This window comes from Oenanthe melanoleuca, chromosome 3 (assembly GCF_029582105.1).
Source record: "Oenanthe melanoleuca isolate GR-GAL-2019-014 chromosome 3, OMel1.0, whole genome shotgun sequence".
NCBI lineage: Eukaryota > Metazoa > Chordata > Aves > Passeriformes > Muscicapidae > Oenanthe > Oenanthe melanoleuca.
Genome location: NC_079336.1, coordinates 13572173 through 13633625, shown reverse-complemented (window position 1 = coordinate 13633625; position 61453 = coordinate 13572173). Strand labels below are relative to the sequence as shown.

At 42.2% G+C, this 61453-nt stretch overlaps 2 protein-coding genes across 4 annotated transcripts; one reads left to right on the top strand and one right to left on the bottom strand.

The window, feature by feature from the left end:
• Positions 1-4030: 4030 nt before the first annotated feature.
• On the top strand, positions 4031-23295 carry ATP6V1C2 (ATPase H+ transporting V1 subunit C2). 3 transcript variants are annotated; one of them, XM_056488466.1, is made up of 13 exons: positions 4031-4134; positions 5069-5227; positions 6352-6419; positions 11916-12001; positions 16065-16159; positions 16870-16961; positions 18544-18642; positions 19650-19718; positions 20624-20716; positions 21128-21221; positions 21526-21623; positions 21999-22128; positions 22917-23295. In XM_056488466.1, the coding sequence occupies exons 2-13, from the start codon at positions 5099-5101 to the stop codon at positions 23010-23012; spliced, it is 1149 nt and encodes a 382-aa protein (XP_056344441.1). In that variant the 5' UTR covers positions 4031-4134; positions 5069-5098; the 3' UTR covers positions 23013-23295. The 3 variants fall into 3 exon arrangements, with proteins under 3 accessions (XP_056344441.1, XP_056344443.1, XP_056344442.1); XM_056488468.1 differs by having other exon boundaries at positions 4035-4134; positions 5010-5227; XM_056488467.1 differs by having other exon boundaries at positions 4041-4134; positions 4673-5227.
• On the bottom strand, positions 23215-38477 carry PDIA6 (protein disulfide isomerase family A member 6). Its single transcript, XM_056488463.1, has 13 exons — positions 38392-38477; positions 35523-35664; positions 34613-34670; positions 33840-33966; positions 33255-33361; positions 31762-31895; positions 31230-31344; positions 30201-30341; positions 28937-29021; positions 28771-28843; positions 27586-27744; positions 25541-25637; positions 23215-24805 (listed from the first exon to the last, which is right to left on the bottom strand). The coding sequence occupies exons 1-13, from the start codon at positions 38423-38425 to the stop codon at positions 24737-24739; spliced, it is 1341 nt and encodes a 446-aa protein (XP_056344438.1). The 5' UTR covers positions 38426-38477; the 3' UTR covers positions 23215-24736.
• Between the last annotated feature and the right edge of the window lie 22976 nt (positions 38478-61453).

The window sequence follows — 61453 nt, the reverse complement described above, 5'->3', positions numbered from 1 at the left end:
CCTCACCCGGGGCTGTGGAGCCCGGCGGGGAGGGACCGCGGCTGTGCCCTGCCTCACCCGGGGCTGTGGAGCCCGGCGGGGAGGGACCGCGGCTGTGCCCTGCCTCACCCGGGCGTGCGGGGCCCGGCAGGGAGGGACCGCGGCTGTGCCCTGCCTCACCCGGGGCTGTGGAGCCCGGCGGGGAGGGACCGCGGCTGTGCCCTGCCTCACCCGGGCGTGCGGGGCCCGGCGGGTCGGGCGGCCCGGGACCGCTGCTCTGCCTCACACGGAGGAGAACGGGGGAAGGACAGCAAGGTCCGCTGGCTCCACAGCTCACGGCAAAGCAGCTCCGCTGGTGCTCCTGCCTGGGCGCTGCCAGGATCGGGATGTGGCAGAGGCAGGAGCCGCGGCTGCCGTGTGCCCCCTCCGCAGGGCCCGGCCCGTGTCCGGGCACAGAGCCCTGTCTGTCCGTCAGGAGTGTCCATCGGGCAGGCTGCGGTGTCGCTCTCGATGGTCTTCATGAGAACTCTTCATGGGATGGCAGGAGTTGTTCCCGCAGCCTTGGTGGAGGACGTTAATTCTCTCACCCGGTGGCAAACCATGTCCATGTTAGCCATGGAAAACAGTGAGTCCAGGATTTGCTAGTCAGAACCTTGCCAGCAGCCATGCAAAGGCACGTTCTTATTGCTTTGTAGCACCGCTGTTAAAAAAAAAAAAACAAAAAAAACAAAAAAAACATCCGGAGTTCAATCATTCTCATTCCAATTTACAGTGCCAAAAACAAGGATTGAAATAATGGATATCCAGTCCATACACATGTTGAAGAAACAATGAAAATCAATGAAAATAAACTTTTAACGATGCATTATTCTGGCACAAGATGCAAACTGTAGCACCTTGTACATGGTGTTCCCTGGATGACGTATCACAACAATGACAATATCATGACTAAAAAGAGTTCTATTCTGGGTTGTATTAGAGAGTGTCAGAGCTGAGGTTCCTGGGAGATGAGCACACCTAAATAAAACCTAAATAAACCAGTAGGTTTAAGCTAGGTGTTTAAGCTCTCATTTCAGAGAGCTAAGGCTTTACTTGCTGATATGTAGGTTATCTAGTGACAAATATTTGAGATTCCATATAGCATCCAGGGCACCTAGATGGGGCTGACACAAGACCTACAGAAAATCCAAACCCTTCTGCAGTATCATCTGGAGGCAGGCAGGATGTGCAGGGATGTCTCTGGTGGCACTCGAAGCTCAGGCAGCTGAATCTCATCCCTGGTGAATGCAGTTAATGAAGTGTGAGGAGTGTGGTGCAGCAGCCACTGGGTGTCTTCTGTGCAGTGAGTTTAATCAGGTTCCACAGTCTAATTAGAGCACCATGAGCTGTTAATAAACATTTAAAGCTGGATTGCTGAATTAGCTTGTCCACAATTCTGGATATTGTAAGGAGTCCCAGACATTCATGGAGGTTGGTTGATGCGACTTGGGATGTGCAGAAGACCTGTGTTAACCTAGAACAGCAGCTTGAAGGCTTGATAGGATATTCCAGGGCGCTTCCAAAGGCATTTGGCACCATCAGATGTCTGAACCTACAAAGAATTCCTAGAGGTGTAGAACACTGGAGATGGCAGTTTTCCTTCTAGTGTCAATGTCATAATTGTCTAGGTAATTAATTCTGGTTATCTGTTTGAGAAAGTTGTCTTGGGAGATGCTTCAAGTAGGGTATTTCAATGCTCTTAATGATTGTTCGGAGGCAGAGTTTTGCTCCCTCTGTGTGGCACTCACAAATACTGAGAGGCAAAGTCACAGAAAAGTTCATTGCTGTGGTGGATCAAAGGGAGCAGAAAGACATGTGATGATCATGAGGGAATTAGACAGCTCTGAGATCACATGGCACCACATGCGGGGCCGGCCAGGGAAATGAGCTGGCAGGGCTGAGTTACCGTCAGACTGCAGCACAATCCTTGACCCACAGCATGTCCTGCCTGCTCCTTCCCTCCACCTTCACTGCTGCCTTATCCTAACAATATATAATGGGGTACAAAGAAAAAGGTTTGAAATGTCACAGTAGACTGAGAAAATATGATAACGGAAAACATTCAACAGGACATTGCTTAGATGTTAACATCATTTTTTCCTGTTAATTTTATTTTAAAACAATAAAGAAGTAGCATAAAATATTTCACTTTAATAGTAAAAAAAGTCATATGAAGAAAAAAAAAAAGAAAAATGGTATTTCCTGCTATAAAAATGTTCAGGAATTAAGAAGTGTATATTGTAGAATCCAGAAATCCAACAACCTTACAGCTTGGATTTTACCTTATTTGTTGCAACATCCATGTATACAGAAAAATATCCCTAAAATCTAGCACCATTGCAGCAAGAAGCTTTACTCAGCTGTTAGCACTAGTTTCAACTTACATGATTCTAAATTTAAGGAGATTATGAGAGTGTAACATTTCTAAAATTAATCATGCAAAACACTTCCACAGCCTGAGACTGCAGCAAGGATCAGAGAAAAGTGTTCTTGGTTTGAGATGGGAAAGAACTACCTTATCTAGGTGATCAGGTCTACTGTACCTTTCAAACCTGTAAGCTGTGGGTAAAGATATATGATGTAGGTACTTAAACATCAGTTAAGTATGTTTTCATTGTTAAAATGTATAGTCTAAAGAAACAAGCAAAAAAGAAGGATTAGATAATAATAATTTCTTCTGTGAATGTGATCTCACAGATCAATATGTTCATTTTTTTCCCGTAACTTCTGAGAACCTTTTTTCATGCCCTAGGGAACACTGTGATTGAAAAGAAATAGAATCATAGCAGTTATGGGAATTGAATTGTTTATTAGCCCAGAAAGGAAAAAAAAACCCAAAAAAGCAAACAAAAACCCCCCACAAAATGGTTATTTCAGCTACAAATCTTCTCAGTGTATTTTTCTGGAGTGTTTCAGTGGAGACTCTCCTCCTCCACACATATATTTCTTTTTTATATTACACTAAAAATGTTAAAGAGAAGCAAAGGAAGATGAATCCTTGGCTTACCTAAAGAATCTATAAATTTAGGGCCTAAGAGCTTGACCTACACATTAGCTACCTAAAGCATGAATTACATGGCATCATTTAGGATGCCTTGCATCAGCTTCCTCTTCCTAGTGCTGAAGACACATAAATCTTTTAGGGGTCTTCGTTTAAGGTTCTTGGAAATGTCAAGAGGTCTGCTTCTGTGCATGACCAGACCTGCCTGGCCCCAGCATCTCAAACCCTCTCAGTTTACGACAGGTCATGTGGAAAACCAAGAGCATCCTTCTGTTTTATTTCTTGTGGGGGCTTCATTTACCTTTCTTACAGAGAAACATGAGTGTAAAATACACGATTTTTTGAAGAAAATAAGCCCCCACTAATAGCAGAGATTTCCCAAGTGCAGTATGACAGTGCAGAAATTAGATCACTCAACTGGAAGATGAGAACTGGATAACCCCCAGTGAGGGGGCTCAACTCCCTCTTGCAGAGATGCCTCTCAGAGACAGCTACTGAGTGTTTAGACACTTGTTACCTTCAGAGCACACCTGGATTAGAAATGCCTGGAGAACATCATTCCACACAACCTGTGAAATACTCCCAATATTTTAACCAAGCTTAAGGCAATGTAAGAAAAGCTTTAGTTTTGGTAAGGACTAAGAACTACAGCTACACATGAAGGAAGAAGCATCACCAGGAAGGTAAGCATCCTTATTTTGCAGACTCCTGCACCCTATATTTGTTAAATTATGCGCTCAGGGAAGTCCCAGAAACAAGAGTTTCCTAGAAGTTTCTTTAATTATTCCAAAACCTTTAGATTTGCTAAAGGTAGCAAACAAATGGCAAAAAAAAAAAAAAAAAAAAAAAAAAAAACAGCAAGAAAATGCAAAGCTGCCCTAGTCAGAGCTGTGACAGAGCTTTTAGGTGACCAGGAGTAGCAGCCCCCTGTGCTCCGGGAGGGAGCCCTGGTCCCCGTGCACCTAGCCGTGGATGCGGCGGCCGCCCCGCGCCTCGCTGCGCTCCGCCCCGACCCTGCCCGGCCGCTGCTCCGGGCACGGCAGCGCCGGGAGCCGCGGGGAGCGGAGCGGGACTGCAAGGGCAGGAGAGGCAGCGGCAGGAGAGACAGCGGGCAGGTAAAGCGATGGGCAGGTAAAGCGATGGGCAGGTAAAGCGATGGGCAGGTAAAGCAGAGGGCAGGTAAAGCGATGGGCAGGTAAAGCAGAGGGCAGGTAAAGCGATGGGCAGGTAAAGCAGCGGGCACTGCCCCGCGGGGCGCCCGCAGCCCCCACGGCGGAGCCCAGCGCGGGTGCCGAGGGGCGAGTGCCGCACCTGCCGCGTCCCGCACACCTGAGAGCGGGGGCGTGTGGCGGGGATGCTCCGCGGGAGCTCTGGGAATGGGACGGAGGATTGAGCTGTGGTGCCGGCTGCTCGCTGTTCTGCCCTCATCTATTGCTTCGCACCACAGTAGTTGTCCCTCTGTTTTCGCCGCTGTTCCGTCTGTGTGGCTCTGCCGATGCCATCCCTGTACGCCAGAACTTGCCCTCCTCCAGCTCCTTCCTATCGAGCCTGGGAAGAAAAAACACAGAGGAGAGCGATATTCCATCTTGCCAGTAGCATCTTTTGCAGCCTCTATGTTCAACAAAGGTCTTGCTTTCATTTTTTTCCTTGCAGATGTCCAGCAATTTGAGAGAGAATATTTATCAAGCAGAAATTCTTTATTAAATTTGCGTGTTTTGGTGATGCTGCCAAGCTCCCCAATAGGCACTGAACTTAAAGCACAAGGCAAACGGAGCAGGCTGGGAGGGAAAAGGGGAGGAGGAGGAAGTTAATTTCTTCATGCAGAAACTGGATGGAACAATCCTGAGAAGGAAGGAGCAGCCACACTCTTTCCGTGACATTCTGGAGAAGGTCATGTTCCTTTTCAGCCTGAGACACACAACTGACTCACTCTCCTGGTCTTTCTGAAGAAAAGAAATCAGTGATCTGTTCTAACTCTTTCTGTTCTTAGGGAAGAACACATTTTGTGTGGTGCTCTTTTAGCCACTTACCTGCTTTGAGTTTCTACAGTGACCAGCAGTGAAGGGAAAATATTAGATCATGTCAGAGTTCTGGCTAATTTCTGCCCCAGGAGACAAAACAAATCTGCAGGCGTGGGAGAGAATGAACACTGTGACATCTAAATCCAACCTGTCTAGCAACAGTAAATTCCATATTCCAGACTTAAAGGTAAGTGAGGAAGGGGTTTGTGTATGGGCAATACAGCAGCATTAGCCAGGGCTAAAGACTTTTGGGATAAATATGGGATTTATCATTTGGGATAATATGCAGAGAGTAGAAGGAGATTGTGGTTGGGGGATGAGTTGTGTTCAGTCAACTGCAAATCGATCAAAGAGAAATAAGTCATTGTGCTTGAAGCTGAACTTCACATTGGAAGGGTACATGTGTAAGGAGTGAACAGGAGTGAATGTTAAATAACTGATCTATTGCATTCCATGTATAGTTTGCTCCTAGTCATCAAAATCATATAGCATGGTACATCATGGATTGCTAATGCTGACTGTCCACAGCCATATCAGCAAGGCTACTGACAGAGAAGAGAGTGTTGCATTTTTGTATGCACACCTGAGATTAATATGATTTTTATCATCCATGGACCTTATTTTTACTATCTGTGGACCCTACCCCACTGATGGTGGTACAAGCCTGTTTATGTTAAAGGAAGTAAAGCATTAAAGGTGCCCATTTGCATTCTATTTGTTCTACATAAAATTATTTCTTCTCCGTTAGATTGACCATACATAATATTGAGCTGGCAACATTACAAGAAAAGGTTTGGCAATATGCTGCAATACAATAAATATGGGGTTATAACTGACAGTGATTCAAAAAGCAGATGTTGGTCAGAAATTACTTTGTGAGAGACTTGCTTTGGTAATAACAGAGAACACAGACAGACACCCCCTTTTGAATAAGTGCAGCTTCTCTTGGTTCTCTCAGTACATCTGACTTGTTTGTATGTGTACAATATTTGTGTGCATTTCCAGTCATTGTTTTTTCTGGTTAAAGCCTATTCTATGCAGCCTGATGATAGAGGACAAAGTGAAAACAGGAAGAAAGACACTGACATGTAATCTTGAGATTACACATACTTTTTTCCTTTATTGGAAAAGGCTTTTTATGCCCTAGTTCTTCTGTAAAGGAATTGCTACTATTTTCCACCAAGCAAATAAACTTCTGCCAAACTGTTAAAATCACATATACTAAGGACAAGTGAGTCTCCTTATAGCTCTGCCAACAAAAGCCTTAGACAGAGTTGTCCATCTTTCACCTAATTCTCATCTTTTGCACAGGTGGGGACACTGGATGCTCTTGTTGGTCTGTCAGATGAGTTGGGAAAACTTGATAGCTTTGCTGAAAGGTAAAATAGATCTTATTTACCACCTACAAATGAGAAACAGACATTGTTATTATGGGATGGTTTGTACTTGTATTCGCCTTGTCTGACTCGGTTCAGCCTGGACTACAACTGGACTAAAGTGGATAGACTTTGTTTAACCCTTGTGTTGATTGTCATGGAGTTATCACAAAGAAAGGATCATCTCTTAAAATTTAGCTTTGTCAGCACAGCAATCCATGCAAGTGGCAGTGCTAGGGAAGCTGTTTCTCATACGAAAACTGCTTTAAATGGTGGGTTGTGGGGTTACTTTATTTTATTTTGTGCTTCTGTTTTTTTTTAAAGAACATCCTCCCACCTCATCCAGAAACTTGATAGAACAACATTTAGAGAATGTGAAGCCCTCCCTGATCTTGTTTTGACAGGATGTTTCTATTGAATCTTCTATACCTTTTCAACCAGATAGAGGACTTCTAAGGATTATATTATTTTGAATGAAGTCCAGAACTCTCCCTCTCAGGCTTATAAACTCCTTAAAAACCAGAATATTGACTCATACTACATCTAACCTACTTAAGCAAAGACTCACATGATCTCCTTTCTGACAATTGCCAAGTTTGCCTTTTGGGGCAAACTGACCTAGGTGTACAAAAGAATAATGTAGTACAGCAAGCTGAGAAAATGCCAGGTTTTAAGATATTTCATGGCACAAGGTAGACTGCAAGGCAGTGAAAGTATAAGCTGCTAGGTTTTTCTGCTTTGTTCTACTTTTTCTTTGGCAGCTTACCTCACATATAGTTTTGGTCACAGAGACATGTGTTAGCTCTTTTTGCTTTTTTTTTTCCCCATTCCAGACTGATCAGCATTGTCTTGTCTAAATATGTTCAATCCTTTCATAGATTTTTGTGTGGTAGTTGCAAAGATATACAGAAACCCTGATATAAACTGTTTGCATCTATGCTAGGCAGTTTAGGTAAAAGTTAGTCTGCTAGAATACATTTCTCCATTGCACTTTTTTTCTGATTTTACTGGTGCTACATAAGGGTTGTATAAGAGTGCATCTGATGTCTCTGAGTTGCATACAAGATTGATCTTGTAGAGTCATAGAATATGATTCATATCTCAAGTTGAAATGGACCCATCACGACCATTGAGTCCAACATCCTGCTTCTCACAGGACTACCTAAAACTAAACCATACTGCTTTTTCAGGACTTTAAGCAAGACAGAGCAACTTAATTTATCAACTAAACCATCTCCAGTGTGACCCTCCCAAAAATACTGCCCCATATTCTTTGTAACACATTCCAGCTTCTTCAATTGCAGAGATTCTTGAGGAAGTGGAAATAGGGGCAAATTTAGGGAGAGACAGTGCCAATACCTGCTATCTGTTCTAATGGAAAGTGTTTGATGATCCTTGTGGATATCTTCCAACTCAGAATATTCTGTGATTCTGTCTCTCTAGTCAGGGTAGCAGATAGGAAGCAACAGAGTGATGTGGGTTTGAGGGCTACCAGAAATCATCAGAACTGAATTTTTTGGAAAGGAGTAACTAATTCTCAGCTTTTTGAAGAATTAGGACTTCTGAAAAGCTGACTGCAGAATGCATGTAAGATCATGGAGGACAGTTAGAAGTGAAATGCCAGCAGGAGCTCCTTAGGCTCACTGGCTCCTGTGTCTTTACTTGCCAGCATGATACAGCTGCTTGTTCAAGCTGAATGTCACTTTACTCCAGTAATTGTCCCTTCAATGCCAGTAATGACTCTTACCCTCTGGTGGGTTCCAGGAGCTAAGGGGTCAGTGAGGCCTGTAATCTGCTGAGGCAAAGACTCTTCCTGTCAAGACTCTGCCTGTCAAGATAGGTAACCAGGAAGAATCAACAAGATTTAAAAATAAGAAAGATGTTTTGAAAAATATGAAAAATGCGTTAAGGTAGTAATATTAGTGTAGTAACAGAGAATAACAGAATAATCAAAGGTATTAGCAGATTGCTCCAGGTTTTATGTCTAAATTGTGATTCAAGGGTTAAAATGCGAAGCATTCACACTTGGTTGAAGTTAATGGCATTCAGAGGGTTACAAGCCTGTTCAGATGACCTGAGCATTTATGTTCCTGGTCCTGTGAAAGGACTGCCTGCTGAGCTGTTGCTGGATAAACACAGCTGCCAGTAAAGCCAGGCAGCACAAACCTGTCAGCGCTGCCTCCTGCCAGGACAGCAGAGAAGGGGCAAGAGTTTGCAGGAGCTATTGTTTCCATATACTTTTATTATTTATTTACACAGAGAGGGGGAGTGTTTTTCCATGTCATCCTGTGGTAGCGTGGAGCTCTCTCAAAAGCTGACAGTCTCCTGGGTCACTCTTACCCGGTGGTTCTCTCTGTCCTCAGCCAGTGACATACTTGGAAATGGCCTCAGACTGCAGGACTTCTGCTCCCTGCAGTATTTCAGAGGGCTGATGGGCAGCACCCTTTCTTTCTCAGTATCACTTCAAGAGTGTTAGACTGTTTTTTTCTTTTTGGAAGCTAATGACATTGCAGCAGTTGCAGAAGCAAAACATCAGTCTCAAGACATAATAGTAGGTTAAATGGAGTTACTCACTTTTCAGATTTTTATTACTACTTCTTGAAGCAGTTTTGCTGGAGCTCTCTATTTTTATAATGCATAATTTGATCATGATATGTGCTCAAGATGGGATTCATCTCATCTAAAGGTAGAGATCTGATGGTTGGCTGTGAAAACTGCTCATTGTTGGGTGACAGTGTAGTCAGTGGGGCTCCTCCAGGGGTCTGATTCCTGTCATTTGCCCCAAAGATCACTGGTATGGAAGGGACAGGTTCTGTCTTTGCATGGGAAATGTACTAGGTGAGTGAATCCCATGTGCATTTCACAGGATGTAATGCAAGGCACAGAGGCTGAGGCAGGACTGGAGAGCATTCCTCTGGCATAGTGTATTGCACACAATGTGGCTGTATCCTGCTGCAGGAACCACGGGATCTGTGGGTGGGAAGGGAGCCAAGCCTTGCCTGGGCAGGTAGGACTGTCAGGTGTATGAGAGCACACACCTGTCCCATCCTCTGTATCCATGGAGAGAGGCCAGAGCTGTCTCCCACCTGTCAGGTCAGCCACAGATGCACTCAAAAGCAATGAAAGCAGCTCAGGCCCTTTGGAGAAACTCTTGATTTATACATGTCCCCATGAACTGTTTTCTCTATAATGTCATTAGCCTCCTACTATGCTGGTTTTACCAACTGCTCTCTTCTTACAAGTTCCTTTGGGCTCTCTGAGCATCATGAAGCAGACAAAAAGTAGCTCTGTCTACAAGCTGAGATTTGCAGAAGTGCTTGGCAAGGTTGCAGTTGTCAGGGAATCTCTGTCTGAATCCCTCAACCTCCCCCCCAGCCTGAGTGTGGGGAACATGTGTTGCACTCCAGCAACTCTCAGCTGCTGCTCAGCCAGGTGGTGAAAAACTGCAGCAGCTCTGAGAAAGGGATGTGAACCGGAGCACAGTGGTATAGATTCCTCCTACAAGCACTCTGAACTGCACCTGTCCAGGGTCATGAGAAGAATGTTTTGGGTGGAAAGGGTACTTTAAAGATCCTTTAGTTCCACCCCCCTACCATGGGCAGGAACATCATTTATTAGTCCAGATTGCTCAAACCCCTGTCCAACCTGGCCTTGAATGCTTCCAGGGACTGGGCATCCACAACCTCCCTGGGCAACCTGTGCCAGTGCCTCATCACCCTCACAGTAAAGAATTTCTTTCATTATGTCCAGTCTCAAACTACTCTGTTTAAAACTGTTGCCTCTTGTCCTGTCACTACAGGCACTGGTAAAAAGCCTCTGTCCTCTTGTATAAGCCCTTTATATATTGAAAGCTCACAAGAAGATCTTCTCTTCTTCAGGCTGAATTGACACCAAACAGCACAAATTTTAAGGATTGCATTCTTGGCAGCATCAGCAATCTCAGATTTTTCCTGCCTATCGTAGAACTGGAAAACCTTTCTAAGTTTCTTTACAGTAACAGAGATAGATGCAACTGCTTTGTAGCACATGAAGGAAAAATCCTCTTCTCTGATGCCTTCCTGGTATCTATACCTAACCCAAAGTTCCTTTCCTGCTCTTGAAAACCACAGGATTTGTCACAACAACACACTGTCCAATCAGGCAACACATTGTCCAAACACTGTAGATGCCCTTTCAGTCTCCAGCTCATCTGTTGCTGTAGTTGTCTCCCCTCAGTAAGGAGAGAAAGGGATATGAGGCAGAAGTGAAGCCTGCTGTTACACTCCCTGTCACAATGCCAAGGACTGTGTCCACTTCATGCCTCTGCCAATTCAATGGTCAGGCAGTAATCTTGTAGCTGCTGGGTTTTTTACAAGGTGTAGTCAACCTGGACAATTAGGGAGCTGCAGGCCAAATTCTGTAAATATTTTTGAGTGCAGAAGGATACTTAACCAGAAAGTCTGTCTGAGTCTGTATGAGACAGGTACTTTGACTAGAGACAGGGGGAGCTACTGCTAGAGGGACTTGTTTAATCCATTTCTTAAAATAAGAATAAGTGGCACACTAGAGACAGTGCTCTCTAAGAGAGTCTCTGTATAAATCACTACTCTGAATTGGGCAAAAGGATTTGAATCTAGTTCTCCTACACCTTAAAGAAGTGTCTTGTCCACCATGCTAAAAGGGAAGAGAGAAAGAGTCCTATAAAGAAAAGGAATAAGAAAGAAATTCCCCATCAAGCAAGATAACACTGCTATTTTCCCCTGAGTATTTTCTGAGACCCTTTTCCCAGCAAGCCCTAAAGATTTCTTTAGCATCCTATGGAACATATCTTCAGTCAATATCTGTATGTAGCCTCCTTTGCCTTCATCATCTTCAGGGTTTTAAACATGAGTTTCTTGCCTTTCTTGCCTTCTGGTTTCTGCTATGTGTATAATGAGTGCACAGACTAGTTCTCCTACACCTTAAAGAAGTGTCTTGTCCACCATGCTAAAAGGGAAGAGAGAAAGAGTCCTATAAAGAAAAGGAATAAGAAAGAAATTCCCCATCAAGCAAGATAACACTGCTATTTTCCCCTGAGTATTTTCTGAGACCCTTTTCCCAGCAAGCCCTAAAGATTTCTTTAGCATCCTATGGAACATATCTTCAGTCAATATCTGTATGTAGCCTCCTTTGCCTTCATCATCTTCAGGGTTTTAAACATGAGTTTCTTGCCTTTCTTGCCTTCTGGTTTCTGCTATGTGTATAATGAGTGCACAGAAGACTGAATCTTGATCTTCTGTAAGTCCAGAGCACAGGCAAAATGACATTACCTATGTTTTTGCAGAGGTCAGTGTATTTAGAAAAAAGACATTTAGTTCTGCAATGTGTCCTAGATTTTTTATTATCATTTTAATTTCCAATTAATCTGCCTTGCTTCAGAAGTGTTTTGTTTGGGCATTTCTGTGTTTACCAGATTGCTTCGAAACTGTTTTGTAATAATTTTGTTTCTTCACTAACAAAGTTTGTCTTGTTACATTTAAGCGTAATAAAGAAAATAGCCCAGTACATAGGAGAAGTTATGGAGGATTCAAAAGATAAAGTCCAGGAAAATCTTCTGGCCAATGGAGGTAGGTGCTGTGGATGTGGGGTTTAAATGCATTGATGCTGCTTTTGCTTGCTTCACATTCAATATGTGAAATTGAAACCCTCACACTTTAGAAAGGACAACCATCAGCAACATTTTATAAGAATGTGTCTAGCCTGCTCCCATTTTTCTCAGCAGAAGCTAACTTTGGAGTGAAGATGAAAGTAAGAGACATCTTTGTTCACTCCTAACATGATCTAGCACACTTCTGTGCCCTGCCTGGGCTTGATTTCTTAAGGGCACCTAAATCTCATTCTCTACAGCTGGGTGACAACTGTCAGTGATCTGTCAGTAATTTCATTCCCCAGCTATTCTGGAAAATACAACAACATTTGATGTAGTATGCATGCTGATTACAGACTTGCAGCATGATACTGTTGGATAAACTAACAGTGCACACTCCATCTGCCTTTGTCTGCTTTGTACTTCAGACCTGTATTAGTAAAGGATGGGGAGGAATTTCTTTTAGAAATGTATTTTCATGATATAAAACCGATGTTTGATGGGTGCAACTGTTCAAGAAATGCAATAATCCCACTTACTGTGTTTCAGGGCTCAAGGATAAAATGAAATGTCTCCAAAGTATGTTGAGGACTGATGGTTGTGGTGTTGTTACATGCATGCATTTGTGTATATTAGTGCCAGACACAAGTCTTGGTCTGGTTGTAGAGATACAGTGATCAGGTTACGACGGATTTCTCAAGTAACAACCTCGTAGCTTGATCACGATATCCCTATGACTTGAGAAACAACAGGTTTTGTTAATTTCCTTTGTTTTCCCCTTTTACACCATTTTTTTCACTATCAGCTCTGCATGTGTTGTACTAGAAGGATATGGAAATTACTTGCATGTGTTACTAATTTTCTCTGCCTGGGTTTGATCATCCAAATAAATCATATTGAATTAGGACATTAACCTTTTTAAGATTATTAACTGCATCTTAAAAAATGAAGTCAGCTTAAGTATATGAGAATTCCCCTAATATATTCCAGTGTCAATCTTAGTAAGCATCAGCAACTTTACTGTACCAAGTCCTCCTCCTTCCCTTTCTGATTAGCAAAAGAACTGTAAAGTTGAAGACTTCCTCAAGGTTGTGAAATCAGAAACAAAATTATGAGACACGATTTCTTGCTGCGTGGTCCCGTTTCATACTATTCAACCATCCCGAGATGGTTTTAAGTAATACTGACTTTAGATCACTTGTATATAACCCCAACAGCAGTTTGGTGGTGACTGGGTGTCTAAAAGGTTTTCTTGCTAGACCTGTAGGAAAAAAAATGTAAAGTAGTAAAAAAATGCAGCACTTTTAGTTACGTGAACTTGCACCCACACACATACACAGACACTCAACTTTCCGGTTCCAGGACAATGGTTGAAAGCAGTCACATGCAAATTTCTCTCTTATAGAGGGAAATGTGTGCTTGTGTAATATAGAAACTTAATATATCATAACAGCATAGACAACTTTTCTTAAAATGTAAGTAAAACTTTTCTTTAAAGATTCATACCAAATTCTCTCCCATTTATGGAAATGTTCAACCTAAATGAATTTTAAAATTTGGTAAGTGGTGGAATAACTCCATTCTTTATAGTGAGCCCAAAACAAAGCAAAATGGAAAGTATAACGATTTTGAAGAATCAAGTGTTTTGGAGAGGAAGCATTTAACATTGCATTTTAGAGCTGGGTGTGTAAGTTAGATTATGAGACATTCAGGCTGTGGATTCCCTAGGCAGCTGTGAGCTCGTAGGAATCACCTCTCCTGGGTGGGCAACTGAAGCCTTTTAGAAGTGACTTGACAAGTTCCATAAATGAGGGATGCATTCCAGGAGCATCAGGATTGCTTGGCATTTTAAACACAGCTCTGCTACTGTGTTCACAGTAGTTTGTGCCATCCCCAAGATCAGGCTCCTTAACTAACCTGCACTGGTGCCAGCTAGCACTGTCAAGCTGGCTCAGGAGTGAGCTCGAAAAACTGGCCTGAGAACTCATCCTGTGCTCAACTGCCCAACATTTGGATGCTGCTGAGATTCAAGGAATGTGAGGATAGAAAGGGCATGTGAAGTTCTTCAGGGAACTTTTATATCTCATCAGCTATAAATAGTGTCTGTCTTTAAAGAGCCTGTGTCTGCAAAGCCTAAGCACAGGAGCTTAGAAGAGAGGCAGGAGGGTGAAATCCTTGTGTTGTGTGCTCCATACTGAAAATGCTGTGTGAACTTTGTTGCTGAAGTATTTTTGATCTCTCTGCCTTCCCCACAGAGATCATGAGCAATCACAATAGAGAACTGTGCACACAGCAGCTGTGTCATAGCTCTCCCAGTCTTCTGCACTTTTACTCCTTTTCTACACCTTCCCCATGCAGGAGACTTTGCTCATTCCTGGTCAGATATTAGCAGGAAGTGTTGGATCCTTGCCCTATGACTCTTGTCAATGGGATGTGGGGGATGTTGGAACAGCTGTAGTTTTGAAAGAGGGGAGAACACTGCCATGGCAAGTGTTCTCTGCCTTCCAGGCAGTTTATCTCTTGCTAAGAAGCCTATTTCTCCTAACATAAGACTTTCCATGCTTTGGAAATCTAATAGGGTAAACTGACTCTGTTGTGGGGTGAGAGAAGCCCATGGAAAGGATAGTGCTCTCCTGCCAAGGGTATTCAGTATCACATGAGACTGCAGAGTACCCTCAGCCTGGTAGTATGGCAATTACACAGTTTTTCACATTCCTTCTCATGCATCTTGGTTCATGAAGTTTTCCCCTAAACCTCAAAGTCCAGCCCATAACAAATTGTGCTCAAATCTTGTTGTGGGATTGAATTCACTCCCTGAACAAGGCAGCAAAGAACGCTGAAGGGCCCCAGCATACATATCCTTTTACTTGGCACCTTGAGCTTGTTTTGCTCCCTGTCACCTCAGAGCAACTTCCCAGACATTCTCCCTATTTACCCTCTTGGTCTGGAAGGAAGCCCACCCCTTAGGTGCTTCTGGCTTCTTTGTCTAGACCTTGAAACCCTGCCTGCTGCCTTCCCTTTATGTCCCTAGCCTTGTGGGGGGCAGTCCCACTCTTCTTGTTGTGGCAGGATGCATGACTTTACCCCATCCTATAAAGGTCTGCAAGAGCACTATGTGGTGGTGTATTCAGCAACCAGAGGCTCTCAGGACTCTAACAAACAGCTGTTTGATTTCATGAGCTGCTGGAGGAGAATTCCTTATTTGGCACAATAATGTACTAAGCCTTAGTGTTTTCCAACATCAAGAACCCTTGATCTTCAAACAGAGAAACAGGAAAATCTTGTTCTAGAAGCTGGGTGTTGTACGTGTTCATTTCCCCTTCATTCTGGAAATAAACTGTGTGTCCCTGTGCTCCGAGGGTGCTGTATTTTGGGGGTTGCATGCACAGGTCCTTTGCTGTGAATTTCTGTTCTTGGATACTGTGACTGGATTTATCTATTATGTAAATAATCTCTAGCTTTGTATGAAATGGGGACCTCTGTGTGCAGAGTCAATGAGAAATTCCTCATCCCACCTGCATTTGTTTGATTTCTAGCAACCATTTGACTGAATCACAGAGAAGTGACATCTGCTGTGCTCTTAATACTTTTGATCAAGCTCTCAGCAACCCTGAATAATACTGCTGATCCTGGGCATAAAGTATTTTTCTGATAGCTGTTGCTGGGATTAAATTCAGGCATATTGCAGAAATCAAGGTTGAGATTACATGGAACTGTTTTTACTGTGAAGAAGAATAGCTGTACACTACTATGTCCCACTGATACAGATAATGTAGCACTTTTTCTGTACTCTTAGATGTAATGCAGAAAAGATTTTTGGTTTAACTTTTAAGTTTGGGGATGTTTAGGAAGTTGATTAGATTAGGCATAGGATCTGTGCATATTTGATCTAGATCAAATCTCTCTTAGAATGGAGAGGTGGGTTTCTGGTTACAGTTGTAAAGTTAATCAAAGTTATGCCTAAGATGTAGCTGGGGACTCCCCAAACCTTGACCTGCCATCTGGTACACTATCTGCTTTCATGCATCTCTTTGCATTTTCAGTTGACCTAATTAGCTACTTGACACGGTTTGAGTGGGACATGGCCAAATATCCCATAAAGCAGCCGCTGAAGAATATATCAGAAGCATTAGCAAAGGTAAATTGTTCTCCAGATTTTAAGATGTCAGCATGGGGGAAGCATGTCTTTTGGCTGGTTGTGGTCCCTCCTCTCAGGGCAGTCAGTGGGAGCTTTGCCTTTGGTTTGGGCAGGAGCAAGCTCAGAAGCACACACTTTGTACTGAAGCAGTTGATATTATTTTAATTTCTATTTCAATAGTAATGATACATATATTGAAACCTATCCAGTCTGTAAGTATATGGTGCTTTATCAGATTCACTAGAGTACCTTGATATATATATATATATATATATTTTCTGCACTTTAATCCCCTTCATTGTAATTTTTTTTATATATATACTGCCATATTATTCTCCACTTCGGAGGTGTTTCTCGTGAAATTGTTGGTCCAACATTAAATCAAATGCCTTCAGGCTGAGTGAATTATTTACACTATTAGTTCATTCAGAAAGGCATGAGGTGGTGTTCTTCAATGTAGGTAACAAATAAAACCATGAACTTGCACCTTAGCTACAGCTCTAGCACACCAACAGCAACAGCTGACTGAACCCTACTTTCTGCAGAGGCCTTTGCCCCAGGGGAGCTCTGACCTCTGCTCTCTCTTGGCCACAGGCTGGTGGTTTTAGGGGAGCTGGCAGCTGTCTATCTGTTAAGGTGCAGTAGTAGCAGGACTGAGTGAGAACAAGGCTCAAGCACTGCATTGACTCCCTTTTTTCACTTTGCTTTAGCAAGTGACTCAGATAGAAGCAGACCTAAAGACCCGATCAGCTGCCTACAACAACATTAAAGGAAATTTGCAAAGCCTGGAGAAGAAAACGATGTAAGTGTTTTGCACTGGGGATGTTGTTTCCTGGCTGAAATGAAGGCAGTGTGTGCTCACACCCACTACTGTGTGATGGACCACTTGTGTTCTGGTGGGAGCAACTTTCCTGGCTTTGGGACATACTGAGCATTTCAATGATCCAGTGAACACAGATGATGGAGTAACTGGTGTGGTCAGCATATCTCAAAATCAGCTCAGGGAGACTGAAGTTCCTAATAGGATTTTATTGACAGTGTGAGCAGGCAGTCTTGGAAAAAGTCAACTGTTTTGCTCTGATGGGGCTTCAGAGAGTCAGAAATTAGATGAGCAGTGTCAGTTGGTGGATACCTTTGCCACATGGAGCTGTGCCCTATGTTCTGAACAGCATTTGCAAAGCTCCCATAGGAAACAGCTCTGTCTTGCATGATCCTGCACCTCACCAGCTTCCCACTTATATTTTTGCTTTCTTTCTTTCCTTCTTTTGGTTCAGGCAATGCACTGTTCAGGCTTTCCAAATGTTCTGTCTCCTGTCTTCATCTGCTTATGGTCTTTGCCTATGTCAGTGCTGATACCTGAGGTTTTTTCTAGGATATCACTGGGGAGAATGGTCAAATCCAGTAAGTAGTAAATTTAAAGCAACTTAGATGATGCTGTGCAAGCCCTTACCCAACATATGCTCATATATGCCAGTGTTCCTACTCAGGATTGGGCACAGGGCACAGGTGGTGCCTGTCACTGCAGTCAGCCAGGCTGGCAGCCAGAGCCCCAGCAACATTAGGAGGGAGAAGAATGGGGACCTCATGGCCAGGGACAATCTTCCTGTCATCATTCCATGCACCTTTAAATACTGACAGCTCTAGTGTCCACCGATGCTAGATAGCTTGGGTTGAACAAACATCTGACAAGTTACCAGTTAATACCTAGACTGACCCAGTTTAGGTCCTTCTTCACTCCTGCCTGGTGACAGGGAGGGCAACTCCTCTTCACACCTAGTGCTTTCCAGCCATATACAGCTACCTACTTGTCCTAGGGACTAGTGTGATCAGGGGGGCTCGTTCTGTGGAGACCTCTTGAAGGTTCCACCTGTGTGTGAGACTGCTGCTCTCACTGCCTTTCTGCAGGAGGTGTCTCAGTGCTTGCCCATGGCAGTCCAGGAATGCCAGGTTGCTGTGATGGCTTAGGTCTGTACTTTCATGGCTCACTCTGCCTGCAGCATGCTCACACGAGCATCTCAACAGGCTTTCTGAGACAGCAGGTGCTTCCCACAAGATGCAGGAATGACTGGGAGCAAATGTGCACTTCCCAAATATTTACACCCTTACTGTAAATGGTGTAATTTTACATAAAGGACATAAACTGGCCTCCTGCTAGTCACCAATATTGTGTCCTTAGTATTAGTTACTTTTTGTTTCTTTTAGTTGCAGTAGAAATAACGAAACAGCCATTTCAGGAGTGTAGCTGTGTCCTTTAGCCACCTCCTTCTGGGCCTTCTTCTATCCCAGTATATGCTATTACCATTTCCACCCACAGCACAATGCCTCCAATGTTCTGCTGCTGAGTTCCTGCTACTGTTGTTCTTACTTTGTCTTCTTCACCATAGGGGAAATCTCCTGACCAGGACCCTGGCAGACATTGTGCACAAAGAAGACTTTGTTCTGAATTCTGAGTATCTTATCACGCTGCTCGTCGTGGTGCCAAAGTAAGGCAACAGTGTGTGTACACACCCCGTGGGGCATTGAGTCCTAGACCCAAGCACCAGAACCAGGTGATACTGGTCAGGCTGGGCAGCTCATGAGTGCCCTGACTGGGACACAGGTGGAGCCCTTAGCAAAGAAGAAAGAACAATTTTTGACATGAGTGGTGCTAGCACAAAAGAGGGAGACAAAGACTGTGCCAAAGCTGGAGCAGGATGATTGGCATGTAGGTTTTTCATGGTTACAAGAGGGTTCTCAGTCTCCTGATAAGAGTAGTATGAGCTGAAAGAAAACCAGATTCTTACTGCAGCATAGCCAGTTTCTAAAAGGAATTGGACCTGCTCAACTCAGTCTCTCTTGGCTGGGTGTGCCCTTGTAAGTGCCCATACATAGGATGACTGCTGCCAATGGGGAAGTGACACAATGTTCTCCTCAGGGCCCTACACAAAGCTTTTCCTCTCCATATAGCCCTGTCCCAACACACACATACAACACCACCATTCTTCTGTCTCTGAAAAGCTAGCTGAGGTAAGTTTGTTGACTTCATTATCTGAGTTTATTCATGCTGAAAAGAGACTTCTCTGCAAAAACTCTTACCATCCCCCTGTTCCCTTTCTCACTGTGCTGGCATTTGGCATGAGTGCAGTCTAGCACTGGATCAGCTCTGGGATTGCTCATGGCAGATGTAGCACACCTACCCATGGACCAGGGCAGCTTGTGCAGGGGTCCTGGAGTGTGGGACACTGTGGCAGCCTGGAAGTATATGCCACATTCTTCCCACTGTCAGCTTCCTGATGTTCATCCTTCCTCAAGCCAAGCTCCAAAGTGAAGACTGAGGGTGTAGCATTGAGGGAAGCATCTCCTCAGCTGGTGACTAGGAGAGGAAAGGATAGGAGAGGCTTAATGTATCTTAATGATGTAACCCATTACCTTAATTAAATACATATATCAACATTTGCTTTCCAGTATATAGTATTTATTTACTGTGCTTTTTTTTCTGTGTTGCTCAAAGGTCAAGCTACCTACAGTGGCAGAAGACCTATGAATCACTCTCAGATATGGTAGTACCTCGCTCCACCAAGTAAGTGAAATTCCAGATTAAGCTCTGTGTTTGTTTTAGAGATCTCATCATGTTTCAGCCCCCCAAATTTGTGGATCCTGGAGCAAATTACTAGTCTAATGCATAGGCTCCACACTAATGTATTTGCAATTCAAATAGAAATTAGTTTGTTGAAGAAAAAAGTCTGGTTTTTTAAAATTAGCTTGTTCCCTTTTCTAGTAATCTATTTCCTTTTACTTTACAAAGGCCTTTGCTTCTTTTTGTGTAAAACAGGCAATTTATTACATTAATTGAGGTATAGTTCAGACACATGCAATCACATAGAGCTTTATAGAAAGTACTTTATAAAAACATAAAACACTAAATCTGCATTTTTAATTGCTTCTTTTTGTAGCATAGAATAATTCAGCATACTGTCATTTGCACTAGCAAAAGCCATATTTACTCATCCTTTCACCTCAGGTTAAAAAATCTTTCCTAGAACTTAAATATTCCATTGCTCAGCTCATGCAGACTATGGGACCCAGTCCAGGGCACAAGAGCTGACAGTGGTATTACCTGAAAAGGAGAAGGTGAAAAGCACAGAGAAAGAAACAAGCTGTCTTGTCTACTGCCTGTTCAAAAACACAAGTGTGTGTAGAGGTGGGGGAATGTTACCAGGAAACACAGAAAAATCAGGCAGACAGAATGTGTGTGTATTACAGTGTTCAGGAACTAAACCAATTGAGTTTTACATTGAGATAGAATAGCCACTCCAAGTAAGGTCATTGTTCCCTGTTTCTGTCACAGCAGTTTTCAAAAACCATGGTGCTGTTCAGTATCATAAATGAAAATAAAAAGAATTGCAAAAGGGGAAGGTGAGGTAGGTAAAAAAGGCATGAGGGATTTGCCATGTCAAATCACAGCAGTGGATTTCCCTCCCACAGAATGATTGCTGAGGATGCAGAGGGAGGACTCTTCACTGTGACCCTGTTTAGAAAAGTGATGGATGACTTTAAGGCTAAAGCCAGGGAGAGCAGGTAAGAAGCCCTGACTGCTGGGCAGGGCAGGCTAACAAGAGATGAGGATCAGGTGAGGCTTGCTGCATGTGCAGCAAACTGAATCCAACACTGGTTTTAGGACTTCTTGACTGATTGAGTTGCTGCTGGTCCTAAAGCCACTGAGAAGGCAGGGTGGGAAGGAGAAGGGCAGCAGAATCAGTGATCCTATTCTTTAAGCTCCAAGTTACAGATTCTGTAATTTCCTTTCTGCTCTCATTCTGCTGAGAGCATGAAGCTGGCTTTTTGGGGGTGATTTCAAGTCCCACCCTCCACATGCTTTAACTTGTTAAATGGCTAGCAACTTCCCATACCTGCTTCTCCTTGGGAAAAAGAAGAGTGTGCATATTGCTTGGACTAAGGCTTGTGAGAGCAAATGTCATTCAATTGTAGGTTCATGGTTCGAGAATTTTATTATGATGAGAAGGAACTGAAATGTGAAAAGGAAGAGCTGATGAAATTAGCTTCTGACAAGAAACAACAATATGTGAGTAGCACCCTGTGAGTTTGTGGCCCACACAGAGGCAGCCTTTGCTACCAGCATGGCTAGGCACCTCTCTGAGAAATGGCTTTATAGTTCAAACAGTCTCTGGTGAGCTCCACTTAGCCCATAAAACAGGCATGGGAAAAATAACATGATTTGCTGAAGGTCACTTGTGTTTCTGATAGACTGGGAGCCACTATCAGGGTGCCTGGGAACTATCCCAGCAGCCCAGGATGGCCTCAGTGGCAGTGTTGGCTGTGGAGCTGCTTCAGTCAGCAAGGGGATCAGCACTGTTCTGTTCTCCCAGGGCCCCTTACTGCGCTGGCTGAAGGTGAACTTCAGTGAAGCATTTGTGGCTTGGATTCATGTGAAAGCCTTGAGAGTTTTTGTTGAATCTGTCCTGAGGTGAGTAACCACAGAGTGCAGGCAGAGATTCCTGGGGAATTCAAAATGTACAGGTCTCTTCCTAGTGCAGTTCCTTTGTGGAAGGAATGCTTACACACCTTGTTTTGTCTTGCTTGAGGTGTGTGCCTTACACATGTCACTCCAGGAGCTCACAGGAGACAATACAGATACAAATCTGATGAAAAACTATTCTTTGGGCACACTGTTTTGTTGACTTTTGGCTTCAAAAATAAAATGTTTTCCAATAAGAAGGCAGCATTGTTTCTGCAATGTTCACACCACCAGAGGTCATGCCTGGAGGCTGAGGAGGGAGAAGGGCACGAGCAGACAGCTGTGCCCCTTCCCAGCAGATGATCATGTATGTTGTGTTCCAAGGTATGGCCTCCCTGTGAATTTCCAAGCAATGCTGCTGCAGCCAAACAGGAAGTCTGTGAAGCGCCTGAGAGATGTCCTGAATGTGGTCTTCAAACACCTGGATGAAGTTGCAGCAGCAAGTATAATGGATGTATGTATTTGGACTGCAAGTGCATATGCTGTAGCTTCTCTCAGCTTAGCCAAATGAACACTTCACTGTCCTGGGGTTAGAGCATGCATCTCCTCATATCTTGCAATGATAGGAGCCCTTTATGCAGCTCTAGTCCCAGCTGGTTACAGACTGGATTAGGGCAGCTCAGATTATAATGCAGATGCAGAGAGATTGCTTACATTTTCTGCTGAGGCATCTGATGTTTACAGCTACCAGAACAAAACAGGTCTGCTCAATTATGGCTGTTCCTCTATGTAAAAACCTTAAAATCTACTATAAACATTCAGCTCAACACAAGAAAAATTAATTTGGAATGAAATCCTAGGGCTGTGACACCTCTGTCCCCTGTAAAAGGCTGTAATTCATAAATAACCTAGGCCTTTAACAAGCAGCTTTGCTTTCTCCTTCCCCCTATCTTGAATTACAATTCTTAACAATTTAGGCTAAAACAATAAATGAGGTAGCAGACCTTCATAACAGCCTAAAATCAGCAAGCACAGGTCCCACTGCATGAAGGGAGGACAGAGATGAGTTGCTGCAGAGCTGAAGCACACAAAAATGCAGCACAGGCAGGAATTCTCAATGCTAATTACATCAGGAAGCCTGAAACAAGAAGCAGAGTCAATTCTCAGTGGTGAATTTCCCACCTTAAGCATAGCACATAGAAAGCTCCTTTGCACCTGTAGGAAAGGAGCACAAAAGCAATCCCCTGGGAGCTTGGAACTGCACAGGTTTACTGGTACTAAAGCCATTACTTCCTTTTGCAGCCTGGCATGGACATCCCTGGGTTACAACTGAGTAATCAAGAATACTATCCTTATGTCTATTTCAAGATTGACCTCAGTCTTCTTGACTGCAGTTAAAGAAGAATTGCTCAAGCTTCATCTTTTAATTTTCAAGACTCTCATGTTACCATAAAACAACCTTTAGCTGCTGAAAGTCGAATTAAAATACAGATGCTGTAGCAGGAGGATCTTCCTACCACTTCTAGTACTTTTTACAGTGACTACAATTTATGTTCTCTCTTATTCATAGTTTTACAAAAATGTATTTCAGAGGCAGAGGTACTATGGTAGTATTTATTTTTTTGGTAAATTACAAAGATGGAATATCTACTGGACTTGAAATAAAACAATTTAAAAAGTGTGTTGGCTTATGGATCTACTAGGTGTATACAGTTCTCTTTTTCTAACAAAGCAAACTTAAAAAATCCAAACAGAAAAAGTAGAAAGCATCAGAGCAAAGCCCAAAGTAACTTAACAAAAAAACCCCAAAAAGCTTAAGAGGAAAGATCCTCAAAATTGCTGTGGAACTTATCATAATATGAATTACAGTTCCAAGTACTCATGAGTTTAGTTTTTGCCAAGATATTTCAGTTAGAACAGTTCCATTACAGCTCATCTGCTGGGATGATTTAAGAATTGGGGCATACCTTCTGCACAGAACCAGCAGTTACTGCTGGCTGCCTGTGGTTCTGACACTGCCTTTCACGGGATGAGCTATGGGCAATCTCTTACAGACACCAGATAATAAATAGCCATATTATGTTATTTCCTTGAAAGAAGGGGAATCTTTCAGCTCTTTCATTCCTTATTTATAAACAAGCTGATCACATCAGGGTCACTTCAATTGACACCAATATACAAGACATGAAGAGCAATAAAATAATAGTATTTTTGTTAAAAACAGCAGTAAACACCACTATTCACAGTCTTGATTCCCCTTCCAAAGGAAATAACAATTTCAGATCAAAACAATGCCAGATGGGAAGTGAAGAAATATTACCCAATTTGCTGGAGACAGCACCAGGGTGGTTTTCTGTTAGCACCTGGAAATCCTTACACCCTCAAACACAGATTAACTTCATCACTAATCCAGGGGAAAGACCAGCAGCTCCCAGCATCTCCATTGCAGCAGCAACCCCACTTCCATTGTATTAATGATCTTATGAAGTCTGGCACAAAGAAAGAGAAAGCCCCTGAGAAGGAATAGGAAAAGGAAGACTGAAGAGCATTTAAACTAAGATTGTCCATCTTATCAGGCTTTAGGCCAAACTGTCAAGATCTCACAGCAAGGAGGTGGTTTAAGACTCCCCTCTGCACAAGCCTCTCTATTCTACAGCTCACTTTCGAGAGTCATCCAAAATGGGACTGCTTGTACTATGTGCACCTTTTCTTACTCTATGCAAGACTAACACTGTGTGTCAAAAATATTTTATTCTTTAATTGAAACAGAAGCAGAGCAGGTTCCACCTCCATGAAAAAAATTACAGTTAAAATTGGTTACACTAACAGCCTCCAGTAACACTCAAACAGCACATTATCAACAAAAGATGTTCCAAAGAAATATCCACATTGTCCTCAAAATATTTGTTACACAGAATACAATCAAGTTTACTGGTTATGACAATTCATAGAATTTCTGCAATGTTTTCTTGAGATGCGTACAGCCCACTGCTGCAGTGCATCCAATAGCACAGTGTGGCATGTGCTACTTCTCCAGGAAAAGGCCACTGAAATATCTGATTGTGATCCAGGCTGCAAACTGCTGCACAGGCTCTCCCAAGAACAGAAGTTTCCTGAAGATCTCACAGCTCATCTTTACCCAAGTCATCCAGATCCACATCACTGAGATCAATGTCATCTTCAACTGGAAGCTGTTAAAAAGGAGGGTTGTGAGTACATGTTTAGAAGTGCTTAATGCCAGGAGATCCCTAAGTTGGAAACATTCTTATTTCATCCTGAGAGTAAAGCTCTCTCCTGTCATCTTTCATTCAGAAAACTCTGAGTGCACCAAGCACAGGACAAGTGATCAGAGTTTAGACTAGGAGCTTGTTTTTAACTGATCAAAATACTCCAGATGAAGGCTATAAAAATCAACTATGTAACAAAACTGTTACCATATTCCGTGTTTTTATCTATCTGAAGTATATCAAAGGACTGAAGTAACTTTGGTTTTTACATCAAGGTTGAACCTTAAGAAGGCAGACTTGGGTCACCATATTGTTTATTACACAGGCTTTACCTGACAAGCTTTCTGGCATTAAGACCTAGATGGCAAGGTCAGTATGTTGCAGAACCCAAGTCCCCACAACACTGGGGTCCTTGAATGCATGCACTACCATCTCTCTTGGTGAGTGCTGGTAATACATTTCTTCCTTAAGGGATTCGGGCTTCAGATGACACAACAACAGTTAGGTACGAACACCTGGTCCACAATGTCAGATGATCAATGTACCATTTGGTCTACTGGCTAGATTAAGATAATGGGAAACCATCAACACAATCTCGTAGAAACAACAACTTCCACACTGACAGGTGTTAGCTACTCTGTCCTGTCACTTCTGAACGCAGCAACTCCTCAGCACTTTCAGAAATGGAGCACCTCTTACCTCACCATCTTTTCCATCCCAAGGTTCAACTGAATGAATTTTGGGGAAAGCTCCACCACCCACTGGTGCTGTAGAACCACGACCAACGGAGAGTTCCCTGAGAAAAAGCATGTAAAATTAAATTTAAGGAATTCCTCCAACCTCCATTCACCTGGAACAGAACCTGCTTCAGATAAGAGGAATTCAAGTTCAAGACTTAATCTCTTTAAGTAGATCTAAACTGTCTGGATGCAAAAACTTCAAGAAGAAGAAAATAACAGAGCCCTTAAAGTAGCACTGAAAATTTACAACTGGATTCAAAGACATCTCTGTGAGACACACTATTTCATATTTCAGCAGTGTAAAAATCACAGATAAGTGTAGCCTCTTTAACAGTTTATCACTCAAGGCAACTCCAAGGGGAGCCTATAATTCTAGTTCTGTAAGTCACTTGCAAGTGTTAGTTGAAATCACCAGTGATCTTCTTCAGTGGAGACAGCTTCCATGGTTCCAAAGGGATGAGGTATTCAGCTTCGTTTGAGACACTCCATCCTGAACTTGCTAGTTAGGCTTGCTCAAAAAGATCAGCATTAAAATCCTGAGGAGCTAATCCCTTTGCATCTTTCAGAGGCAAATAAGACTGAATTAGCATTCCTCTCTAAATGGAGTTCACAATTTTTATGCTCTCCACAGTGCCTATTTCCTTACTTGTAGTCAACACTGCTGAGACTGCCTATTAGGTTGCAGAAGCTGCCTACAGCAGCTGAGTGAATGGCCAGCCATACCAGATGTGATTATTACTTTCCCTAGGCAGCACAGCTGAGTTGAAGTGTCAGGAAGAGATTATTCTAGCAAGTAGTGCAGCACAATAAGGCAAAACCAAACCAATTACCTAATGCAATATAAGCTGTTAAATTGGCTGTTGTGTCCTGGAAGCACCATCTAGCCTCACCCAGGAGAGGCTTCACTAATATGGACTTTATAGACTAAAAAAAATTTGCCATGTCTGATAAAGGTAGACACTTTCATGTGCATTAGTACAAACTGTCTGGTATTTCTCTTCTTGCATTGGTATCCTGCATTTAACTTGATGCCCTAAGAATGTTCCTTTTTTTGGCATTAAGAAGAAAGTCTGATCACTTTCACAGATAAGAATATAGCACTGATCCCATTAATCCAGCAGGAACTGCATTCAATTAATCTGTTTCTTATGGAAAGGTGGAGAGAGGCTTTTGCATTTGCTTTTGCAATTCCTATGGCTGTTCTCTGACATTCTCCAAGGACAGACATAGAAATAACACTTCTAATGTTAGGTCTCAAGGGCTCTTGCATAACTTATGGCAGCTGGTATGTGGAAGCAGAGTTCCTACTTCACTTTGACCACACTAAATAACAGTTTAAGTTTAGCTGCTGTGTTTCAGTGCTGCTGCCACCATCATCCTCTCCATTTCCTTTCCCTATTCCATTCTTCTCAGCACTGGCTCTTGCCCAGCTACAGAACAGGCAGTTTCATGGGACTTGTGCTGAGCAGTGAGCTATTGACTTTTTGGATGGATTGTTTCAACTCTCCTAATCAATTTATCAAGTGCCAAGGAGAATGGAAAGGTGGGAGGGGGAAGACAGGACCAAACTGAATCAGAAAGATGAACAGCAACATATACAACCTCAAAAACTCAACAGCACCCATTATGATTCCCAAACTAGGGACTATACAATTACTAATGACTAGTCAGAATGCACCATTTGAATTAAATGGAATTCATTAGTAAGTTATTTCTTAAGTTACCAGAGAAACAGAATTTTTCAACATCTAAGTCCACTTCTGTTCTCAAATATTGTACTAAAACTACCTTAGTCTAAATAGCCAACTTAATTCTGCACACCACAAAAAGGTACTGACTGCTTTATTGCAATCCCCACTGAAACCATTCCCTTACTCTGCTGAATTCTCATCTTAATTCTCTTAACCGTGGCAAGTCTTGTCTGATGCAGGAGAGAATGCTTGTGGTCTAAAGAGTCATAACCCCAGATACAAAAAGATTTAAGTCACTTAAAAGATTTCATACCTGAGAAACTCATTAATTCCTTGCTCACTGAATGATCCTTTCAGAAGGGCAAATTTCATCTTCCGAGCATTAACAGCTGCCATTGCTGGATACCCAAAGCCTCCAATCCCCAGAGAGCTCTCAAGATCTGGCTGAGCACCTGCTTCTGTCCACAGCCACCTTCAGGAAAAGATGAAATAGAAAATTGATAATGAGGATAGGCACTACAATAATTTTCAAATCACATATCCTACAACCCTGCAGAGTTCAAGCAGGGCTCTGTCTTGCCCTTGACACTTTCAAAGTCAGCATGGAAAAGGAGAGTCCTGATCTTGAACCTTGCAACAGAAGAAAGCCCCCTCTCAGCAGCACCTCTAGGCCTGTCCCACCCACAGAGCCACCAAAAGCTGGGTAAGAACAGCCACTAAACACAGTGCAGGGGAAGAACTATGTTAGCAACCTGAGAACACTGCTACACTTTAGCCAGTATTAAGGGGAAGGTTTAAAACTATTTAAGACACAGATCTAAAGATTACAAAGACCTGCCCAAATATCACTATGGAGAATTTCTAGCTAAGTCTCAGTTCCTCTCATCTTAGCAAGTCCCCTGGGGAACCTCTGGAATGAGCCAATCTCAGCATTTTCCCCCAGGCTTTCATGCCATTTTGCTCTTCTTCACAGCAGTCAGTGTGACAGAACAGCTCTCACTTTCCTGAGAAGTCCCGGAGATCCTAACCTGCACCTGAGAGAAGGAGGAGTAAAGGCATAGCCTACTGGCCTGTTTCTCTGAAAGCATGAAATATGTTAATAAACTGCAATTTACTTGCTTTTTTGAGAATTCAAGTTACACTGGCAGACTCACCAGACCAGCAAAAGTCAGTAAAAGAAACCTCCCTAAAAGATTTGAGTATTCAGGACAAGAGTAAAAGATGCTTAATCTTATTAAAGCTTAGATCTCACTTGTAAATGCAGAATTTGAGAGGTGGATTAAAAGAGAAAAAAAAAAAAAAAAAAAAAAAAAAAAAAAAGGGCTATTTTGAAGTCACAGCATTCATTTCTCCAGTAATTAGTGAAATACCAAGATATGCTGCCCTGAACAAGGAACAACTCTTTCTTGTAGCTAAACAGTATCTTACACATTTTATTCCATTACCCCCAGAAATGCTCACACTTTTTTCAAGATGACCAATGGACAATAACACTTACCCCCACATTTTCTTTTTGTACTTTTCAGCCATTTTTAACATGACATCCAGGTAAGAATTTCTCCCTGAAGCTCCTGTTTATTAAACAGAATTGAACAAATTAAAAAACACAGCTACATGCTTTAAGTGACAAAATCATATGGAAATCTGCTTGCTTGTATGTGTACCTGTGTCAAGAATATGAGGCAGGACAGAAATGATGCAGAGCTGATGAGCATCACAGGTACTCTTCAGAACATCCTCGCTAATTATCTAGAAGAAAGCAACAGAAACTCAATAAAAGAAGACCTGATTCTTCAGTTGTGACTGTACTTCTCTCTAACAGCCTAATAACTCCATCCTGCAAGGTAGTAAGCATTGAAATGACTTGACACAAAAGCTTACAAGTCTTTTCTACTTCACTGGTCCCCCAGTACAAGAGTAATTCACAAAGTCTTCTGTTGAGACTTGCAGCAACAGGGAACTATACAGTACCAAATAAAGCTTACAGAAAGCACAGTCAGATGTCACTTCTTGCTCAAAAATCACTGTTCTTGCCCAAGGTTGGAAAGAGCAGCCCCAGGCCCATGTGAATGCCTGTAGGCACAGGAGAGCCAGCACAGGCAGCCTTTGCTGTGCATGAGGATGTTCAACCAGCAGTAACACCAACACTGGTTTTGTAGGATCTGTCTCAAAAAGGAATTGACCCAGTGATCTATACCGGTGGTCTCCAACCTTTGATTGTGCATTCCACCACTAAATAAGTTTCTAAGTATGCAGCCTCTGATATATATAAATCAATTATATGCATATACATGTACATCAACATGTACTGCTATATTAATATTATAAGGCATACACAAAAAAATAGGATGAGAAAGATGAAATAAGATCCATATAAAAATAATATCTTAATGTTTATTAACAGTACAGGTATTTTTTGTTTTTTTTTCCTTCCTGCATCCAAATGGACTGTCTTGCATGCACCTCACTTTGGAGACAAGTGATCACCATACCGAATCTACCAAAAGCAAGCTGGTGGTGAAAAAAGAAGTTGCCTGACAGAGGGTGGAGTTTTTTGGATAACAAGCAACATTACTCATCATGTATCTCCTAGCAGCTTGAAAATGGCAAAGCCCTGCCCTCTTATTAAGAAAAGAGATGGGGCACAGAACTTTACTTTTTCACTCATTCCTCAAGAGCACATTCAGACACCCTGGCACCATCCTGTCTATGCCTTCACTGTATCAATTCTGATCATCTTCCAGGCAACAACAAATTGACAGTAGTAATGAACATTCAGCTTTTTGTTATTCAAAACTTGTCATCCTTTACCTTCTGGGGCAAAACAGTGCAGAAGCACCACACTTAGGCAGTTTTATTTAGATTTCATATAGACCTGTAGCCAAGAGTATGATGGAAAAGCAGTTTGAGAAAATGATGTACAGGTACCTCCAGGAGCTCAGGTGGTGGTGCATTATCAGAAAATAGATCCAGAGCACGAGAAACAATATCAGATCTTGTTCTTCCACCATCATAATCAACAGGGTCTTCTCCTTTCTGGAAGATTTTAATGGTGGGAAATCCACGAATCTGCAAGACAAGTTTAAACCATTAAATAACCTGAATATTTATGGTGGAAATTATGTGCTTGTCTGATGTCCTCTATACTAGGAGCAGGGAAGAGATTCAACATCTTCGTGTATCAAGTCTCACATGTTCTAGCTCAATTGGAATTTTGTAGCTTCCTACCTTTTCAACAATTCAAAACAGATGAATGTACACTAAAATGCTGCTTCAGGGTTTTGGCCTGATGAAACAGCAATGGTTTCATCTCAATTTAGATGGACCAAGCACTGCAGGTTTAAGCACCATAAGAATGATCGTTACTTTAATTTCCTGATTTGTCTGGCAATGGACAACACTGGGCCTACATGGCAGCAAGAGGATCTTAAGCTCCTTCTGCTACACTTCCAGTAAATCTTGCTCAGTGTTCCCTCTACATTGTCAACCACGTGCACTTAGAGGGAAACTGCAGCACACTGTAAGCTCTGTGGACTGTAGTAAAAATTCAAGAGTATCCATTCTCTTTTGGAGGGCAACACACTTGATCTGGGCAGCTGATATTGTAGGAGTGATCCCTGATAACTGGCTCCAAGGATTCCAGAGATACCCAACCAGCCTACAGTCTCAAGAAAGAGACCTCTCACTCTAGATGATAAAGGTATACAGGATGTTTTGTAAATAAACAGCTTCCCTCCTCAGCATCATCCAGAATAATTATTTTCCTATTTCTCCATTTATTTATGCTGTTACTGACATTCATTAATTTTTTGTGGGAAACAAACTGAATGGGTCATTTACTTTTGGCACAAAACATTTAAGTAGTACCAGATTAAGGAACAGTTCAGTAAGCATTGAAGAGAAATCTGACTTGGTAGAGATGGAAAGAAAATTGTAACCACTGCAGAGCACACTCACCCCGTATCGGCTGGCCAGCACCTGATTGACTGTTGCATCTACTGCAGCCAGCTTTACTTTTCCTTTTGTTTGTTCCTTCACCTCAGTGGCAGCAGCTGCCCATTCTGGCTCCAGGCTGAAAAACAGAGAGTATAAGTGTCCTAAGCTCTCTCAGACCTAGCAAAAGTATACCACACTTGAACATTACGTAGCATGTTTTACTCAAGAAAAAAAGTCTCTTGATGAGAATGATACCTAAGAGGGTTATCCAAACAAGACTGATGTCCTTCATCTGAAGGACCTGAAAGTTTAATATAATTTCCAGATCTTTTTTCTACTGATAACTGGGAATTTTACTGCTAAGAAGGAGTGCAATCAGAGCAGCACCAAGGGGCTCTGAGCAGAAGCCCAAAGATTTTTCTTTTTTAGATCACCTTACAAAAAAACTCACTTCTAGTATACCAGAGATTCAAGGTCTCTTTTAGGGGATTAAGGGTATTACACAAAACAGGCACTAACAGGAACTGAATTGTTAAAGTAAAACCTCATTTACTTTTTGCAGTGCCCACACCATGGGGCATAAAACTCCACCATCCACACATCATCACTGTTTATGACATTCTTATCAAAGCTGTCATCAGTCAGCTCAATCACATCCTTCTTATCTCCACCTCCGCTCCCCCGGCTCTGTAAGAAACAAACAGAACCTCACGTAAGAAGTAACCAAAATTGGTCTCCCACACAACTCCTCTGTGTGTGTCACATTGAACCAGATGATCTTTATTTGAGCAAGATACAAAACAGGCAGTGTTAGGTCATACAACTTTCCCTTTTTAAAATTGACAGTACACACAGTCTTATCACCACAGCATTTTCAAGACACGGCAAACGAACCTTCTCTTGAAAAAAGAGAAATTGAGTCAAACTGACTACCAAGAAAATGTGGAAACACTTTTTCAGTTCTTCATGCACTGATCTGTCCATGAACAAAGTGCTCCCCATCCCCCACCTCCATCTGGAACCAAGTCCTAGTTTCCAGGCAAAACAAACATGTGGGAGTATGATACACACTACAGGGTACAGTCCACCCAGGTCTTCTATGTACTACCCTGAGAACGTCAGAATGTACTTACACCACAACTCAGAAATAGTATTAGGAGCCAGAAGCTTTCCAATTTACCTTCAGGGAGAAATCCAGCCAGCCAACTACAGAAAAACACTATCAACTTAAAAAACCTTAATCTGTCTAATTTAGATTAGGATTAGCCAAATGGTACTTGAAATACCTGGAGAATGGGGCTAAGAGGAACCCCAAAGTTCAAGGGCAGATGCACCTGGAGAGTAACAACCCCATACACCAGTACGCACTCAGAACTGACTAGCTGGAAAGCAATTTTTCAGAGAGGAACATGAGTGTCCTGGTGGACAAGCTGAACACGAGCCAGCACTGCAATCCTATGGCAAAGGTGGTCAACAGCCTCCCGAGCTGCACTAGGCAGAGACTTGCCAGAAGGTCCAAGGAGGCAATCTTTTCTTCTGCTTAGCACAATGTGAAACACCTAGAGTGCTGGGTCTAGTTCTAGGCTCCTCCATAGGACAGGCATGCATACACTGGATCAAGTCCAGCCAATGTCAGAGCTGATTCAGGGCTTTGAGCATCTGACATGTGATGAGAGGGTGCAGGAGATAAAGAAAACAAAGGCAGGCTCTTAGCTGCAACAACAGACAATAGAGACGAAGTAGAAACACAAGAAGTACCATTCTGTGATTTTATAACCTAAAACATAAGAGGAAATATTTCTACTGTGAACACAGTCAAACATGGAAAAAGTTGCCTGGAGAATGCAGCCCATTTGGAGTCTCAGTTCTTGGAGACACAACTTTAAGGGACACAGCCCTGAGCAATCTGCTCCAGCTGGCCAGGGCAGGGCACCTGGACTAGATAAAACTCCAGACATCCCTTCCAATTCTGACTGAGTCGGGAGCTTTGATCCCCTGTACAAAACAGTCTCCAGCTGAAAAACAAACACCCAGTCCCTCAAATACCTGTTTTCCAGAACTGTATCCTCCACTTCTGCCACTAAGACGTTCTTTCACCAGGGACCGAAGAGCGCTCAGAGCAGCATCGACAATGGCATCACTTGTCCTGCCACCTGCAGTGCAGCAAAACAAATGATCAAACCATCAAACAGCCAGTTTAAGGTATGCTCCTAACTTAACTACAAACTTAATCCTCCCTCACCCTAATGATCTTTCAAGAAAAGCAGGACTGGGCTGAGTGATACAGTACTAGTGGTGGGACATCTGACTTAAACACAAGCAGCAAGACTGACTTCTCTACATCTTTTCATTACCTGGCTTTTCTGATGAGGCATGACCCTATGGCAAGCTCCAAATAAACAGGAAAAAAGAACTGATTCCTTGAAACTCCCTATCAAGCTCCAACAACTATGAACTGCAGATGGGACTGATAGACAGTGCTAAGACATACACAGTTTGGTCAAACCCCTCCCACCCATCTGTGTCTCCATTACAACAAGCACTAGACGCAACAGAGCATTAGCAGTACCATGAATACTGCATTCAGGGAAGTTTTTAGGCATGCAAGATCTAAAAATTCATCATATTTACCCTGATAATCCTCTGCTTTGTTTTTGTTGGCTCCAAATATCTTGATAGTTGGAAACCCTCTGACTCCATACTGTCCACCCAAGGACTGATGTTTATCTGCATCTACTGCACCGACTTTCACTACACCCTGCAGAAACAAAATAAAAAATGACACCTTAAGAAAAAAGACTTCTACAGCAACTTAGCACCTTTTATACCCTCTGCTGAGGGCACAAGGGAAGGAGGAAGAGTGAAGGGCAGTTACCAGGACTGCAAAAGAACAGAGCTATTTTACCCCAAAAGTATTAAACTACAGAACACTATAAATGTCCACTTCGTTCTTCAGCATGAAAAGATAAACTTTAAATTGTTTGGGCTATTATTTAATTGGATTTTTTGTTTGGTTTTCTAAAAAGGAGAACATATATATTTCACATAGGCAGGACTTCAGCTAATCACAACATGTCTAATTCTGTAATTAAAAAAATAGTCAACACCAATGGCTTACAAAGCTGTTCTCAGTCCTAGAGAACAGTAAATAGGAACTCACAGGGACAGAACTGACTTTCTTCCTCTACAATTCAATGGCTTCCTTTAAAAAGGATGCAACAAACCAAACAAAACAAAAATCCTGAGTTTTCAAGTGCCTGAATAACACTTTTTCTGTCTAGACAAGTATGATTAAAGTGATAATGGCTGTAAGGACCAAACCCCTCCATGTTCCCAAACCAGATGCCAAAACAGCCAAACTCTTCAATCCACTTCTACAAACACATTTGAAAGGCTAAACTTACTTTCAAAGCTGTTGCTGCTTTCTTCCACTCAGGGGTCAGCCTTTGACAATGCCCACACCTTTTTAGAAAACAAACAAACAAACAAAAACATCAAAAAATTGTAAATGTCATTCAGATCTGACAACTATTTCATAGTCACAGCAAAGTGTAGGAGACTGAGGATTTATTCATGAAGAGGAAAAGAGCCTGTGCCACAAGATCATACCATCACTCAGGCATCTGAAGAAAAGCCTCCACATTATACAGACTGTAGCAACACTAGAAGAGGCACAGCAGGACTTCCCTTAAAACTCTCAGTCCAGACAGAGTCAAGCTGTTGCAATAAAAGGCCATTTTCTCCAGAATGTGGAGTTTCAGATGGCAATATCACAGAGGATTTGTACAAAGATGGAATATATATATATATCACCAGAATTTAAACAGAATAGACTCCATACTCTGGACCTGAACAGAACAGGAGACAAAGAGGGACACTAAATTAAGATGCACAAAGCCAGTATTTTTAAATGGAAACTGGAAATTTTAAGTGTGAATTTAGATCTGTGCTTTCACATCATAATTAGACTCAGAAACACAGATGTGAGAGACTTTCTCATTTACCTACTGCACTTTAATCAGTCATTTTTAATACTAATTTAACCAGAAAAAATTAAGTAGAAAAATGGCATAGGTTTTATGCCATTTATGCCATACCAGACCCTATATGTCAACTTGAAATGTAAATTCCTGCCTTTTTCACTCATGAAAATATTTAAAGCAGGAATCCCAAGTACAGCTATTTTGCTACTCATGAGGCCATCAAACTGACAACTGTGCTGCCAACAACTGAATAAAACCTTGAGCTGATCAGCAGATTCCTGTGCTGCTCCTCTGTCATAAGGGCAAGCAAGTACCCAGCTGCAGTTCTTACCATGGGGCATAGAACTCCACAAGCCACAGGCTCTCACTCTGAATGACCTCCTTGTTGAAGTTAGTTGGTGTGAGCTCTATCACATCATCACTGGCCGAATATAAACTGTTAACTGCCAGGAACAAAGTGCAGCTTACTGTGCCTACAACGAAAAGCAGAGACATCAGCAGTCCTGTTGAACATTTATGACTCTCCTGTTGCCATGGCTAAATCATCTCCCCACTCTTCACAAATCAACAGTGGTGGGAAGGGATTCCAGCTAGACAGATCAAAAAGGAAGTTAAGGCAAAATACATGCTCTCCCTCCTCACTTCAAACATAGGATGATGTAAAATAGGGTCTGTGCCTAAACCTAGCTGGAGTTACACCATTCCTGCTATGGCTCTGCAGAGAGACTCATGTCCAAGCTCCTACCCTAACTCCTGCTCGTAACCAGACCACCTGGATTTCTGCAGGGATCCCCACTTCAGCTATGTTTTTTTTCAGTTCTTATAGAAACTCCAAGCCAATTGTTCAAACCTCTTGCAAAACAGGCATTCAAACATATTTTTCATGGCATCACATCATGCAGGACTGTCCCAACTAGGCTTGGCACAGTTACACTGACTTTAGGAGCAGCACTTGATGCACTGGTGGTACATCATTTTCGCTTACGAGGATCTTATTCTACCACTGATTTATGTCTTTAGGAACAGACTGCAGAAAAACAGCTAAATCTCTCTGGTTAACAACTCAAGCACCCTGAGAATGCTAAAAAAATAGCATTAGAAGAAAATTGCTTTCTCTCATGGCTTTGTACTTCTGATAATTTCTGGAACTTATTATTGCTTGAGACTTTCTACATAAAACCTCTTAATTCGTCCTTCTACCTAGTCAGAGAGATTGAGATTGAGAGATGACTTGAGGAGAGATGACAAGCATCTCTGTAACAAAATCCACCCAGCAAAAGACTTTTCTTAATCCACTAAAAACTGGAGGGAGGAAGAGCTCAGACACCCAAGTTAGAACCAGACATAAAAAAGCTTTGCTGAAAGTAGTTAACAACTTGAATGGGAAGCTGCATATTCTCTCTCAAGACTCAACATGAGAGAAAAAACAGGTCAATGATGCAGAATTCTACAGTACATGGTCTCTACAGACTGCACAGCATCACCTACACTTTATCAGTCCCACACACTAAAGGCCAGTTTCATTACCCCAGTCCTGCAGGAGAGTAAAGCTGACAGAAGTAACATCTTCCAGGATACTCAAGAATCAGGACTGAATTGCTACTATAAACCAGTGCCCTCTCTACTGCACCACAACCCCAACCTAATGGTTTCTTCTACAACGAGGACCCAGCTCTTTTCTTCTGGGGTGATGAAAACCGGGTTTCACCACCAGATGTACGTGTCAGATTGGCTCTGTCTCTTCAGTATGCCCATACACAAACAGCCCTTCGTCAGCATTTATCAACTGACTTCCAAGGCGATCTGTGGCTGTCACAGCATGTTACAGTGACCTACAGTAGCAGCTGCTGCTGGGGTAGAGAAAGGAAAAATGGATGGAAAAAGCTCCTTGAATGTTACAGTCACTCTCAAGAGAAAAAACCTTCTCTAGACAGAAATGAGATCATTAAATTGAAATCGGCATATTCTTGCTTCACCTTTTAGGTGATCTCTGGCAGAATACATTCAGAAGACAGAATACACTCAGCCACTTCTGTCCCTTGAAAGAGAGAAGTTCTAGCTTATGAAAATACACCTGCTAAAGAGAACTCACAAAAGAAAGTACATGGTGAAATTCACCTAGTCCCCTATCACTGCATTTTTTTTAAACTATGAGTCATGAACCGGTGGCATAACTTTCCTTTCTACAGTGAAACATTCAACTTCAACAAAGATCATTTTCCTAAAAGCCTCAAGCCAGATAAACGCAAATCTGTCCTTGTTATTAAGGGAAAAAGAAATAGATAATCTGATTTCAAAAGTTGTTCTCTAATGTAAGCAAATCAAACAGACAGAAGAATCAATAAACCAGCTAAGGCAGCTCCATGCTGGTACTACTAGTCCTAATTGAACCGCAAAGTTGCAAGCCGGTAGATCTATCAAAAAGAAAGCTTTTGTCACAGGATGGTAATGATTTTGTGAACTTCCTCCTACAATTACCCCCTCCTGCAGCAGAGCTCGGTGTGCTCACACATGCCTGCACACGTGCACTCGGAGCCACTGCAGGGGCAGAGCTGCCGGCACCTCCGGCGTTTCCAGGGAAGGGCCCGAGCGGGAATCGTTCACCCATCGCTCCGGCACACAGAGGCGGCGGCAGGGCCAGCGGATGGGGACACCAGCCCCCCTCGGACTCCCCGTTTGATCTCCTGCTGCCCCCAAAGCACCAGCCAGGCACGCACAACACTGCCGCTTGCTTAAATCACTCAAATCAAATAAGGTGTTTGATTAGAATGAGAGATAACCACCATTTTACCCCGACATCAAACTGACCACGGCATGAGCGTCGTGTCCAGTCTTTCCCTAAGCACCTTTAGGGACTGTGACTCCACCACCACCCCGGGCAGCCCGTTCTATTAGCTAGTCACCTCGTGTGTGAGGAAATTCGTTCTAATGTCCAATCTAAACCTCCCCTGAGGCAGCTTAAGCCTATATCCTCTAGTCCTACTGCAAGCTGCCTGGGAGAAGAGGCCGATCCCCACCTGGCTACAACCTCCTTCCAGGAGGCTCTTCGCTCCGCCCGCCGCCCCGCAGACCGGCCGCATGGCTCCCGGCCCCGCTCCCTCCCGCCGCGACGGGGCCCGCAAAGCCGGAGAAAAAGAATTCGCGTCCCGCCGTGTCCCGCTGCCCCCTCAGCCCGTCCCCCAGCCCCTCACGGCTCCTACCCCACCACAGCCGGCCCGCTCCGCGCACCCCCATGGCTGCCCCGCTGCCTCGGCCGCCGCCGCCGCCACGGCCTGCGCGTCCGCCCCGCCCCGCCCCGCCCCGCCCGCGCCACGCGCCCGCCGTGGCCGCCGCGCATTGGCCGCGCCGGCGCCCGGGCAGCGCTGCAGCCAATGGGGAGCGGCCGCGCCAGCGGCTGCGGCGCGCGGGGGTGGGGAGGCGCTGAGGGGCGGAGGAGATGGAGGAGGGCGGTGGTGGCGCTGGGCAGGGCGGGGCGGGGGTTCGGAGCTGCCGGGGGTGCGGCCGTGGTGCTGGTGGCCCTGGTGAGCTCTGGTGCCTCAGGGAAAGCTCCCTCCCTTTGCTTCCAGCAGCTTCCGAGGATTTCGCCCTGTCCAGAGCGCCCCCAGTCGCTCCCGCCTCAGCGTTGGCGGGCGCCCGGACCTGGGCCAGAACCCGCGCAGGCCTTCAGGGAGAAGGAAGGCCGGCCAGGGATTTATTCTGTTAGGTGGCAGAGCTGCTTTGCTACAGACTGTGAAAACCAAGGCAGGGATCTAGATCTGAAAAAAAGAAAAATTAAAAAGTGTTTTCAAGTCGCAAGCTCACGTGTAGAAATTAGCCCAGTTGAGTCTGCTGCAGTCTGAGGAAATAAAAGCGGGGGAGGAGACTAGTGCGTGCTGATAAGAGGGCTCTTAAACCCCGGGTAAGCTGCCTGCATCCGACTGAGAGGAATGTTGCATTTGTCTTTACAAACAAGCTGTAGATTTGGTGGTAGATAAAGTTAGCACCTAGAGATAGAAGAAACAATGTGAGAGATTACACTGATGAATGGGGAAAGAGATTTGTCTTTACAAACAAACTGTAGGTTTGCTGGTAAATAAAATTTGGTATCGGAAGATGAAAGAAGCAACAGGGGGGGAAACTATGAATTCTATAAGAATTAAAAATTAAAAGGAAGGTTATGCATTAGAGGGAAATTCAGGTGTCAGGCGTTCCGGGAAGTCTGTGCCTCTCAAGTATCTCAGCCAATGGGGAAAGAGAGAGGGAAATGCGGCCGGGAAAATAGGACAAAAAAGGAATAAATGCGTCCGCCAAAAATTTGAGAGATCCCAGGGGTATGCCCCATGGCCTCTCCCTTTATTGGAATAAAGCAAAAAGGATTCCTCTGTCTCTTTTTTGGACATAAACCTCTGGTGTTTGTGGATTAATTTTCCTTACACGACAGATGCTTGGAAAGTTTGGGTCCAGCAGCACAACATGTAGAGGCTATTTAGTATGAAAAATCAGCTTCCCAGTTCAAAAACACTGGAAACAACTGATTCGGAAAGCTAATATTCCACCTTCCCTTCCCCCAAAAATGGCACATTGCAGGTGGGCCCTAGGGTTTGGGGCTATATATTGGGCACAGATCCAGACAAAGGCTTTTGCAGAACTAGGAATACACGACTAAGTGAGCTGTGTAGTAATAGTAGCTGAATTTAGCGTACCATTGAAACAGATTTTTTCAGCTGTTGGATCTGAAGTTGTCTAAATTTTATCCCCATCCACACCCCCACTGCTTCATGCTCACAAATAGCACTTTTCAGTACGGTTCAGTCCTGTTTTTTGAGACAATTAAGTTGTTAGTACGGTAAGAACAGACAGCCGTTTTCACCCTCAATTTTTTTTTTCAGAAATGGCGACACAGAGATACATGGAATAAAAATTTTAATCAGAATAGTTACAAAATACTGACGTCTTGGCATTTCCATCCATTAAAGGGCAGGCTGCTGAGCAGGCAGATTCAGGTTTGTGGTACTTAGTAGCTCTTAAGACAAAACATGTCTATTATTTTACTGATTCCTAAAGCAAACGGGAGCTGCTTTGCTGACCATCAATGAGTATTTCTCTAAAGTGTCTCCTACGTTCTGCTGGCATGGTGAAAAAACTAAACATGAGACGTCAGGGCACTATTGAGCAATTAGCATGACGTTAGCTCCAGGTAAAATTCTCAAACCCAGAATTCACAAAAGAATCATTTCATGGCGTGTGAATTAGCAGAGAAAAATGAGAATTGGGGGCGAGGGGAGAGAATGGCTAATAGAAGGATCTGCATAAGGATAAAAGTGATTTCTTTTCCACGGATGTCTGCTATAGTAAGTTGAATGGTTGTATTTAACATTTCTATAGCACCGAGAAGCATGTGTTAAACTACTTTTTGCCGAATAAGAACCTTTTAAGACAGATTTTTACTACCTCGTCAAATTCCTGGTGAGTTTCTGCAGGAAACGGTTCTACAGAACAGTTCAACATTTTTATGTTTGTTCTGGAAATACACATAAGATAGTGCTGATAAAACCTGCACCATGACAAATATTAGCCGAGTGATAAATAACGATGGGAGCAGGGAAACGATAGAAGCTATGTGACAAATGAGTTGCCTTCAGACAAAACGCATTAAAGGTGGTAATGAGCCCGCGTGGGCCTTTACAATCTCAGTGAAGACAGTGCTTGAATGGAGTCTCGACAGATTTAGATGCTGTTTCTCCATCGCAGCATGAACTTTGACGTATTAGTGCCAAAAACTCTTATGTGATTAATGGTACATACAAAGGGAATAGAGGAAAGATATTTTGTCTGCAGAGGTTAAGGAGACAAGTTCTTGACTCTGCATTTAAGGATACATAGATATTTTCAGGGACAGGATTGGAGGGAACTTTGCAGATTTCAGAGTTCAGCAGATTGATGAGGATGCATCGTTCCATGTATGAGCCTGTGACAGACTCATGGATATGTGCAGGGAAGCCAGCTGACACCAAACCTGAAATAGTTACCAGACAAAGGAAAAGCTGTGCTTGAAAAACATTTGTACAGGACACCAAGATAATCAATATTATATAGGTAAGAAATAATCTTGTATTCCAGGGGTCTTGCCTGGTTCCTGCCTTGGCAGATGAGTATAAGGAGTGTAACACAGAGGCATTCTGACTTTACAAGTTCTGGTTACTTTCTGATTTCAAAATTGAGATGGGGCTGAGTATTTCTGTAGTGCAGTTCACAGTAAAACTGTGTTGCCTGAAGGAACATTTTTCATTTGTGTTATTAACATGCATTTAGTATCTTGAAGTTACAAAAGGCAGGAATCAGCCATCTGTCCTCTTCTGTTGTTTAAATGGTGCATTCACCTATTCAAATCCACGCCTTCCTCCCCCAATTCTTTACTATTGTGGTCATTCAGGTTCCCAGAGGAACCTGTCATTCCACTTCTTTGTATCATAATTTATTTGGGATTAGCCTCTTTCACAGACATTTGGTCATCACTTCTGGACTCTCAAAATGGCTTTGAAAACCTAGTAGTTTTTAGAGGCACCCAGTCTGACCTGATCATGCAGTCACAGCTCAGAATGCTGCAGTACGAGGTTTATCCTTTATGCATGACAACAGAAGGTATCACATTTCTCAGATGCCTCCTCTCTTTGGTTATATCCTGATGGCAAGCAAGATAGGTAACAGTGACACACCTTGATGCAGAAACTCACCTGCCATTCCACTGGGCCATGTAAGACAGCAAGATTGCAAGATGAATCAAAAGGATTTCTAGTGGCATTTTCTAGAATATTTTTTTGATGCAGGATAACTGTCAGAGGTCCCTTCCTTAAGATGTGAAGCCTCTGTTCTCCTGGGATCTGAGGATGCACCCATTCCTTCAAAATAGCAGCAAGTACTATTTTTTTAGTACTTCTAGCTTTAAGAGCTGCCAGATCAGTTTTACTGTTGCCCATGGAGAAGTCTGGGAGGAGCAGCCATTGCTGATGGAGGTGTTACTAGTGTGAGCCCATTTCATTCTGGGGCTGCTGGAAGCAGTGACAGCAGGAATGTGGGGAGACCCAGCTGACAGGCCATGGCTTTGTATTCAACAGTTAAATTTCATCTATCTAAATTCCCCAAAACACCTGCACAAGAGAAGGGGCAGGTTCAGAAGCAAGAGTCTGGCAGAATCTCAGTAGTTCTGACTTCTAGTATCTTAAATTAGCATAGACTGAACCCTGAGATTTCAGTGGCAAAAGGAAAATAGTCAATAAGGATCTGGTTTATTGAGGATGCCTCTGTGCTGAGGATGCTGCTGAACTTGTGAGAAGCAAGGGAATGCATGATGCAGGAGATGTCTCAGATATTGGTATATCAGAGAGGGTGCAAGCATGAGCATCCAGTTTAGAAGCATGAAAACCTTTCAAATTCAGTTAGTTATATGAGAGAGGAGTTGCCAAAATTTGTCCCAAATAGTACATAATTACAATACTTCCTGTGCTTACATTTCCAAAGAGGGAATAGGAACAGAATGGAAAAGCAAATTCTTGTTTTGCTGAAAAAAAGGAGTTGCTTCTGGGTCTGTTTCCCTGTTTTCTTCAAATTGATCAGGCAACTTGCAAGAACAGCAAGTCTCAAACCTTCTAGCTCGAAATATCTAAGAATGCTTGACAGCACAGAAACAGCATTTTCAGCAGCTAAATAAAATTCGTTGCCTCTTCTGCAGATCTACCAGAATATTCTGCATTAAAAGAAAAAATTACACCAAACCACTTTAACTAAACCAGTAAGATTTTCAAGAAATAACATGATGTTTGGTGCAGAGGACTGTGTTGCAGTTCAGAGAATTCTTTAGGAGCATCTCCAATTGAGCTTCACTTCTGTGCTAAACATAGAATTACAATCTCTTCATGAATCTCAGGGCTGACTATGTCATGTGTATTTGTATGGCAGGCCACACTATCTGTCACTTTGGAAGTCACTCTGGGATTGTCAAGAAAAGACAAGTATAGTGGATATCTAATGTTATGGAAGTCCAGTAAGTGTCTTGACATTTTTCAGTGTAATGACTGCCTTGTTTTATTTGACCATTTGTGCCAAGGAGAAAAATCTGTTGTAATAAAGTAACAAGAGCTGTCTTTCATTAAGAAAAATAGGTTTGACTTGAATGTATGACATATAGGCTGACTTGTTGTACAAAATCCTTGGAAGTCACTCTGAATGCCCTTGAGCACAGATTGTTCTCCTTGGTGAGGAGAGCCTCCTCAGAGCCTCCTCACCCTGAGCTCCCCTTATGTCTTGAGAAAGGACCAGGGGAAATGTTTCATCCAAGGAAAACTCCAACAAAGAAAATTCTGGTTACATTATGGGAAAACATTTTTCACTTTGAGAGTGATTGACCATTGGCTCACAAAGATTTTGCAACCTTCATCCTTAGAGATATGAAAACTCTGACTATGACCCTGAGCACTCAGACTTAACTTTGGCTCTGAAGATCACCTCCAGTGGTCCTGACTCTACAAAGGCCCATCTCTGCCACCTATCTGTACAGTGAACACAGCATTGCTAGCAGTGTTAATGCTTTCTTTTGCATGACAAACTATTTCTGTGCAAGCTGAGGTCAGCTTTTGCCACACAAGCTTAATAGCTCTGTGTAGTTCTACACATCGAATCACTGTAACTCTGCTAGACAAGCACTGCACGTGTTTGCAGCATCTGCATGGCCCCTTAACATCTCTGCTCAAGAAAGTCAAAGCATCAGCCCATTGAAAATCTAAGAGCCAGCACCACAGACCTAATATTCCTGTCAGATTGTGTTAAAGGGACTATAAATAAGTTTAAAAGAAGTCAAACGTTTTCTAGTTTTTCCCAAAAGGCTGAAGCTGTATGATCTTGTTACAAATATGTGTTTTGGCAGAAATCAGTGTTTTCAGACATCTCATGTATAGCTGGCAAGTTGGCTTCAGCTTCCCCTCTTGGTGTCTTTCTTTACTAAGTCATTGAATATAGAAACCTTCCTAATTTGGCTGCTCTGGGCTGTACTGGTTCTCTTATACCCCTAAACACAATAAACACACTGTATAAGGCCAGCCTGGCTTTGCCTATGTTTTAGTGAAGCTTTCAGAAGTGTTGATTTTAAAGGATATTTGAGAAGTGATGGGATAAGACTAAGAGAGCAGATATCGAGGGAGTTAAGAAGTACAGCAGTATATGTACACCAAGGGAAACTATAAAAAGAAGGGAAAAATACCAAGAGCAGCAGTGAAGGTGTATATTTATTAGGTGTTGTAGATCTCCACTAGTTTGTTTGCTCGCTTCGGGTTGGTGGAAGCAAGTCTGGATGGAAGGGGGAGCCTGCACCCTGGAGTAGAGGAGCTCTAGTGATACCTGCATCCCTGGGGGTGCTGGCTGGTGGCACAGGGTTCTGTAGCCCTGTCCTGCTCCTCTCCTTTCAGCTTGGTCAGTCTGGGATTGCAGAGCAATGCACCAGAGTATTTGTATACAATGGCAGGCAATATTTTTCTTCCAAGGTACAGTCTGGTTGATTCTTTGGCCTGATTTCATATTGCTGTTTTATTTTTTCAAATGCTTATCTAGCTTTGATTAAGGAATTGATTATTTTGGGGATGGGGTTGGAAAAAAGCTTGTGTGGGGCAGTTACCACCAACCTTGTTTGCTTTTCTGGAGTTTCTTACCCTGAGTTGCTAATGGGCAACATGAACTCCCTCATTAGCTGAATAATGTAAAAGCTTGCCTTTATTTGCACCTTGACAAAAAAATGGAACTTCTTTGCTAAAAAAAATATCGCAACAATAAATTGAAATTATTTGTGAGAGGGGCATCAAGGTGGCAGAGGTTTAGAAAGAACTGGACTGACCTGTTGCCTAGTCATGAGTAAACAATGAAAATAGATGACAAATACCTTTATAGAACAAATATCCATATGATCAAGAAGTTTTTTTGTGGAATATGTGGAAGCAGATGGAAGAGGATTGGGAAGAAATTAAGGACAAGTTCATGAAAGCTGTTTGTTGCAAGAGCTATTGATATTGCTAAGCCTGGGAGGGGCCTCTGATGCCAGGGGGTTTCTCTGCAGGGGAAAGGGAGGTAGAAAGACAGACCTTCAGATTTCCTGTTCCCTTTAGCTTTTGTATTTTGTTGTTTCACTTTTATAACTCTACAGTTTTTATATTCCCCTGTCTCAGCACTGGTGTAGGGCATGGCCCTAATGAATCAAGAATTATTGCTGCTTGGTATCAGCTAAGACAGTGGTAACCACTAGATGCCACTGTGCCATTTCTCTATGTAAGACTACATGCCCTTTGCAGACCCAAGCACAGTGTATTCCTTTCAGTGGCAGCTCTGATGCCTTTAGCTCGTGGGGATCTCAGCACAACACTTGGAGATGTGTGTGAGTAGCTTTGTGTGCATATAATTCAACAGAGACTTATGACTGCACTGGCAGAGAAGACAGCAGGGAAGGTTATTTGTCACTGAGGTTGTACTGGCAGGTCTAGTTCTCGTACAACAGAAAGCAGCAGTGGCCATTACTCTGTAAGAAGTTTGCAGTATTTTTCTATAAGCTCCTCTTGATCAGTACTGAGCCTGAGTTGCCACTTGCCTGTGACTGTGAGCTTGGGGACAGTCAGTAAAACTGTTCCGAGCTACTGAATAGGGACAAAAACACACAAGAGCTTTGTAAGGCACCTAAACATTATTAAAACAAAAACCCCTATAGATGACACCCTTTACTGTGTTGTAAAAGGATGTCATCTAATCAACATTGCTTCATGTTGCTTCCTTTGTCACGTTATCTCCTAGTGATGTTACCAGTTGTATGCTGTTGTATGCAGCCTCTTTAATAACTGTTAAATCAAAAATTGTTAGTGAGGTTTAGAAAGTTCTAGTGAGAATAAACCACACTACCCCTAAGCTAAGAGCTTCCTTCGGACTGAATATTCCTTAGAGAAGATTTAGGGAATTAGCCCTTAGTTTTCTTTGGAATATACTTTCCTGGGTCCCTACAGCTGTAGTTTTGTGCTGGCTTTTTCTCTTAACCTGACCCTAAACCTAATCCTAGAATGTACTTTGGATGGGGCTGCCCAAAACTTCTCCCAGTTACACCATGTCCAAAGAAGATATTTTTGCAGTCCTTTCTGTCATCTTTCAGCCCTGCTCCTACTGTGGTCTGTGGCTCTCAGATCTAGTCCTGTCCCAAGCAATAAGATAAACCACAGGCCAGTGATGCTTCCCAATCAGAATTCTTTGGATACGAACTCTGATAGTGCCACTGCTGTACTTCAGTGTTGGGTTGAGAGAAAGCCCAGAGCTCCAGGAGCAGGGCTGATGGCACTCTTCCAAAGTGGCTTCTGGCATCAGTCTTTAGTTTACTTGGAAAAACACCTTCCAGCCTTTTAACAGATGTAGCTTTGAGTTTATCTTTTGTCTCTGTACTGAACTGTAATCCTTGGCTGAGCCTTAGACAAAGTGCCCTAGCCTTTCCTCCAGATACACAGTCCCCATGGGATAGATCTTTCTGCAGCTCCAAGCTTTCTTTGGCCCCTTTCCAGCCCCATTCCAGCTGCATCTCTGGGATGTCTTGGTTTCTTAGCACCCAACATGAGGCTGAACCACTAGCCAGAGACCACTTAGATATGGGTATGAAATCAGCATCTCTTTAGTTGGTGGATCTCTGGCAAGAATTTGTAATAAGCTTGTGTGAGTGTGCATGTGTGTTGAATTCCAGAGAATTTGCAGAACTTGGTGAACTTGCAAAGTAAATAAAACAACCCCAAAAGCAAATAGTGTGGGTTACTCACTATTAAGCTAATGAGTATCAAGAAGTTGAGAATATTTACATGTTATACATTGGAAAACAGAAAAAAATTACTTTTCTCATGTAAAAAGTCTTGGGACTTCCTCCTATGCACATCCCATTTTGCATTTAGCCTTATTTTCTACATACTCATCTTTGTGAGTGTATGGATGGTAAGGGTTACAGTGCAGGCACATGTGCATATGGCAGCCCTGTGCACCTGACAAAGATGTGAAAGATACAGAACTTATCAGGAAAGATGCTAAAATGTAACAATATCCAGTTTCACTTGAGTTCTTCTAGTACAAAACCAACTAAATAGAGTAAATTGTGTGTTAATAACATTGCAATTTGCAGAATTCCCATGGAAAGAGAGGTTGAGTGTGAGCAAGGTTGCAAAGGAACACAGAACCACCATTGAAAGTCAGAGGGGGTCCCTTCTGTTTTGCCACTGGCCAGCCTGGCCAGGCAGGTTGTGTGATGAGGCAGAAACTGGTCATCCCAGATGCATATTTTTTGCTATTCTGTTTTATTTAGTATTTCACAAGCTTGATTTATACTATATGAGTAGAACCAACTACCAACTCAGGGCTGATCCTCTACCTACACTTGTTGGTTTAACATGTGGAATACTGGCTTTCCCTGGAGTGATGCCCTTTATTTTTCAAATATTGGTTTAGTCATCTTGTGAGTTCTGCAGTTTTTCATTTGAGTGACAAATGAGTGACAAGCTAGAAGTCAAAGCACCTTATCTCCAGACACCAGCTGGTACTCTGTCTGGACTCAACTGATGGCTTTTAGAAGTATGTGAAGTCTGTGTTAAGCATCTGAAAAAGCATGTGTTTGCCTTGTGTTAGTATTTGGACCACCTTGGGTTTTAGTTCATGCTGTGCCACATGTTTTCTGTGCCAGAATTTGCAAATCTGAAGGCTAACTTATCTTTCTTTCTCCTTAATAAGTCTGCTATTGTCACTAATTAAAACATATCATCTATCAGAAAGCTAATTCCCACTACTGTACAGAAGAGCAGTCTGTGGAAAGGGTATTTCTAGGAGATCAGAGCCATGGCATGTGTTTATTTTTTGGAAGCTAGAGGCCTGGAGAATTATCTTGTTTTTACTTTTTAATTTTTTTTATTTTTTTTTTTTTTTAATTATTATCAGGAAAAATGGCTTGGATCAACTCCTCCTTAGAGAAGGAGACTGTTTTTGTAACTGACCTGCTTGTATACTACCAGAAAAAGCATTGTTTCCCAAAAGTTTCTTAAAAAAAATATTTGGGAAATCTCTAGCTGATTGTCCCTGTGCAAGGAGGCATATTCATTCAGATATTCACACATCTGGAAAGGGGATGGAGAGAAAATGGAGGGAGTGAAAGAATAGGAATGTGTGCACTAGAGACAGGCCCTACACCCTACTTTAGAGTTCCTCTGGGGGAGAAATTACAGCATTATCTGAGAGGAGAGAATATTGGTTATATATGAGTGCCAGAGGTCAGGTCTCTTTTGCCAGATATCCATCTTGGACCTTAGGAAACTTTTTCCCCAAAGCCTTAAACTAGCATATTACTTTGAATGCTCTTTTATTGCAACAAATCAAAATGTTCAGAAAAATATGTTATAGCTTGTATTTAGAAAAATACTGATTAGTTTGAGTCATGAACTGACTCAATGGCACACAATAGATATTTTTACTCTAGAATTTTATAGAGAAATGGGGAGAGAAATATCATCTTTCCTTTTCTCACCCACTTCTGCTGCAGGATTGCCCAAGTTTGGTGCAAGCCTGCTGCTCCTTGCAGTGCTCTGGAAGAGCTGGCAGATGGTGCTGCTTGCCTTTGACATGCAGCATATTTCATCATTGTACTGTTGGTACTGTCAAAACAGTCTGTTCATAAAAGTGTTGTGTGCTCGAGATTGGGGATCAAGGGAGGAGAAAAGTAAAAAGAGTTGAACAGGAGTGAATCTTACAGTCCTTAAGATCTTGACAGAAATAAGAAATAAGATTAATTTGACTTGACAATTTGTACTGTTTGCTAACATTAAAATGGAAAAACATATGTTCAAAATTTGACCTAATGTGTTGTATTTTTTAACTGAGTACTCATAAGTTAATGTAGCTGTCAGCTCTAGGGCAAGAAGGGTTCATTCTGATAGTCTGGGCTGACCTGGGTGAAAACAAAGGTTCTTGGGCTTCCCCTATCTGAACTAGCCTGTATCTTTTAGACAAGCAGACAATTGCAGTTCAAAAATGAACAAGGGTTGAGAGTTGGGTCAATATTAATTTAACCCATCTGAGGAAATGTTACATTAAATTTTGAACATTGAATTTTACAGTGCTTCTGTGAAAGAAAAAGCTCACACTGCCACATATTATGTCACATCATTGTCAGAAATGCTGGCACACCATTGTAGAAACAATATTATAAAGATCAAAGGCAGATGTTTTATGGAAGGAACGCTTATCTCATTTTCTCCCATCCTCATACCTGTATGATCCCAAGCACTAAGACATGTGTATCCAAGCCACATGCCCACCATTCAGGCATCTGAGATGATCAAGTTGATCAAGTAGACAAGGTAGTCTGGTCCATATGCATTGTGGAGGAAAAATGTAGAAAGGACTGTGATTACCAAGTACGCACCAAATTTCCTGGTTTTCCATAGTTTGATGACTAGTTGTTAGTTTTGCACCCACAGAAGCTGATGGTGACCTTGATCTTGCCTCACTATCCCATTGCATCTCATTCAGAGACTTTCCTCATGGTTACCTATCTCCTTCAGAAGAGGTTTTAAGGATCTTATCCTATTAAAATCACAAAATGGTGGAGGCTAGAGGGGATCTCTGAAGATTATCAAGTCCAATACGCCTGTTGAAAGCAGGATTAGCCAAAGCAGTTTGCCTAAGACCATGCCAGGTGTGTTTTCGAATATTTCCAAGAGTGAAGACTCCACAACTACCATTTTGAACACCCTTTCAGGTGAAAAAGTTTTTTATGTTTAAATGAAATTTCCAGTTCTTCATCTTCTTGCCATCATCTTGTAATGTCTTGAATCTTTGTTTTAGTCTTGATGTAGGATGTTCTTTATTTTAGGCGCTCCTTTTTTAACCTAGCCTGGGTGTGAGACATGCAGAAACTGTTGGTAGATATGCCATGAACTTGATGATGAGCTAATCTAGGTGCCAACACATGCCGTTCTTACACCTCAGTTCTTCCATGCATCATGGTGCATCCACATCCAGACGTCTGTCTTCTTTCTCTGCTGGGACTGATCCTAAAGTTTCTGTTCCAAATCTTAACATCATCAGTGTCATCTAGGGACATTCGATTTAATGAGGCAAATGCTAGTACGGAATCACCAGGTATAACAGAAATGGATGTAGTGGAGTAAGACATTTTTCTTCTCATTCAACTTAGAGAAATAAACTTAATTGCAGGGAACAGGGCAATATTTCAAATTAAACCCCATAAATTTTCCTGTCATCTCTGTCTATGACATGGAAATAGGATCTTGAGTGTTAATTTAGGAGGCTGACAATATGGTAATGAAGGGAAATGCAAGAACATGTCCTTGCTACATTGCTAAAGTTAGAACAAGTGGCTTCTTGAATGTTGAAGGACATTTGTTTTATGAGCAGGGTCCTGAATGGATGCTAAGAGGTACAGGAGGAGGACTCAATACTGAGTAGTTGAAAATTCATGTACATGGAACAATCAAAATTGGTTTGTATTCCTACTGTGAAATGTGAAGTTTTAGGACCACAACATTCTTTGTTGCTTATGAGAGTTACTTGGGTGAGATGTAAGGACTTGGCTGACTATTTCCAATACTGATGGAAGCATGGTCCTGAAGGAAACTTAGAGAACATTTCACTACTTGAGACCTGTGTGCCACAGTTGCTCACAAAATACTGATTTTATGTTTATTGGCACATATTCACCTCTGGGCTTGATAGTAACTGGCTTTGCAGTTACTATGTTGGGCTCTCAAATGAGCAGCCACCAATATAATGTCTTTCAGCAGGGCAGAGGAGAAAAGGCTGACTCTGATTTTAGGTGTCACAAAATCTACTGTGCTTGGATTGGGGTGGCTCAGATGTAAAGGCTCCAGTACATTGAGCAAAATCACACAGAGAGGGCAGCAATATAGTAGACAGATTGGATGGATATATAGATGTTTTATACCATCTACCTTTCAAATTTATGTCCTTAACCACTGGAGGTACTTCATGAGAAGTAAACAGTATGATCATACCAGCTAGCCACATATGACAGTGTGATTAATGAAAGGTCAGCATGCAAATCCTTATTATCAGGAGGTAAGGTATATTTTGGGCAAGTATCACTATTGTTAGAACCTGTGATTGAACCTCTGAGCTTGTGCAGCTCTGGCGTTATACCCCAGCTCTTTCCTATCACAGTAACCTGCCCAGATTATTTCAGTTAAACCCCTCAAAAATCCCAAGGGATTTCCTCACACTGCTGAATGTGAAAACAGTGACACCAAGAATAAGCACAAAATCCAGAGTCAAGATTTCATCAATGGGATTAATTTATGATTAGTTTTATGTTATATTTTTAGCCTTAAACATGTAATGCCAGTTTTCCTCATTTTACCACCAAATGGATTATGTTCAGTGCAATTTCTGCAGCATGGTTAATGGGACAGTATGGATCTTTTGGTTTCATTGCTTTGGGCTATTGATATACTGCAGTTACACTGCCAGTGGTAAACTCAGCAAAACCTGGAGCCCTTTTTGGCCTGGAAACCAACTGGCCTTATCTGGCCATCGCCACACTATGGAGCTCTTTAGCTTCTGAAAAATGTTGTGTGTTTATTGATTGATCCCTGTCTTGCATTAACTCCAAAACTGTACCTGAGGCTTGTGTAGGAAAGTTCTAGCTGTCTTGAGACAAAATTATAGCATGGATTATTTTAATGATGTAGCCACTCTAGAAAATCCAGCAGTCAGGCCTATAACTCTAGCTTAATTTATTAATATGAATAGAGTCCTACAGGTTTAAGCATAGTGTTTTTTTGCAGGGAGTATAGTTCATCCATTTCTTCTAGAGCCAGGAGGCAAAATGAAAAGCTGAATTTCCATGTGACTCTTCTCCTTCCACAAAACCCAATAATTTTTTTGTAAGAACATTTAATCTGTATTTTTAAAGCCGTTTGTCAGTGTGATTAGAAAAGCCCAGGGGACAAATGTGCGAAAGGAAGCATCTAGAATAGGAGCTGCCTGCTTGACTTCTGTGTCAAACAGTTATTTAAACCATGATGGGTTCTTAGACTGCCTTTGTAGTTAAGAGAGATAACTGCTAATCTCACTTATGTCTTTTCTAGCAGAAAATGTACAAAGAACCTGCTTGAATGCCATATTGAGCCTTCAGGCAGATGCAATGTGAGCAAGTGGGTTCCTGCCCATTATGGCTAATATCAGCTCCTCCAGATACTTTGGCACAAATGGGAAACTCACCTTTAAAAAAAATCATCTGTCTATCTATCTATCTATCTATCTATCTATCTATCTATCTATCTATCTATCTATCTATCTATCTATAGGACACCAGAACGGATTGACCAGAGGCTTTATGGATGCCCCATACCTGGAAGTGCTCAAGGCCAGGTGGGATGGGGCATTGAAACTAGATGTTCTTTAAGGTCCCTTCCAACCCAAATGATTCTATGACTTTGGTGGCTGTGAAATATACTTGTGGAAATATCTACCCCTACTTACTTCCTCAAGGGTGTTACAGACGTCACCAGAGCTTTGTGTGGCTGTCACTTTTCCCTTTGTTTTACATAAGTCATGCAAAGAGAGACCTCAAAGTTGCTTTAGTAATCAGTGATTCATCTTCCATAATTTGTGTCAGAAAATAATTAACTTTGGTTTGCTAATCTGCATATCTCATTAATGCAGACTCTGAAGAAAGGAAATAAAGAGATATCATTCAAAACCTCTTCTTCCTGTTCATGCTGTGACGAACCAAGGAAGAGAGCTCTCCAGCTGGGCCAGGTGGGCAAAGGGAGCTGGGTGTCTGAGTCTGTATGGCAGCTTGGCTGCAAACACTCTCTCCATCCCCCTGCCCATGTCTTACTTTCTGTTCCTCCTAAGACAGACAGGTCAGTGCAAGTTTTGTAAGTCGCTATAGCCTGAGGCTGCACCTGAAATAAGTCACAAAGATGGGAGAATGAGTAGTTTCTAGGGGAGCAGGGGCTAAATCCTGACTCTTCACTGCCAAATTCCCTGAGGCCAAGCAGGAGGGCAGCACAAGAGAACTTCTTGTGGATAGAGAGGTCTCAACAAAGGCCATGAACTTGATGCTCTGTTCTGTAAGAAAGGGAATGATTTCCCAATCTGAGCTTTTCTCAACAGGGAAAATTTTTTCTGGAGTTTGTGCCAGGTAAACATACAGAGGTCACATTCTCATGGATGAATTTTAAGATTATTTATATTTGAAGAAGTGGTATAAAAATCCATGAAGCTTTTGCTGCAGATGATGATAAGAAATCCTTAAAGTTGAGACTAAAATCCAGGATAGAGAAATTTAAATTGTTCCCTAGCAATAGTTGGGGAAGATTTTTCTAAAAATAAGATACAGATGATTTTACGGTCCCCTGAAGAGTTACTGCAGGAGTTATAGAGAGAAAATTTAATCATAAAGTATGAACTAAAGGTGTTTTAGCTCTGCATTAATTCCAAATTTCAGTGAAACATCCGCTATGACATTGCTACTAAGATGCATCACAATATTTCTTATGTTCAAATAGCCTTTCTTGAAAACATCAAATTATACAAATTGAAAAATCATTATAACCACTGGCCCAAGATCACCTCCACTCTCAAAGCACAGCCAAGTAACTGGCTGCAAGGCAGAGAACCCACAGTTATGAATATGTCATCAAGATCCAGGGTATCCCTGTCAGCGTTTTACATCACCATGAGGAAATGACTCGTTCTCTGTGGGGCAAATGGCTGAGACATTTAATCAAAAACCCAACCTTATCTGTGTCTTGGGTATCAAAGACTTAAATCTTCAAAACTCCCATGGGGTTGTTGCCAGAGATGTTTGAGCTTCACAGGCAGCACAGTTTTCTAAAAGAGCTCCAACAAGAACTCGGAGTTCTTCTGTACATGTAAGGATAAGCTTGTTTTCTACAGGGCTGCACAGAGTTATTTATCTCATACCATATCCTGACAAGACCCAGTAATTCTGCAGATTTAATAGATGCCAAATAGAACTCAGTCTAACCAAAGCAATAAAACATGATATGGGAGCTTATTTATTGTTATCTTCTTTGACTGAGTGGCTGTGGGAGCCCAGGGTGTACCCCTGGCCTCCTTGGGGGTCTCAAAACCCTCCTGGTGAGGGTCCCAAAGACCCCTGAATGAGACCTTGGTGTCTCAGGTGCTGAATTCCAACCCTTGTGGGAAATTACCAACACAGAGGGAATGGAAACAAGCCACCAAAATTAGTAAAGTGTAAATTAGATTGTTAGAATGTAGATAAATAGACTTTTGGGAATGTTTGTGGTAAGGGACACATGGCCAAGATAGAGAATTTGGGCGTGAATACTTTTTCCTCCTTCTTCTCCATGTCATCCATGCTGGGTGAAATGCTGGTACTTTTAGATTGAATGGGGTCAGAGCTGGACTGTTTAACAAAGTTGTATTGTATTGGAAAATAATTGTAAATACCTAATACATAATTTAGACTATAAAAAATAAGTCCTGCCTCTGCCAGGCAGATTCTGCCTTGGACATCTAGCGTGCAGACTGCTGTTCACTGGACAAAGCATTCCTGAGATAAGGAAGAATAAACAACCATAAAAACCTCTAAGAACAGCCTAATGCAGTCTCTCATTGGTGGGCATTAGAAAGAGCTGGGTTGCAAACCACCTGCATGTCCTCCAGAGGTGATCTCAGGTCTAAGGGGACACCTTGGGATGTGACAAGTGGCCTCAGACCTATGCTACATGTATGGAAACTAAGCTTTGAGCTATGTTGTTCTGGGTGAGAAAGAGAGGGTGTAGAACCCCTCCTATTGAAGCTGTTCCTCCTTACAAGGGGCTTTAAGGTTTGTCTGTAAGTGGGCAGGATAAGCAGACGGCAGGTTAGTGGGAAGCTCTGGTTCCCATCCTGGAGAATAGGTCATAGAACTTCTCTGGATGGGGGCTCAGTAAATCTTTTGGTCTTGTATGGAAATGGCATCACAGAGTAATGCCTTTTGCCTCTATATGTGTGTGTCTTTGGGCACCTCATCCCTTTCAGGTTTAAGTAAACATTTAATAACAGATGGAGATGTGTGCAGTTATTGAACTTACTGGGTGTTGACATGTGATACTAAACTGTGATTTGTCTTACAGTGAAGCAGTTCAACAAAGCAATACAGTCTGTGAGAAGGTATTGATCCTGAAAATTCCTAGGTGTCCTGAGAAAAGAGAAAAATAATACAGGTACCAAAATTTCCTGTTCCCAAGTCTGTTTTAGCACATAAAGCTGAGAGAGAAACTTGGTATCAGTGTTCTGTTAAAAAGTAGCTATGACACTCTGGTAGCATACATTAAATCAACAGTGCTGAGCCATGGACCCGGGTCTGGGAACTTGATTGTCCACGGTGGAAACTTGCTAGAAAAGTCGTTGGCATAGTTGTGGTCTCATTCAACTAGCATTCCCCCTAAGAGCTCATGAGAAGAACTCAGGAGGGATCCCAAGCTAGGGCTTTTCCCCTAGGAAAAGGTCACACATCACCATCCTTTCTAGGAGGTGGAGAGAGCAGTTGTCTGGCCTGCTCCTGCCACCTGGCCCTGACACTGTTTACAATATACAGTGTTAATATGGATGTTACTTCTAGGTGTTTGTATCTATGTACATTTAAATCACTGTCACTCTCAGCTCGGTGGTAAGAGGCACTTCTAAGATGTGATTCATGTCATCTTAATGCAGACATCTAGATAAATCAGATGAATCACAGACTAAAACATCTACATGCCATTGATTGGAAGCATAGCAAACTGATTCAGATGGAGGGCCACCTGCATTAGTCCAGACAAATTCTTCCCTGTGTGTGCACATACCCCGTACCCATAGTGTTCAACTGCAAGTAGGGCCTCTGAGGCCAAGGAGAGAGACAGGACCACGGTGTGAGTGGAGCTGGAATCCTGTCCCTGCTGTAGAGAGGCACTGACAGCCATAAAGACATTCCTGCCCTCTTAAAAAGGTAAACATCCTACAGATTTAATATCTAAGTTTGCTTGTATAATCCTACTATTCAATTTTCTTATCATTTTTTTCTTATTCAATTTTCTTATTAACATATTTTATGAATGTTTTTTTCCAGCCCTAGTACATGAGCACTGCTACTCACAGATGTCAGAATGGAACTAAACAGTGTTATTCCGAAGTAGTTATAGCTGAAAAACTGTGATAGTCTTTTGTGAAAAACACAATCAAATATCCCACTGTCTTGGACTTTGGAGACAATAAGTTAGTTTCAAGGCATTGTGTGGCATGGTAAAGTCAATTGCAAACTAATACCATCAATCTGTGATGAGCTCAGCAGTGATGAGAGTGGTTACAGGTTAAACTATGCCAGATGAAGGCAGCAGGCAACAAGGGGTGCAAATTTGAATGCTTGGTAGAGGGAGATGGGGGACAAAGCCTGCAGGTAAGATTCTGGTGGGCACTGGACTGCATTGGTTTGCAGTGTGTTGCAGGAAAATACTAAAATATTGAAACAGACTGGGACACTATGACAGCCTTTCTTGTTACAGGAAAGGAGTAGGAATAGCTTAATTTGGGAATGCAGCATGCACAGCAAATCTTTATGTAATAGGTAATTGAAGCCAAATTTTTTCATTTTTAGTCCTTTAACTGTCCTGACAAGATGAATGTTACCTTTTGGGCAAGCTTATACTAAATCTCTAATGCTGATTAGACAGTCACAAAATCTAACAGACATGAAGATCTTGCAATAGTAATAAATTTAGAAATTTTCTGATAATAAAGGGAAGGGGCAATAACCAGGGAAAATGCTGACAGTTCAAAGAAGTTTTCAAAATCTTCCTTGTAGTGAAGTCTATGAGAGTGATAGAAAGAACTTAAGAACCACCCCCTTGGCCTATTTGTGAGGTCAAGAAAGAGAAAGGTACAGTTCTGAAGGCTGAGGGTACAAACTTAAATGGCAGGTTAAGAGATGAGGAATTAGCAAAAAGAGCAATGCAGATTTTAGCAAACACAGGAAATCAGAAGGTTAATTAACAATCTCTTTCAGAAAAGACCATCTTCATGTCCTCTTTTAGCCATTTTGGGTCTGTCTTAAAATGAACTTCTAGAGCAAAGAAAAATGATGACTCTTAGCTGTAGGGAGTGTTGAGTTGCTGTGTGCTCACAACTGCAAAACAAAGCAATGCAGGATAAGGACTTTTTAAAGCTACCTGTTAAATCCCCCACATATTGTGAAACTCATGTTCAAATATTGCATTTCAATGTAGCTGAAAAGTAAAGGAGAATCAAGGGGCATTTATTCCCGTCAAAGGACAGAAATACAGGATGCAGCCTGGAAAGTAATCAAGGAGGCAGCCTAGAAAGTAGTTGTGCAGGCTGGAAACCCAGAATTCTTACATACTGAAAACTTATCAATGTGTAATATTATCTTTATATCCTGACTGGTAGATGTAAGGTGGCAGGTAAGGTGACATACATCTCTACTTAACTGTCTGTCTAAAGGGTGGCTAAGCCAAAGGTAATTACCAGAGACACTCTTGTAGTCAGTAGATAAAACCAGGCTTTTCCAGAAAGCAGTTTCTTTCAGGCTGAGATGAAATTGCTCTTTGCAGTTGCAAAAGATTGTGAAGTGACCATGGCTGAGCAGTTGATACATAGGCAACTAACTTTCTAACAGTTATCTCATTTAAATCCACTGCTTTTACTCTTACATGGTTTGTCACAGCTGGGATCACCTCTAATTGATTTCCTAAATGGTAGGAGACAGGAATAGATTTGAGAGGAAGGCAGTTGCCGTTTCTGTATTTTTAGAAGCAAGTTCAAGTTTGAATATGCTTTCCTAGGAATCCTCTGAGTTAGGCCAAGGCAACAGCAGGGTCTCTCTTTTCCCCAGTACCCACTTTGGATTTGCAAAGCTAGATTAAAAAACTGAGAAAATATCTTATCCATTGGATTCAGCTTGATTCAAGCCTCACAGAAAAAAAAAAGGCCATTATAATCTGCATTATCTTGGGAAGAGTGACAACCACAAACATTGCCTTCAGCTGTTGTCCTGAGTTCCATTCAAGCAGCATTTGCCTTAGCAATTTCATCATTCACTGTGATAAACACTGGCCTCAACACAAGCATGAATAGACAATTTCTAAGTGACTAACTTGCTACCAGGACAGAGCAATTGGATATTGATCTGTCTTTCAGAGTTGATGAGTATGGCAGCTAAGACTTGTACAGTTTTGCTTTGGAACCCAGCAAACAGAGCAGTAAATCATGTAATGTCTACCCAAAACAACTCCTTTGATCATGAGAAGAGTCAAACGTTAGTCACATGGGGAGATTTTGTCCTGTAAAGTTAATTGTCCCTTATTAAATAAAGCAGTACAAAGATAGCAATTGGAGCTACATCCTATGGCAGTGCTTCTTTTTCAGGTGTGAAGTACATTTCTGTTCTTTTTTTGTGACAGTAACAAATGTGATATGGAAATAATGCATGCTATTTCCAAGCAATGAGGCCCCAGTTAATTAGCAACAGCGAGATAAAGCCACCAGTTGATCTTTTGAGAAAATGACCACATGCTTGTTCAATTGGATATCATTAGGTTTCAATTTGATTAGTAGATTATATTTTATCCTCTTTTGTTAATACTGTATATTAGAATGAAAGGCTAGTGCTTAATGAGAGACTGTGGTTAATAATTAGCAGTAGCATCTCTGCTAAATTTAACATTTCATTTCTACTTCCTACTGTTTAATGAATTAGGCAATGAGCAATTTTTTAAATTGGAACAAGCTTGACGTATATATGCGAGCTTCCTTTCTGCAGGTCCTTTGACAGTACTTGCTGTGATTGCAAGGTAATGACAGGTCCTGCTGTGTGGAGGGGATTGTAATTTGCTGTGGAATTCTTTTTCAAGAGACTGAGCAAGTGTGCCAGCACTTTGGGTTTGAATGTCTGCGGATATTTGTGGGAAATCAGGAAGGTATGACTGCAACAAACACCAGAGACAATTCACAAACCAAGAAAAGAATGGATTTTGGAGCTGAAGAACTCCTGTGAGTTCCACTGAGGAATATTAGTACAGGATTTTGTGAACACTGTGTTCCTTCTGGTAGATTGTACTGGTTTGAAGGGAAAACCAGTGAGAGACTCCAAGTCAGAAATACAATTTAATAGGAAAAAAAAAATACATGCAATAGTAAAAAAGAAAACCACTGATGGAGTCAGAAAACAACCTAACACCCTGCTAGATAGGGTGGTGGTAGCAGTCCAGATGAAGTGGTCTTTTTGAAGTAATGGTACTGTAAAAAGGTCTGGTAGCTCTTGTCATCTGGAAACCAGTGGATAAGGGAAGGGCTCCTTTGGTGTTCCAAATCTCAGTTTTTATCTAGGTAAGAAATGTTTGGCTCCTCCCTCTGGGTGGAGCATCTCACAATGGGATGATGTAATTTTATCAGTCATGCTGTGGGACTCAATGGCCCATTAACAGAAGATATCTTCCTGGAGGAAGGATGAGTTGTGCAGAAGATAAGGATGACTGCCCCACAGGGTGTTTAACAGATGGCCCATTAGCAGAAGATATCTCCCACAGAGATAAGGATCACTGCCCCACTGTAATTGAATACACACTTTCGGTCACATGCTGTATTGCAACCCAAGACATAGATAAAAACTGCTATGGCACAGATACAAGCACAGAAGCCCAGTCATCTGTTCAGTTAAATTGTTAACAAGTCTCCTGATCCAGTTTGATACTGGGGACATTTCAGTGCCATTCCAGTTGTTTAAGTTGCCAGAGATTGGTCTCCAGTATTATTTAATTTATTAAAGCAGCCATGAACTCCCTCATCCGCAGTTCAGGCTTGCAAAGCGCAGCTATTCCTTACCAGCTCTTCATCACAGTGGACAGCAGGAGAAAGAATTTGCCCATATCTCTTACAAGACTCATTGCCATTCTGTGCTTTTTGCTTCTTCTGAGGATTTCTGCTTTAAAAAACCTCTTAGCCATATCTCTGAAGTCTGGTCACTGTTGTATCCCTGCCTGCCTGTGCTCCAGCTGCATTTGCTGCCTGTGTTCACAGGCAGGGCTGTGGGTGTAGCTGCAGCCATTCCCACTCTTTGCACCACTCCTCTTGCAGTGTTTGGTGTCCCCAAAGGAGAAGCTGAACAGGATCTAACCCCAAGGGCCAGGAGTCACAGCCTGATGTACCAGTGCCAGCTGTGTGCACTTCATGCTGTGCTGACACACAGGGTGATGCTCTGTGCTGCTCTGCACAAGGGGGAACACGAGTGCTACTTCTGCTCTTCTCTGCTCTGCTCTGCTCTGTGGGCAGCAGCTCCTGGGAGCAGCAGGGCAGGGCTCTTTAAACCATCCTGGCTAAATACACCTATAAATATGAGTCAGCATCTCAGCTTTGCTCAGGTCTTACTGTGAGAGACCTCTCACTGGGGCAAAACTCCTACACAGTGGAACAAAACCTAAAACATCCTTGGTAAATACCTCCCAGTGTCTTTTACAGGGGAAGAGTCTGCTTTATCAGTAGTTAGAAAGTCTAGGGTCAGCCTAACACCAGTGGGTTTGAGCTATTTCTGCCTGATATCTGAAATTATGTTAATGCTCCACCATCACTTTCAGTGTTCAGGCTGGAAGCTCGTAACAGAAATGAGTTCTCACCTCTAGCAGTACTTGGGGAGGTGGGTCAGCTACAGTGCTGGCACAATAGTTGCCTTAAATTGAATGGCTGAAAAATCAGTTCTGGGCCAAAGTTTTCCTTAGCAAGGGGCAAGACTTTAACAAGCATTTCAGTGCCTAGCAAGGCAAATGGGTGCTGTGCAGGTTGTATAGGAGGACTGAACTCCTGACAATTTCATACACTTAGATACTTTTGGAAGTCCCAATGAATGTCTAAATACCTCCACATTTACACAATCCACACTCTTAAAAGTATCAAAACTAACTTTCATCCTGCAGAATAATTAAAACATGTCCTGGGTATACAGTCCATAGTTTAAGGTATAGCTGAAACCCATTTATTCAGAGACTGCAGTGATCCTCTGTTACAGCAGCATGGAGGAGATATAGGTAATAATCATAGGTAATAATCAACACCTTATTGCTATTGAGCTGATGCAACAAGTTCTGGGTACAAATAAGAGGAAATATTGCTAAATATTACTTATCTGAATTTCTTTTTATATGTATTTCTATACAAGCATCTGGAATAACGATTGCCCAATTA

What these genes read in the sequence shown, in the direction of transcription:
- ATP6V1C2 (XM_056488466.1), top strand. Translation starts at nt 5,099, where the DNA reads ATGTCAGAGTTCTGGCTAATTTCTGCCCCAGGAGACAAAACAAATCTG. An exon ending in AGCCTGGAGAAGAAAACGAT is followed by an intron (nt 16,962 to 18,543) that starts GTAAGTGTTTTG and finishes TCTTCACCATAG; the next exon opens with GGGAAATCTCCTGACCAGGA. An exon ending in CTGCTCGTCGTGGTGCCAAA is followed by an intron (nt 18,643 to 19,649) that starts GTAAGGCAACAG and finishes TGTTGCTCAAAG; the next exon opens with GTCAAGCTACCTACAGTGGC.
- PDIA6 (XM_056488463.1), bottom strand. Translation starts at nt 38,425, where the DNA reads ATGGGGGTGCGCGGAGCGGGCCGGCTGTGGTGGG. An exon ending in AGCGGGCCGGCTGTGGTGGG is followed by an intron (nt 35,665 to 38,391) that starts GTAGGAGCCGTG and finishes TTTTCGTTGTAG; the next exon opens with GCACAGTAAGCTGCACTTTG. An exon ending in TACAAAAAGAAAATGTGGGG is followed by an intron (nt 27,745 to 28,770) that starts GTAAGTGTTATT and finishes CTTTTCCTGAAG; the next exon opens with GTGGCTGTGGACAGAAGCAG.